General features: G+C 42.7%; 3 protein-coding genes and 1 long non-coding RNA gene across 4 annotated transcripts; 1 reads left to right on the plus strand and 3 right to left on the minus strand.

Moving 5' to 3' along the window:
- Positions 1 to 17,389: 17,389 nt before the first annotated feature.
- Positions 17,390 to 19,293, minus strand: LOC114795623 (speckle-type POZ protein-like). The gene is made up of 8 exons (XM_028989133.1): positions 19,160 to 19,293; positions 18,892 to 19,040; positions 18,665 to 18,789; positions 18,342 to 18,507; positions 18,188 to 18,243; positions 17,881 to 18,003; positions 17,641 to 17,783; positions 17,390 to 17,528 (listed from the first exon to the last, which is right to left on the minus strand). The coding sequence occupies exons 1-8, from the start codon at positions 19,291 to 19,293 to the stop codon at positions 17,396 to 17,398; spliced, it is 1,029 nt and encodes a 342-aa protein (XP_028844966.1). The 3' UTR covers positions 17,390 to 17,395.
- A 4,051-nt stretch (positions 19,294 to 23,344) lies between these two features.
- LOC114795846 (uncharacterized) lies at positions 23,345 to 25,469 on the minus strand. Its single transcript, XR_003750557.1, has 3 exons — positions 25,413 to 25,469; positions 23,966 to 24,242; positions 23,345 to 23,805 (listed from the first exon to the last, which is right to left on the minus strand). It is a non-coding gene; the product is annotated as an uncharacterized LOC114795846 (long non-coding RNA).
- A 30,849-nt stretch (positions 25,470 to 56,318) lies between these two features.
- On the minus strand, positions 56,319 to 59,296 carry LOC114795441 (speckle-type POZ protein-like). The gene is made up of 10 exons (XM_028988705.1): positions 59,200 to 59,296; positions 58,390 to 58,646; positions 58,122 to 58,270; positions 57,894 to 58,018; positions 57,586 to 57,751; positions 57,432 to 57,487; positions 57,136 to 57,258; positions 56,872 to 57,014; positions 56,494 to 56,757; positions 56,319 to 56,351 (listed from the first exon to the last, which is right to left on the minus strand). Exons 2-9 carry the CDS (start codon positions 58,521 to 58,523, stop codon positions 56,625 to 56,627), a joined length of 1,029 nt encoding a protein of 342 aa, XP_028844538.1. The 5' UTR covers positions 58,524 to 58,646; positions 59,200 to 59,296; the 3' UTR covers positions 56,319 to 56,351; positions 56,494 to 56,624.
- A 6,817-nt stretch (positions 59,297 to 66,113) lies between these two features.
- Positions 66,114 to 66,606, plus strand: LOC114795443 (60S ribosomal protein L32-like). Its single transcript, XM_028988709.1, has one exon. The coding sequence runs from the start codon at positions 66,151 to 66,153 to the stop codon at positions 66,556 to 66,558; it is 408 nt and encodes a 135-aa protein (XP_028844542.1). The 5' UTR covers positions 66,114 to 66,150; the 3' UTR covers positions 66,559 to 66,606.
- Positions 66,607 to 72,089: the final 5,483 nt, after the last annotated feature.

The raw sequence follows: 72,089 nt of genomic DNA on the forward strand, positions 1-72,089 counted from the left end.
TCACAAACCCTGCACTGACACTTGCAGGCTCACTCTACCCTGGAAGGGGGTCCTCTCTGTATCACTCCTTCCCAAGGTTTCTTCATTTCTTTTTTTTTGTCTTTCCTAGAGATTTTTTTTGTGTGTGGAGTTTTTTAAACATAAATTTGATTGGTAGGCAAACTCAAATAAATATTTGTAGGTGTCCTGACCTAAAGATCTAAGTTTACTGCATTCTTTGAATTATTATACTATATACTATAATACTATAATTTCAAAAATAAAAAAGGATATTTCTAGATGAAAAGTAATTCCTTTCCTCAATGTACAATCTAGAATAACCTCAATAAAAATTAACATGTTACCTACTCCAATCTGTTTCAGACTGTAAAAAGCCACACATGAAGGCCATGTGGTGTGGAGAAGAGAATAGAGTGTGTAGAAAAAACTCTTTCTCCCTCCACACAAAGCACTGTATTCAACCACTCCAATTTGATGTTACCTGGCAGAAAGAGGCATGGCACAACAGAGGTTAGAAATGAACAGTTTCTAATTTATTAACACCGGTAAATAATTATTGTAGTTACATGTGAATATTGAATGTAAAAAGGTACCAAGGTTACAGAGAAAGTAAACATGAGAAGAAAGAGTAAAGAGGGAGAAGAGAAAGAGAAGGGAAAGAGAGGGAAACCCCCCTGAGCAAGATAGCTCAGAGGTCCCTTTTCCACATGTGTGCAGACATTTATACCCCTGGCCTACAGGAAGTTGTCACTGGCCTACAGGAAGTTGTCACTGGCCTACAGGAAGTTGTCACTGGCCTACAGGAAGTTGTCACTGACCAATCAGAACCTGTTGTTTCTGATGTCACGCCCCCAGTGCCTCCCATTTGGTGAAGACAAAGAGGGTGGGCGGTCCTGACGGCTGATACTTCGCACGTTGACGTCGGACAAAAGACATGTAAAAACCGGGGTGTCGAATCTTCACCCACAACCGTCGACACAGGAATGTTACACTTCCCCCTGCAGACATCTGTTATGCAAGACAAAGCAGGCTCCCGCGATGTCCATTCTTACAAGACCATACCAATAGAGATTCCTAAAAAAATATTTAATGAGTGGGATAAGCTTGTGGCAAGGGAAAAAACTAGAATAAGATATAAAACACTACAATTAAGGCAAAACAAAGGCGGAATGGCTTTACCCTGTCTGAAGGAGTAATACATATATGCCCAATGGAGGGTGCATGTCTGCTGGTGGAGTCCCAACTACTCAGCACATTGGAAAGATTGGAGACGTCATTTTCAAATAATGTCCCAATTTAGTCAATGATAATGGATAGGAGGTTGAGAAACTTGAAACTTGGATAGGAGGTTGAGAAATCAGATCAAGTAAACCCACTGTCACGATAGCTGTACATGGCAAGTAAGGAGGACATTGTGCGCGTGCGTCCTCCTTCCTCGCCATGTCCAGCCATCGTGACACCCACGGATTAGTTTACCTTTAAAACTATGGGACAATGATGTTAGATCTCATAGTCTGCAGAAACCTGTCAGGATCCTATGATGGTGTGCCTTTGAAAGAGAATTCACTCCTAATACTTTGGACAATGGATTCAAAGTGTGGTCTGTGAAAGGAATCTCTACATATTGGGTTATAACAGATAGGTGAAATAATGGACTTTCAAACAATAAAGGAAAGATTCTGGTTGGAACAGAGAGACTTCTATATATACCTACAAATTAGACATTATGTTAATCAGGCAATACAAGAACCTATTGAAATCTATAAAAAAAAACATATTGCCTAACAATGTCCTTGCTTTATATTAAAAACAAATTGGAATGGGAAAGCAAACTACAGATATCTGTACCTTTTCCCTTTTCTGTTTCTCTCTCTTCTTCTCTCCACCTCTACCCCCTTTTTCTTCTATTTTTTCTTCTGTAGAGTTTACACTTTTTGGTTACTAAAATATGAAACAGATTGTGATTGATGGTAAGAATTGTAAATACATTATGTATTGGATAAGTTAGGACCTGTCAATGTGGGCATCATGGGAATTACAGCTGAACGGAGAGGTGTGATTATGGAGCTTGAGTGTCATTGAGAGTTAGTGCAAAGTGCAAATGAGGAATATACTCAGCAATTTTGCTCCACTGCTCCATCAGTTAATCATCTAAGGCAGGAGTATGTAAAATACATAAGATCTAGCACATGTTTGGGTGTATTCGGCCATATATTTCCACATGTTTATGAACTCTAGGTTTTTTTTCACCAGTCACCCCAAAAAGCATTTGTGGGCACATGTCACTTTGCACAAAAACAGGGCTGATTGTATTGCTATAAGCACCAAAACTGCTTTTTATTGTGAAAAAGACAATATATCACAGTCATTTCATGAAATAGAAATAGTTGTTTGGGAGGCATTATTATGCGATTGACATGTCAGCAAAGTATGTTGAAAACCCAAATGAATCATGCCAACCTGCTCTGGATAAGGGCGTCTGCTAAATGTAAATGTAAATATAAAATGAAGTGATACAGCACATGGTGCACACAGTGAAATGTGTCCTCTGCATTTAACCCATCACCCTGAGTGAGCAGTGGGCAGCCATGACAGGCACCTGGGGAGCAGTGTGTGGGGACGGTGCTTTGCTCAGTGGATCGGGATTCAAACCAGCAACCTTCTGATTACGAGGCCGCTTCCTTAACCACTAGGCCACCTCTTCCCCCCTGGGATTATCTGTCAGAAGTGGGTTTATCTGTCAGAAGTGTCTGCATTATAGGTATTTGTATGTTCATTTTCTTACTGTTTGCACACAGTTCAGACCCATTTATGATTGGCTACACAAACTCATTGGACAGGACTCTCCAATCTCTCCAGTCCAGCGCCACTGCACCCATGGGACAGTGAGGATAAAGGGTCCGAACTCTCTGCTGTTCCCATGACACACCACACAGGGCTCACTACACCATCCCAGAGTTTCTCCAGTTCTGGCACCTCAGTACCAGGCCCCTCCTCCTACCCTCCTTCAGACATATAACAGCTTCAATTTATATAGGTATGCATGCCTATGCTTTATGTACCTGTAGATTTCCTCAAATCCTGTTTTTTTTTCATCTAAACCCAGATAATGACATGATCAGGGCTCTAGGGCTACACACCAGCTTCCACATTGAAGTCAGAGGTATACAACTCTTCCATGAAGACCACTTCTGGCGAGACTTCTCTGGACAGAAGATGGGTGTACATGGATCCCACTGGTTTCTGCCAGTTTTGAGCTGATGGCACTAGTGGACTTCAGATTAATGGGGAATGTGTTTAATGTCTACCAGTAGTTCAATTTCTTGAAACTGTGCTTATGATCCTCAAGAATGTTTTTTGTATATCTTCAAAAGTTTTAACAACTCTTTAAATCGTTTTATTGGAATGACATTGCAGATGCAGTATAACCACCTTGTGTACAGATTTGTTTCTTGCACAGAATTAATTTATATGTTCATTCCCCCATCGCAAGCAAATCTTTTTCTGAAGCTCCCTTATCCCTCCCATATCCCAACTTTTTTTAATGTTTCATGAATAGACAAGGAATTAGTGCAATTAGGTGCACTGTGATTCAAATAGGGTTGCACAAAGTGCACCTAGTGATGGGGCAAATATTTCCTTGGCATCCAGAAAAATTGAAAAGTGCAATGCTGCATTTCTTTGTTTCCTTCATTTAAAACAGCAGTGTAGTAAGCTCTCCAAGCCCTTGACCTTTTTAAATCCTACTTTTCCTGAATTTGGGTCATGAGCTCCTTCATAGGGGTCAACTGCACCCTGTCACCAAAAGCTGTCACAGCAGAATCTAAGATAATCAATACATGCAGGAAGCTGACCTGGAAAAAAGAAAATCTGACTTGAAAAGGGTATTTATTGAGCGGGCGTTGAGGGTTCAATTTAAATGCTAATCCTTTCTCCCGCCCCACCCCCTTTCACATCTATGTGCTTTGTTGCACTCAGATACACACCATCTGACATCTGACACATGAATAGTACAGTGAAATCATTTCTGCATGTGTGTGACAGCACAAAAGACAGTCAGAAAAAATATATATTTTTATTTGGCACTGGAGTTGCATTAAATGAACTGTTTAAGGACTTTGACGCCATTTGACCTATAAGCAAGTTCACTGTTCCGTGGGTTTTGTAATGTAGGAAAATTATTATAAAGAAAAGAAATGGCATCAATCCAGAGTATTAGTGGGTGATTTGGATGTTGTAGCTGATTACTGTATCCCATTGAATCAACTATATTAACATTAAGCTTCTTAATGCCTCTTAGTGGATGATTGGATATCACTGGTGATTTAAGCACAAGAAAAATCTGCACAACTCTTCCACTAAATTCATCATAGTGTTTGCAATAGTGTTACAAGAGTGGTATATCACAAACCTGTACAACCTTATATAGCCTGAGGAAATAGTCTGTGTGCTGCAGTATAACTGAGTTTCTTTCTGCAGTCAGGCGTTTCTTCCTCTGAAGGTTGCTAGAGGACCTTGTACTGGGTTCTGCATCTCCAGTGATGTAGACAAATAGCTGATGACTTACCTTGATCCTAGCATTGGGCTGGATTCTGTTCACTTTTAAATGTTTTTTTATACATTGTAGTTCAGTGAGAGATCATTTTGCTTATTTTGTTGGCCGAATGGCAATGGGATGGCATAGGTCTTTTTTCAGACTTTAACTTTTGTACAGAAATTTAGATTAAGTCAGCAGAATATCTTGATCTTGTTAAGTGTGTCACAGTTACAATGGGCGGACTGGGGACATCCTGTGGTGTTCTCTATGTATATGAAGTAGAGCAGACATGTGAGGTGTTTGGAGATGTTGTGTGGTGATTTACTCCTGACGTCTAAGCTCCATTTATTACTATTATAGAGACTTACAGAGAGCATGAAAAGGGAATCACTGTTATGTTCCTTAACACTGCTGGTCAACAGATAAAAGGGGAAGAGGAAAAATGGTATCTGAAAGCCAGATTATTTTACAAAACGTGATTTAACAAACAAGACCAGGACCAACACACAGCACAGAAAACACTAACAAAACCACACATTATCTCTCTGCTCCAAACTGCCACACTCAAACTTCTAGACACCTCCCCAAACCGCCCAAACTCCTGTTGCGATGTGGAAACCTTAACAAGACAATCACTGCACTGGGGCGGAGCCAGTAATTTAGTGGGCGTGCCCTCACAGAAAAATGTGAGCGTGAGTCACACACAGAACAGAGCACAGACAAAACAACACCACATACAAAGGAATGTAGCACCTGTAAAAAGTGCTGGTTTATTATGACTTTTGCTAAGTTTTTATATGCATATATTTTTCTAGAATAAAATACTAGAACATTTTGATCTCTTAACTCTGTGGAAATATATATTTATCATTTGATAATGAGAAACAAAGAGACATATTTGAATTCATGACATATTGCCTGTTGGTCTGTGTGAAAGTTTGCTACTTTGCATCTGGCTCCTTTTATTTGATGTAATGGGTTTTTGATGGGTGGTCTGGGCTTTTCTGATGAGATACAGCCAAATGTCTCGCATTACCTTTTTACTATGTTTCAGTCCATTTTGACCATTAGAAATGACATCAACAGAAACTATTCAATCATGGCATCTATGGTTCCATTAACCAGAAAACAGCCAATCACTGCACGAGGGTGGAGCCAGTAATTTCATAATTTTTTTTTTGATCCAGTCAAAAATCTATTTATATTCGTAATGGCATAAGCACAGATTTACAGCTTCTGTACTAAACTGGGGAAAACAACCTGTACATTTGTGATGACTACTGATTGCAAGAAGCTATTACATTAACAGAATCCTATTTGCATCAAGTTTCAGTAAAATTACTTTATATGTCTATAATTTCCACAATGGGATCATTTCCCAAAACAATTTAAACATTTAGCTAATCAGAAAAATATTTTTGTTTTGTTTTTTTAATGGTAGCTTCATATTTTACACTCACTGTCACATTTACTGGTTTGTTTGTTTGACAGGCCACATCACTAGATGATTTAAAGAAAATTCACCACAGCCATTCATAACGGGTGTCAGAAAAGAATATTGGTGTAAAATTAATTCTCAATATTTTGCAGCTTAAAGATTCAAAAAGCAGCTTTACATGGCTAACAGGATCCTTTCGGTTGTAATAATTGAAAGCAAATTTATTTAATGCTTATAGTTTTATATGAATGAATTTAAAGGAAGGGAAGTAAGCAGTTTAGAGATTTACTCTTCTACACAATTGAAATGTTTGATGCTGGGAGCATCTACTGGCTGTAAGAAGCATTGCAGTGAATCAGCACAGACCTATAAAATACAACATGAAGAGTCTAGTTGGCCCCTCAGGGCCTGACCCAGTTCTCCTCAGGTTCCAGGAGGTCTTCTCCAACACCTACTCACACAGCTGTCCCAATCCTCTATTCTTTCTACCAAGTGTGTATGTAAATATTTGACCTTTTAGCTGGCATTTTTCTATTATTTGTCATGAGAAGAATTCTAACATGGTAGTTTAAGGAATTAGGACTTCACCACATCACATTCAATGTTTGTTGAAACTTCACTCCCTGCAAGCACAGACTCTTGTCTATTTTGTAATTTAATTCCATTCTTCTTGCCAGAGAAGTGTTATGAACAATGAATAATGAAGAGCTGTCAGTGAAGCTTATTCCTGGAAAACACCTGCTCTGTCAAGTCTTGTCTTCAGTAGTTTGGTTTGTGATGCACTTGGGGCCTTCATCAATCATTCTTCACACCTTAGAATCAGGAGCTGTTTAACATCAGCCACACTGATAAACAAGGATTTTGCTTTATGTGATTTTGTTCCATTTCTGGATGGATCAATGTTTTAGAGAGTGTTTATACACATTTTGATAAATACTTTCTTTTCTATGCTTTATTTATGTCTCTCTCTGCATTCTGTTCCCTGTGCTGGATTAGTGCTCTGCCCTGCATCCAATGTCTCTAACGGCCGACACGCTAATTAGGAATAAGTGGTTCTAAACCAGATGTGTCGAACTCTTGTAATTATTTTTGGCCCACAAGTGTTTTTCTACAATTTACTAGACCTGGCCTGTGCTCCACATTAAAGAATAAGAATATAAGAAGACACCATGAAACAAAACACCTTGACAAGTACAAGACTTTAGACATAAAGCAGAAGGCTTGGTTTCACGACAGACGTGAGGCTACTGTAAAGGCTAACACTAAATTCAGAAGCTGTAAAAAGAAAAATAAGATTTTCTTTCATTTAAATATATCTAAGAATGTATTTTATTTTCAATATATAGAAGAGGTAGCCCGGGAGCTGAAGGTACTGAGCTAAGCGTTCATTACATAAAACCTTGGCATAGAAGCATAATAAGTAGCACATGGTTTGTGTTGGTGGAAAAGGTGGAAAACATTTTCTCTTTCAATCTGATTTTCAGGACCAAGCGAAGACTTCCCTGGTCCCATTTAAAACTAAACTGGAATATTTGTGAATACGAGAGACAAGTGCATGCAAGCTACTCAGCATATAAAGGTAACATAAATTACAGAAAGACATATGGATGTGAAATTGAGAGTAATTTTACCATGAAAACCAGAAACCTGCAAATAAAGTCTATCATAATGCTCTGTCACTGTGGCAGGATCTTTAATTTAACTGCACATTTAACCACATTCAGAAGCAGACCAGTAAGGCTCTGATCAGGAAGGACTTATACCAGAGTTACACCATTTTACATTTACATTTACATTTACAGCATTTATCAGACGCCCTTATCCAGAGCGACTTACAATCAGTTGTTACAGGGACAGTCTCCCTGGAGCAATTTTAGGGTTAAGTGTCTTGCTCAGGGACACAATGGTAGTTAGTGGGATTCGAACCCGGGTCTTCTGGTTCATAGGCGAGTGTGTTACCCACTAGGCTACTACCACCCCTTCACTTAGAGGAGGAGTGCAGGATTGGGGCCCTGCTAAAGGAAGCAGAGTTAAAATGAGTTATCATGAGAAGGAGAACACTATATGCTAATGCTATATGTAGATGTAGATCAGCAGGCATGAAGTCAGTACATCCAGATGAAATCTTGGATTCCAGAATATTTGAACAAGTAAGAATTTCAAATGTTTGAAATGTTTTCTTGTACTTTCTTTTACCTCATTTCAAATTACCCACAAAATTAGATTTACATTTTTTTTTTATATTTACATTTTTTATATTTTGAAAAAATATAAAAGCACCACCTCTGGTTCAGCGTCACTGTTTGACCTGATGACTTCACAGCACTTCATTTCCAGAAACAAATTTCCATGTGTGGACCAAAGGAACATAGTTGCATAATCCACAACAAAGTTATTTTGCTCAATGCTGAATCATGTTGTTATGTTCATCATTTTTGGGCAATTTTCATGTTCAGTTATGCAAGGAATGTATTTAATCAATATTTGCTAAAAGAGGTGATTCCAAGCTCTGTACTTTACACCAATTCTTAGTTACCATTTCCCTCCCTTACAAACAGTACCAATGTTGTTTCAGTGCCTAGTGCACACTTTTTTCAGTCTATCCAAACATTTTTCAATCTATCCAAATTCGGAGAGTCGACCACTGAGGATCTGCCCAGCAAAAGTCAGTGTCAAATGCACACTGCAGGATCCAGTGGCAGTGAGCGACGCTCTCATTAACGTGGACTTGCACATCGGTAACCTCAAATTCAAAGTGTGGGAAACAATGAAGGCGCAAGTTCAGTTCAGTAAGTGTCAAACATGATTGATCTGTATCCTGAAGAGGACACTCCAAGGGCCCATCTACCCTGTTTCAACTATATCTAAAGCAGAGAAAATAAAATATATATAAAAAAGGATTAAAAGGGAGGAGTCTATGGACATGATTGACAGATCTCATGCATTCTGTTTCCATGTTCTGGATGATTTAGAAACAAAAAACTTACCCGGAGATAATTTGTGCTCATTTTAATCCCACTGTTTTCCAGATTGCTCTAGCTAGACCTGCTTTATCATCCCAGAACATGAAATTAGCTTTAAAAACTGATTTTGTACTGAACCATTGCTGGCCATCTATGTGTCGGATGCCATCATTCTATTCTAATTGCAGTACTCATATATATTTGGTCATGTATGCAGAACTAGTCTTAAATTGTCATTGTGACCTTTTTCTCTCTAGGCCCTGTGATCTTTGACCCCAACAGTGCATCTCTTTGGCTCTCGTTGTCGTAGGACCTGACCAGCATGAATTATACTGAACAGCAGCGAAACATTCCTGAAAATCTGCCACTTTTTTCAGGTGTTCACTTTTGGGAAGTGGAGGTGGGAGGCAGCAATAAGTGGTACTCCTGGGTTCTAGCCCTGAGAGACGGAGATAAATACAGTGCCTGCATTGCAATGCAGGGGAGGTGTCCTTCCTTGACCCAGCAGACATGTCCAACATTTTTTTTCAATCTATCAAAATTCGGAGAGTCAACCACTGAGGATCTGCCCAGCAAAAGTCTCTGCGTCAGTAGATCCCTGATGGTTGAGGTGTGTCGTGTCTCCCAGACAGCACCTTGTGGCTGTGCCAGAACACTTGCTTTTGTTTATAGTCCCACCCAAACCATGCCTGTTCTTGTCTTTAAAACTTGCATTCCTCATTTGTTTGCCTGTGTCCCTGTCTCTTTTTATTCCAGTGACTTTAGGAAAAGCTCAATAATATGATATCAAATATATTAACTTTATGAACTGAACTGTATAATGTGATGTATAATTAACTATAATCTTGTAATTGTGATTTTATTAAAATGTTTAATAGATGTTTTGTCTTATTGTTTCATAATATACTGTGGCACAGTTTCGGAATCTCTGATGGAACATCTGTTCTCATTTGACTGGGAAAACAGAACACTCAATAAACCTTGGAGAGATTATGATGTTTACTCTGAACCTGTGTGTGGGTGTGTGTGCGTGGTCACAAGGCTGTATAAAAGGCAATGGGCTTTAGTTCCTGGATCAGATCTACTCAAGATCATACACTATTGAAGACATCATGAAAGCCTGCATAATCCTGCTTCTGCTCGTGCCCGTGTGCCTGGGTATGTTGCTGAAAAATATAAATTAGTAACATAAAATGTATATGTGTGCTTTTATTCACTTGTTTTCTAGATTATAGGGTAGCGGTTTCATATTTGTTGTGTTGTGATTAGACCAGTAAACCTTCCTAAAATGAAAGTACAGATGGGTTTATATAAAGGGTAATTAATTACTGCAGTGAATTAAAGACTACAATGTATTTAACATACCATGTATGCGTTATCACATATGAATTTTTTTTTTCAGCTTGATTTTTATTTAAAATTTTAAAGCTTTGTGTGGCCATTGTGGTTTTGGTATGTGCATGGACATTTGCACAAGAATTGCTAAACTTGTATGTAAGCACAGACAGAAAAAGGGAGTGACCGCTAACACTTTTTCCCCAGCTGACTACAACATTATGTGCTATGGCGAGGACTTCCTCATGGTGAGAAATGAGATCCTGCAGTGCAACAGCAAAGTACAGCAGGCCTGCTACACCAGGAGTAAGTACAACCAGACATAACATGACCATCCATTTCAATAGAGAAAAATGTATTAATAAAATCTGATTGTACACAGAAACTGGTGAGAAAGGATGCGTCATATTAGACTTCTGCAAAAGACCTGGTTGGACCTGCTGCTATGAGGACGGCTGCAATGCCTGATACCATCACCAGCATTCACTGGGGAAAGTCCAGCTAAATTCCAGGCCTCTTCACACTTCACAATATGGTGGTTATTACTATTCTTATTATTCTATGCTAGCATCTGAAATAAAAATACAGATTTTCCAGTTTTCCAGTGTGACTAATTTCTGTGTTTAGTTTGTAAAATGCTGTTAATTTGGATTTTGTGGGTTTGTGTACCTTGTCTGAGAGCGACATCTCTCTTGTGAATAAATAGATGGATCCAGTGGAAAGATCAGTCAGAGACAGTACACTCGGTGCCAGTGACCTACGCTGGGGTCATTGACTGGCCTGGAAATTGTGGATTGTCATGCTCACCATTTGCTCTTTATTTTTGAGCCATACATGTTAAGTGTGAGTTTGTGAGCCACGTAAATCAGCTGTAATTTGTTGACCTTGTTGGTCAACATTTTGTAGCCTGTGCTATTCCATGCCCCACAATATTCCTGCGAGCAGAAACATTCATTAATGGTTCCATTTTCAAGATTCTTCCTTTGTCACAAGCATAAATGAAATTGAAATGTGCCATTGCTCAACAATAGTGTGCAAATATACAGTACAGGCCAAAAATTTGGACACACCTTCTAATTCAATGTGTTTTCTTTATTGTCATGACCATTTACATTGGTAGATTCTCACAGAAGGCATCAAAACTATGAATGAACACATGTGGAGTTATGAACTTGATGAAAAAAGGTGAAATAACTAAAAACATGTTTCTTCAAAATAGCCACCCTTTGCTCTGGCAAACAGGCAACCATAGAATCCGCACTAAAGTGATCACGGTGTCCGGAGTCCAGACACTCCAGTCAGGAGTTTGGTGTTGACTGTGTGTGTTCCTGAAGGTACATTTACCAGCTGCTGGATTCCCTTTAATATCTCAGACTTTTTGGCACCGTCTTGCTGTGTTTCAGATTCATGACTGGCTCATCAGTACAGTATATTCCTGGCAGAATCTGTGCTGGTACTTGTCCTACAAGGATAGTGTGGCAACACAGAGAAAAAATGCGTTTCCAGTATTACGCCCAGGTATTTACTTACAAGAGCGAGCTTGTGTTTCACTGAACTAACTTGTGGTGTAGGACCATGAAGAGGAGCAGACCCAATAATTAAGTGTATTCATCCATAACACATCCCCTGATCTGTTTATCTTCCAAAAAAATATCTCAACATAGCTTAATATTATAATAGATGATTTCAAAACTTTCATGACTTATTGTTCATGGACTTGCTGCCTTGATCAACTGATATGTGTTCAGTGTGGTTATGCAGACAGAACATACTTCACAGGTCACTGTCAGGGTGTCGTCATGAAGAATTCCCGCTTCCTCGTCCATGATGTCTTCCCATCTAATCCAAGGATTCATCCATTCCCAATCCATTCCCATCCCTCATGCTGTGGGCTTTAATCTCTGCAGAACAAAAGCACACAAATAGGCCGTGTGAGTCCAGAAAGTGAGAGAACACACACACGCACACACACAGTTACACTGTTTTGTATCTCCAGACGGACTCACCTCTGGATATGGCCTCTTCTCCATCGCTGTTGAGAATGACCATCCTGCCCTTAGCACGGATACCTGTCTGTGGACCACTGTCCAGCTGGAAGTAGAGAGACAGGTACCCTTCGTAGGGTCTTACGCCATTCGTGTACAAGAGCAGGGACCTGAGAATACAGAGATCAAAGAAATGCAATGTGAGAAAGACGCCGCCAACAGCAGCCAGAGTCTCGAGCAGCACTCTAGCACTGAGATCTTCCTGGATTTCTTAGTTTTTGTCACACTTAAAGGTTCCAGATAATCAAACAAATTTATATAAATGGTTTTAGTTTTTTTTTCTGAGATTATTTGAACCAATGCACCACTTTGTACTGTGAAGTCTTTTTGACCCCAGAGGACAACTATTAAATTAGATAATACACAATTCAAATGACTACAGCGCTTCCCCCAAGGCCCTCCATCTCAGCCAGCCTGGTCTCATCTCTTCTGTCTTTCATGTTCTCGTTCAGCACCAAAAAAAGGATCCCGGTCCCTCTCTTACGCTCACACTACTGTTCACCATCTCTATTTCCACACCTCACACGCATAAAGAGGCATTTGTTTCACTTGTTTCAGGCTCACTTTTCCCTACCGTTCTGAGAGCCCTCCTCTTTATAGACATTAGCTCTGGCTTTAATAAATTATTAATCCTTTGGTATTAATAAAGTTTTCTGATTCTGATTGATTTGGACACCATCCAGATCTGGGACTTCCATAATCCACCTGTCTCTGGATTTAAGGACTTCCTGACAGACAGCACTTGAAGGGTCAGGATGGGTTCTCACAGCTCCTCGGCCATCAGCGTCAGCACTGGCTCTCCTCAGGGCTGTGTGTTGAGCCCTCTACTCTTCACGCTGTACACCCAGGGCTGTACCCCCACTCAGAACAGCAACAACATCGTCAAATTTGCAGATGTCAAGTAGGAGATGAGTCTGCCAACAGTCACAAGGTGGAGCGGCTGACAGTGTGGTGCACAGACAATAACCTGCTCCTGAACACAGCAAAGACCAAGGATATTGTTGTGGAGAGGGTGCCGGACTTCTGCTTCCTGGGCGTTTACATCACGGAGGACCGGTCCTGGGGCGAGATCTCCACAGAGTTGCTGAAGAAGACTCAGCAGATACTTTATTTCCTGATAGTTCTCAGGAAAAATAACATCTCTCAAAAACTGCTGGTGTCCTTCTTCCACTGTTGCATTGAGAGCATCCTGTGCTACTGCTACTGAGTGCCTTTCTAGCTGCACAACAGCGCTGAGGCAATCACTGCAGCGGATTCTGAAGACTGGCCAGGAAATCATTGGCCGTTCGCTACCCTCTCTGAACAAACTGCACAGTTCTTGCTGCCTCAAGAGAACACAAAGTATCACAAAGGACTCCTCACATCCCAATCATGACAATCATCAGGCAAGAGATACAGGAGCATTAAAACCAGGATAAACAGACTAAACAGCTTCTACCCTGTTGTCATCAGGGCACTTAAAGACATTTAATCCATCTTTCCACCTCCAACTCAATTCCTTTTTCATGTGCAATAAAGTTTCTACCTCAACCTTTAATTTAAATTTTAGATCATATTCGGTATTGTGCTTTGTATTATATTAGTACACAGCGGGGAAAATAAGTATTTGACACATCAGCATTTTTATCAGTAAGGGGATTTCTAAGTGGGCTATTGACACAACATTTCCACCAGATGTTGCCATCAAGACAAATATTGAATTCATACAAAGATATCAGAACATTTAAGTATACATTTACATTACATTTACAGCATTTATCAGACGCCCCTCCAGAGCGACTTACAATCAGTAGTTACAGGGACAGTCACCCCCTGGAGCAATTTAGGGTTAAGTGTCTTGCTCAGGGACACAATGGTAGTAAGTGGAACTTCAAGAACAGTACCATCAGCAGGTACTGTTGTTTCAAAGAAAACTATAAGCAATGTGTAACAGGGTATGTAATTTGCAATTCACCTAAACATGCAACCTCTGGTGTTTTGTGATTTTTATATATATCTCCTGCCTTTTGGTTCTGGGTGTGTGTGCGAGCATTAATGGTCTGATTACACGGTACCTGCGTGTGCATGCGTGCTCCGGTCAGACCCTTTCTTACCTTTACGAGGTAGGTTTTTAAGGGAATAAATCCGGTTTGGGACCAAAATTCATTTTCACCATGGTGTATATTGCCCATATAGAAGTAGATTATAGCGGTAGTAATGGAGCCTGAGTGTTTAATAGAGTTAGACAGAGTTTTATTTCGGCCCTAGCATACGCGCTAATCGTTAGCACTAGGAAAATATGCAGCACCTCGTTCACCGACCGCGTTTCATATTTCTTCAGGGGAGCCCGTGTGAGACGCTCTGCACCCACAACCATGTTTTGTTTGTTACAGGTATTGAGAAGTTTAGTTTGTACGATGTTAATGAGTTATACTACAGTTAATGTTCATATTGTTCTTATGTAATTATTTCTAGAATTTTATGTGTAGTGATTTGTTAATCCTTTTATATATTTAATTGGATGTTTGATAGTCAATTTGTATATTTTCTTGTATGGGGAATCAATTGTGTGATTCCGGTCAGACCCTTTCTTACCTTTACGAGGGGAGCCAGTGTGAGACAATCATGTTTTGTTTGTTACAGTAAAAACGTCAGCCGTTCTGTGGCCTGTCTCTACTATAAGATCACAACGCAGAGTACCTGGAAGAGACAGGTCCAGGGACAACTGGTTACAAATTCATTGAACCGCCATGGCATCAATGCACGCTCACCACGCAAGACTCCATTGCTGAACAAAAAGCATATTGAGGCTCGGTTAACATTTGCGAAACAGCATTTGGAGAAGCCTGTGGATTGCTGGGAGATTATAGTGTGGTGAGATGAAAGCAAAATTGAACTTTTTGGCTGTCATTCTGCACACCATGTTTGGAGAAGAAATGCCACTGCCCACCACCCCAAGAACACCATACCAACAGTTAAGTTTGGGGGTGGAAGCATAATGGATTGGGGCTGCTTTTCAGCAAGGGGTACTGGCAGACTTCATATTATTGAAGGCGGGATGAATGGAGAGATGTACCGGGACATTCTGGATAAAAATCTGCTGCCATGTACCAGAAAGCTGAAAATGAAAAGAGGGTGGACATTTCAGCAAGACAATGATCCCAAACACAAGGTCAAGGAAACAATGAAGTGGTTTCAAACAAAGAAAATCAAGTTGCTTGGATGGCCTGAAGATCAAAGTTCATAAAAGAGGCCCAAGGAACCTTCAAGATTTAAAGACCGTTTGTGTGGAAGAATGGGCCAGAATCACTCCTGAGCAACACAGACGACTGGTCTCTCCATACAAGAGGCGTCTAAAAGCTGTAATCACCAACAAAGGCTTTTCAACAAAGTATTAAATAAAGTGTGTTTAATACTTTGTCACGGCCAATACACCTCCAGCCCACCAGAGAGCACCAGAGATGGGGAGACGGCAACCCGGAAACGGAAGTGAGAGCAGGCAGCGCCAAGTGTAAAAGCCAGGTGACACCAAGGAGAGACTGCCCGCTCTTTGACAAATGTATTCCCAGAGACGCCAGGCTTATTTCCCCACACCCGACTGATTGTAATCCAGGACCATGACCTTTGCCTTTCCCCAAACTAGAACTTTGCCTGCCCTTCATTTGAGTATGATATCCGAATGCATTCTCCATTGTGACCACGACCTTCGCCTGCCATTGACCTTGAGTTTGCCTTCCCCCTTTTGCTAAGACGATCTCCCATGTTACCCCACCTTCCTGCCATCCCAGACGCCCTCCCGTCCAGCCTCCTGCCTTCGCCTCCTTCCCCGCCGTGCTGTGGCGCTTCCACGGCCACACTCCCATCCCAACTCTCCTCCGGCCCTTCTCTCCCTAATTCTTTTGTACCTAATTTCTTTGTACTTGTTACAATGACTGTATAATGTATAAATTCTGATACATTATAGTTTCTAAAATGATTATGAATTTTTGTACAGGAGTATGCAGCTGTATGTAGTGACTTCTGGATGAAAATGAAATAAGCATCACAAAAAAAGACATTTTTAAAGCCTTTTTTATTTTTAAGTATAAATATTGTACAAACATTACTTAATTGATTTAGTATATATTTTTATTTTAAACTATGTACATTGGAATTATTTTAAATTGCAGAACACAAAGCCACAGTAAAGACAAACTTTGAGGAGAACAGAAACAAGGCTCAACCAGGCACAACTTACTAATTAAACTACTTAAACGGCATGCTACTTTTTAAAACAGTTTAGATATTATTGTATGAATTCTTAAACTGTTGACTACATTTTTCAAAATTTATTAAGCTAATTTAGCAGATAAATATAAAACACAATATGATTAATCTTGTAAAACTAAACAATGCAAACACAATACTCTAATAATTACAAGCAGTAATAATACTTCTAATAAACTTTGTGTAATTGAAGCTATGCTTAACACAATTGTAACAACATTAATATATACAATAATATATACATGCAATAATAAAATCACTAATAATAATAAACATGTATGAACAATAAAATAAAATCTGCTGCACTGCTCCAAAACCAGGCTAGAAATCCTGAAAAAAAAAGATGAACAGATGTTCAATCAGACCAAAACTGTGTGTGTGTGTGTGTGTATGAAAAGGTTTGTGTATTTTATAACATGTGTTATGTGCATTGTGTGGAGTTAAATCTACAAATTTTTTCTTCAAAAACTACCTAACAAAAGTTGGTCAAAAAATACTGAAAAGTCCTGGTGATGTCATCAAGGTGGGGAACAACGGTCTTCCATCCAGGTGTCCTCAAGAAAGAGAAAAGGAGATAAAGCATCTTGTTTATTAAAGATTCACACAGTACCATCTATCTTCTGAAAGTAAGAAACAGCCCACTTGTTGATGAAGGTGATTGCCTCTTCCTTCAGCTCCGGGGTCAAGTGGAGGTCAGCGATGACGAGGATCTCGGCAGCATTCCCCATTAGTTTGTGTGTGTGGATCAACTCCAGGTCCTGCCAAATAATCAAAATAAAACACATATTAGAAAACTTTTAATTTTTGAAAGGGACAATAAAAGTGAAGAAAATTAATGTAGCCGAGGTCGCTTGGATGGCGAAGCCCCAGCAGAGACCAGGGAGCGATACAGCTCCCCCATGAGGCAAGGATGGTCCATCTGGACGGTCTTCCATCCAGGTGTCCTCAAGACGTCTGAAAAATGGCTAAAAGAGAAAAGGAGAAAGCATATTGCTTATTAAAGATTCACACAATACCATCCATCTTCTGAAAGTAAGAAACAGTCCAGATTAAATGAGCTGTGGGAGCGTCACCCACCTGTTGATGAAGGTGATGGCCTCTTCCTTCAGCTCCGGGGTCAAGTGGAGGTCAGCGATGATGAGGATCTCGGCAGCGTTCTCCACCGTGAGACTCCTGCGCAGAACTTCCTCACACATCCTCTTCAGTCGGTCCAGGAGATACTGGGAGAGCGAAAAATAACGTCTCAGATCCTGCTGAGTAAATGTGTGCTGAGTTTGCATTACTGTGTGTGTGTGTGTGTGTGTGAGCATTAGCTACCATGTCTGCTGCTACTAGCAGATCGGCAGCCATGTCCTGTATGTTGGGTGCTTTGCCGCAGTAGATGAAGGTCACCAGCTCTCTCAGGACCTCCGGTTCCACCCCCTGGATCTCCACGCGGTTCTAGAGGAGAAAGCAGAGCTGAGATGAATTTGGTTCTGAACACTGACAGTAAGAGAGAAGCCATAGTTTGGACTGTGTCTGTTAAACCACAAAGAATGAAGATTACAAATCTTTCTTTTCTGCTGTAACATGAAACATATTGGGGATTACAGGTCAAGGGCTATGATTTAGGACAGAGACTTACGGTCTGGCGCTCCTTCATGTCATGTGTGAACATGGCCCTGAAGACTGGACAGCGAGCTGCAGAAGGAGAAAAAAAAAGGAACAATGTTAGATCGCCAGAAGATCACCACTTCCACCAATCACTGTTGGCGTTTGTGCACATGTGAGTGTGGTACCTGCTAGAATGGCTTTGTGGGCCTGGAACTCCTGTCCCCCCACAACCAGAGAGCAGTCTGGGAGCAGGGACTGGTCCCACAGGTTCCCGAGCTCATCAGCCATCCTGCAGACGGGTACCTTCACCTGCTGACGCTGGGTGTTCTCCGGTGGGAGCAACACGTGAATCTACAACAAGCCAACACAGCGGTTACTACACTTTACTCAGCTACAACATCCACACACACAATGTAGGTGGTGCACAGTAACGCTGTCAGTGTCCAATAGGAGACACTGTTACTGACATGTCTAATGTGTTCAGTGTAGTTATGCAGACAGAACTTACTTCACAGGTCACTGTCAGGGTGTCGTCCCGAAGAATTCCCGCTTCCTCGTCCATGATGTCTTCCCGTCTGGCGAAGGTGTCGAATCCAAGGACATTCCGGTCCCTCATGGTGTGGACTTTAATGTCTGCAGAACAAAAGCACACAAATAGGCCGTGTGAGTTCAGAAATGAGAGAACACACACACACACACACAGTTACACTGTTTTGTATCTCCAGACGGACTCACCTCCGGATATGGCCTCTTCTCCATCGCTGTTGAGAATGACCATCCTGCCCTTAGCACGGATACCTGTCTGTGGACCACTGTCCAGCTGGAAGTAGAGAGACAGGTACCCTTCGTAGTGGCTTACGCCATTCGTGTACAAGAGCAGGGACCTGAGAAGACAGAGATGAAAGAAATGCATTCTGAGAAAGACGCCGCCATTCAGAGCAACAGCAGCCAGAGTCTCGAGCAGCAGTCCAGCACTGAGATCTTTCATGGACGCCACACCTACCATTTCAACTCTTCACTGGCATTGGTGAAGGAGCTGCTCCTCACAACAGCTTCGGCAAAGCTGAACTTTGTGATGGTCCAGGTCAGTGAAAACTTTTCAGTTTTGCACTGTGTGTAGCAACGGACGCTGGACATCTCTGCTGCTGAATCAGGAATCTTCTCCTCGCTGATGAATTTCTCTTCTCTTCTCTCTCTTCACTCTGGAACCTCTTCTTCTCCAACAACTGCAGTCTTTTGAATTCTCAGAAATCTCTAATTATATGAAATGATTGAGAGAATAAAATGACATAATTGAATATTAGCACAGGACATTATTAGCGATGATGAGAACATATTTGAGGACATAAGTGCTAACAAGTGTCCAACATCTCAACATGCAGCCAGACAGGGAGAGAACCACGTGACTAAATAACAGAAAGATGAATTTGTGGTGAAATTACATCTACAAATGCTGAATTTACCTTCCTGAGCAGTAAAAGTACACGGGCAAACACAGCAAACTACAGTCACACAACCAGACTACGAAGTGTGAATATTTTGGTTCCATGTGCTACTCGCTGTGTTACTTAGTCACTACACCGAGTCCCTTCACCTCGTTTTTCAATAACTGAAGCTGCCAAACATGGAAATTACCCGCGAATGTGCAGAAATACAATAATAATAAATAATAATAATCAATAATTACGGCGTTTGCGTGAATATTCGTATCAATCTTTTGTCGTCAGTATTTTATCTAGAAATCATGTTGCCAGATCAGAAAGCAGCTGCTCCACCGACCACAACTTGACTTTTTCGTTACTCACCAACTCGCTGCTACTCAGATTCTCTGTCCTCGCAGCTCTGACTGTTCATTTTAAATCCTGCATGTTGTGATAAACCCCGTTACCATGACAATGACGTACTTTTCCCGACGCGACGTGCAGCATAAAACCTTCTTTTTAAAAATGCAAATGTAAATAGTAAAAAGAGTAATAAATAAACTTGTTGTAAAGTGCAGTTTTGCTGCTCTTTTAACTATTACAGGGTAGAAGCTGATCAGATGTGTGTGACAAAACTATTTGAATGTGAATTGTGTAAATTTGAATTATCAAAACTGAATTTGAAATTATTTTACTTGAATATTAGAGCTAATATTATGACAAAACTATTTGAATGTGAATTGTGTAAATCTGAATTATCAAAATTCAATTCTCTAAATTCATTTTTCTAAAATTCAATTTTCTAAATTCAGTTTTCTAAAATTCAAACCCAGAAATTCAGATCGTACAGAAAGTAGGTCAGAGGTCATTCACAGGGAGGCGTAGATGATCTCCGAAAAGTCGAGCGAAGCATTTTGGTCAATTACAGAGCTGCTCAGGAGGTGACCATTCTTCTGCGTGATCATGAATCGCCCAGAGGTAAGTGATTTTTAAGCATTTATGGTTTATATTTATATATTGTGTTAGCGTTCCCAGCATGTGAAACATTATCTGAGCGGTCTCTGGTGTTTGTATATTTGATAAAAGGGATTAGCATACCACCGTGTCTATATAGAACGCGAACACGCCGCAACAACTTTAAGTGACAAAGCGGCCGTTGTAAAGAGCTTAGAAATAGAACAGGGAATTCGTTTGCTGTTGGGAATTTCGCATTCAGTGTAGACATTATCCCTGATTTTAATCATCGGGTTCTACTGTCTTCTGTCATGACGCGTCACACCGCTCGTGTCCTGTGTTAATACAATAACTCCGTTAGAGCTTCATTTATTTCCTTGATTGGAATCCACATCAGATCCAACTTGGATATAAGGTCACTCGATGATGATTGTAAGCTGTGTTTTGAGTTGAAGACTTTAACATTGTGAATAATCATTTAGATATATGTGTAGCTTGCAGGCACGATTAAAGTAGCTATATCGTTCATTTTCGCTTATATCATACAAATAAAATAAATATATAAATGTTATTAGTAGAGATGCACCGATCGAGCCAAGGAATTGGCCAATATTCCTCATGATCAGACTATATTATTTAGGTAAACAACATTTTAGACGTTTCCCGAATATCAACACTACTGCAACGAGGCAAGTGACTGTCTTTATGAACTGGTTACTGAATCATTGGCTTATTTAATGATTCAGTAACCAATTCAATTTATGTCCTACTAACGATATTGTTTTTAGATACACATCATTAGTTTGTAGCTATATATAAAAATAAATATAAAATATATATATTTTGCTTAAACTGTTTTTACAGGACAGCGAAGCTGTCAGATCAGCCAGGCACTTGTTGTCTTTGCTGACCTCAAGCAGTGCAGCTGGTCCCAGTGCATACATAGTTTTATTAAAATACTTTCATTAAATTAATTTCATAATTCAGCCTCCATAGGCAGCACACTGTTCAGCAGAGGGCCACCATTCAAACTGAGATGACCAGGTTTTGCAACCACATTTTTTTTAATATTGACATAAGCCATCATGATATTATTTGATGGTTATTATTTTGGTTTGTAATTGAAATTTGTTTTGCCAACAGATCATTTCCCGGGTTTTTCAGCAAAGGACGGGGTAAAAGGCGAATGCTGTCAATGCCCCCTAGCAAACCCGCAAAAATATTGCCTGTTAACTTTTATCTGTTTCCTCACCAATATGAGCGAACACCTGAGGAGAGTGAGCAACTGGTACATATGCAAGCTGGGTTGGGGTGAAAGACAATGCAAATGGTTGAAAATGCAACTTATGATGAAGTAAGTATGTGTGACGTCTCTCCTGTATCTTTTAAAATGATCTTTTTCTAATGTAACAGAGCTTAATTCATTAGTAACTCTGTATGTGGAACATGGGTGCTAAGGTGCTCTTAAGCACATTGCTATAATGTAACACTATAAGCTTTTTGTACCAGTGTTGCACTGGTAACTGTTGGGCATTTAATTTTTACATGGTTTGCTATACTGACAGTGTTATTTACATTGTAAGGTATGTGCCCAACTGAAGGAGCTGTTCCCAAAATTTCAGGATGTAAAGGGGGGTTGGCTTGTCTATAAGTCTTCAGGTAATCATCAGGAACATAGTGATACATTGCAATGAAAATAAATAAATAAGTAAAATCAAATACATTTCTGAATTTTTACATTATCACTAATAACATATTTCATATTTTATGTAATTAAATACCTTTGTGTCAAGCTTAAAACATGAATCCTGGCATAACAAAATAAAAGGAATGAAATCCAATAATACATTGTGTTTTTCTGTATTTTGTGTAATTTTTCTTAAGGTGGATGGGGCTCCCGGAAGCTTACACTTATCCCACCCGATGAGAGTGGGTACAGTGCCAAACATTTGAAAGCAGCAACCCAGGGTTTCAAAGGAGTTCTTTACGTAACTCCACTCATTCTTTGCATATGAATAATTTTAAAACCACATTAAAAAACTAATAAATGCTTGAAACAACATGAAAGAAAATAATTTACATTATATTGTTTTTATATTGTTCCCTCTAGGAAACTTGCCCCATTTGTCAAAAGAAAATGCCTTTTGATGTGATAGAGATTCATGCAAGTTTTTGCACAGGTGACGGGTAAGGAAAATCGCACAACATATTTTCAGTAAATCTTATTACATTTTTTTATTGTTGTTTTTTGTACTTTCTTTGTGCTGTTCAGATTGCCACAGGTCTTCTTCACTTCTTCACTATACAATTGTGAATATTGTGTTTTATGTTCAAATTATGAATGTTCAATTCATTTAGAACTCTTGAAATTATCTATTCAAAAAGGAATTTTGTTCCGTTATTGCACGTTAATTAAGTTTGTATATTACAGTGTAAGCATGCAACCTCTGGAGTTTAATGTGTCTATGGAAGAACCATCCACATCTGGAGTTTCTGTGTCTGTGACACATACGGGTGATCATTTAAATGCAGATGATGCCACAAGCATTTTTACATTTTTTTTTGGAACTGATAAGCATAATACATTTCTGAGATGTAAAACTGAAATAGAATACACAATTAGCTTCAGCTGAACTGTTAACATGTTGCTTCTTTGTTTTTGTTTTTTTTCTTTGCAGATTGGAAAACTGAACCAGATAAAAATAAAGCAGCATCCTTATACACAAAGGAAATAATTCTCCAACATGAGATGAGAAAGCCCCTCTTGATGACCATGGATTTGAGGATGGACAAGGAAAATCAAGACAGAGAACTTGCTGTAAATTGCGGTTATATTCAGGAGTTATGTGAAATCTAATACAGACACCATGTCTACAAATGAAGTTACAGTCCCACAGTTTGTCCTGCATTGTTTGGACTTGTTGTTCAATAATTTTGATGCAGTTCATCTATGCACACGTTCATGTAGTATTGCAGTTTTATTTTTGAGACTTTGGAAACTTCCATGCAATAATGTTACAGTTTTTCTATCAAATACATTTAAATTCAGTTCCAGAACTCCATGTGTCTACTCAATGTGTCATTACTCAAGTGACTGGCAAAACTGCACTGCAGCCATGTAAATGTCTATCCCATGGGATTGTGATGGTGATCTTGGATCCACTGTGTCCTTTAGTGCTGCAAGCTGCTCTGCTATAAGTGGACATTCCACAATAGGAACATTAACACCAACACTTTCACCAGGAGGCAATCAATGAACAGCAATGTTCAGTTCCTGTGTAAACAAAGAACAACATATTTCTGTATAAATCGTGTATAATCTCAGCTGTAATAGTTCCAAATACTAAGTGTTTAAACACCAGTTAAGGAACATTTAATTTTCACAACCCCTGTAATAATGTAAACATGGCTTTAAATTAGCATTAACAAAATACCTCTTCATCTTGGGGATCATCAACTGGATAATGAATTTGACCCAATTCCCAGAGCTGGTTTGGAGACATGTTGTGTTCTGTTCTCGAAGGGTGATTATCCCAACCATCTCGGAAAATGCTCAGATCATCTTGTAGCCGTGGTAGAAATGTGTAGTGGCAACAGAAGAGATGTGTTTGGTCTGCAGTATGAAGGTAGCTGGCTTCCTCAAGATAGTGTAGTACATCATAGTAGACGCTGGTCACTGCAGTCCACACATCTCTCCAAAGTCGCTCTATTCTACAACATAAGGCATTACGAGAAAAGTCCTAAGCAATCAGTTCGTTCAAACAAGCATTTGGAGAATAAAGCACAAGGTGACATGTCCTCTACATAATACTTTCTTTGTGCTGATTGCTTAGATTTAATTTACAAATGTTTTTGTAAGTTACTAATTATAACCATTTAATTGTACAGAAAGAGAGCAAATAATTATCAAAGAACATTATCATTGAGTTCAACCACTCTCAAAAACTCATATTATAATCACTGAAGTGGTTTACACTGTGCAATTTACTGTGCACTTGCACTGTATGCACACATCTGTAATTTGTTGTTTATGATGAGACAACTCGCTTGAGAGTAGCGAGCATGCAACAGCAAAAGTTTCAGTCATGACTCATCTAAATGCCTGATTGATCATTGCATTCATAAAAAAAGAATTGTGTGTGATTGTTTATAATGTGTAACACTGTAAAACGCGTCTGTTGTGCAGCACCAGCCAGTGAAGGCAGATTAAAATCTATAGGTCTATACCTGACAGAACAAATAGACTCAGGGACAGTTTTTTCCCCAAAGCTGTTTCCATACTGAAAACTGTCATATTTGTATAATATTGCATTTATATTATACCCTTGTGCTATCTATACTACCTCTACCATACTGTATGCTGCTCGCCACTTTGGACCAAAGTATGTTTAATCTGATTTATTTGTCTGTATGTGTAATGTAGTTATAGTTTTTAGTACATCACTTATACATTGCGCTCATTGTACTGTGTATAATGGCAATAAAGGCTTTCTATTCTATTCTATTGTATTCTATTCTGTCCTAGTTAATCCGTACCTGGAGTTATTACGTTTACACCTTGTCTAGACTGGACACGAGCGGTGTGACGCGTCATGACAAAAGACAGTAGAACCTGATGATTAAAATCAGGGATAATGTCTACACTGAATGCGAAATTCCCAACTGCAAACGAATTCCCTGTTCTATTTCTAAGCTCTTTACAACGGCCGCTTTGTCACTTAAAGTTGTTGCGGCGTGTTCGCGTTCTATATAGACACGGTGGTATGCTAATCCCTTTTATCAAATATACAAACACCAGAGACCGCTCAGATAATGTTTCACATGCTGGGAACGCTAACACAATATATAAATATAAACCATAAATGCTTAAAAATCACTTACCTCTGGGCGATTCATGATCACGCAGAAGAATGGTCACCTCCTGAGCAGCTCTGTAATTGGCCAAAATGCTTCGCTCGACTTTTCGGAGATCATCTACGCCTCCCTGTGGATGACCTCTGACCTACTTTCTGTACGATCTGAATTTCTGGGTTTGAATTTTAGAAAACTGAATTTAGAAAATTGAATTTTAGAAAATTGAATTTAGAGAATTGAATTTTGATAATTCAGATTTACACAATTCACATTCAAATAGTTTTGTCATAATATTAGCTCTAATATTCAAGTAAAATAATTTCAAATTCAATTTTAATAATTCAAATTTACACAATTCACATTCAAATAGTTTTGTCATAATATTAGCTCTAATATTCAAGTAAAATAATTTCAAATTCAGTTTTGATAATTCAAATTTACACAATTCACATTCAAATAGTTTTGTCATAATATTAGCTCCATACTGTCATGTCCCTCGGCTGTTATACACCTTTTGTCCTCTAGGGGTTGTCAATAACAACTTCATTCAAGCACATTGATGCAATTTTTTTATTTCATTTGAAATGCAAAGCCAATAAGACCTCATTTACATGCATCTTGTTTATTAGAAAAAAAATAATTAAATCAATTATTCTAAATTGAAGAGTAAAGTGTGTTCATATGAAGGATAAGAAAATACTACTTTATTTTCCTTGCACAGTCATGCTTAGTACAATTGTACAATGAGTTTGAATTTCCAGAATTTGCTATATAAATATCTGAAAAGATGTACAATATAATGTACAAGAAGTGGACGAGTTGTGGAGCGTTCTGCACAACTGCTGAGCTCTATTGCATGTTATAACCACCTCAGTGTGTAAGAAAAAACCTGTCAAGTCCAAATTTATTCAAATAAATCCCAGAGCAAATAGTTCAAATTCTGAGCTCAATACAGAAGGAACAGGAATGTAACTTAATGCTGCCCACACATGGCCTGATGTGAGGTGTCACCAGTTGTCATCCAAGCTCCTTTATGAACGGCCTCCTCCTGTTGTACTGCCAGGCCGGTTTGATCTCAGACCACCGAATAAAGGAGATAAGCTGAGAATGTTGTCTCAAATCCAAGTTTTTTAATACATACAAATTCAATGTAGTATCCTTTCCATATAAAATATTTAAAATGTGAACATTAATATTTTTCCACACCCCCTTTGTTGTTATTGCAATTTTCTATGGCTTTTATTCGTTTGTCATCCCAAAGCTGTCAGGACCTTCAGCTCAATGCCATCACTAAAGGACTACTGAACTGAACTGAAGTATTCACACTTTTTACACATTGAGTCTTGTGTATTTGTTTGATTTTAAATGATAGTGTTTACATTTATACACTTTTTTTTGTTTTTGCACATCAATTTGTATTGTTTTTCTGTCTTTTTTTCTTTTCTTTTTTGTTGCTTGTTTTTTATTGTACATTTGTAAAATGTAGCTAGTTGAAGATTTGTATGTCTAATTTCTTCTTTAAAAATATGTTCATTTACCAGGGAGGAAAGAACCTGAGTGAAACAGCATTTCGTTACACTGTACAGGGAGTGCAGAATTATTAGGCAAGTTTATTTTTGAGGAATAATTTTATTATTGAACAACCATGTTCTCAATGAACCCAAAAAAACTCATTAATATCAAAGCTGAATGTTTTTGGAAGAAGTTTTTAGCTATTTTAGGGGGATATCTGTGTGTGCAGGTGACTGTTACTGTGCAAAATTATTAGGCAACTTAACAAAAAACAAATATATACCCATTTCAATATTTATTTTTACCAGTGAAACCAATATAACATCTCCACATTCACAAATATACATTTCTAACATTCAAAAACAAAACAAAAACAAATCAGCGACCAATATAGCCACCTTTCTTTGCAAGGATACTCAAAAGCCTGCAATCCATGGATTCTGTCAGTGTTTTGATCTGTTCACCATCAACATTGCGTGCAGCAGCAACCACAGCCTCCCAGACACTGTTCAGAGAGGTGTACTGTTTTCCCTCCTCACATTTGATGGACCACAGGTTCTCAATGGGGTTCAGATCAGGTGAACAAGGAGGCCATGTCATTAGTTTTTTCTTTTATACCCTTTCTTGCCAGCCACGCTGTGGAGTACTTGGACGCGTGTGATGGAGCATTGTCCTGCATGAAAATCATGTTTTTCTTGAAGGATGCAGACTTCTTCCTGTACCACTGCTTGAAGAAGGTGTCTTCCTGAAACTGGCAGTAGGACTGGGAGTTGAGCTTGACTCCATCCTCAACCCGAAAAGGCCCCACAAGCTCATCTTTGATGATACCAGCCCAAACCAGTACTCCACCTCCACCTTGCTGCCGTCTGAGTCGGGCTGGAGCTCTCTGCCCTTTTCCAATCCAGCCACGGGCCCATCAAGACTCACTCTCATTTAATCAGTCCATAAAACCTTAGAAAAATCAGTCTTGAGATATTTCTTGGCCCAGTCTTGACGTTTCAGCTTGTGTGTCTTGTTCAGTGGTGGTCGTCTTTCAGCCTTTCTTACCTTTGCCATGTCTCTGAGTATTGCACACCTTGTGCTTTTGGGCACTCCAGTGATGTTGCAGCTCTGAAATATGGCTAAACTGGTGGCAAGTGGCATCTTGGCAGCTGCACGCTTGACTTTTCTCAGTTCATGGGCAGTTATTTTGCGCCTTGGTTTTTCCACACGCTTCCTGCGACTCTGTTGACTATTTTGAATGAAACGCTTGATTGTTCGATGATCACGCTTCAGAAGCTTTGCCATTTTAAGAGTGCTGCATCCCTCTGCAAGATATCTCACTATTTTTGACTGTCTGAGCCTGTCAAGTCCTTCGTTTGATCCATTTTGCCAAAGGAAAGGAAGTTGCCTAATAATTATGCACACCTGATATAGGGTGTTGATGTCATTAGACCACACCCCTTCTCATTACAGAGATGCACATCACCTAATATGCTTAATTGGTAGTAGGCTTTCGAGCCTACCAGCTTGGAGTAAGAAGATGCATGAAGAGGATGACGTGGACAAAATACTCATTTGCCTAATAATTCTGCACTCCCTGTATACTGAGTTTATTGTTCTGCTGACTATAGAACTCTTGAATCACAAAACAATACAAAAATGTATAAATACATTATCATTTTTCTTCGTCTAGCACTTAACAATCTCTGAGCATGCTCTTTGCTGACAAGTTGAGCCTTATCGTTTGTAAACTCAATATTCCATAGAAATCGAACAAGAATTGCTGGTGTCGCTTTGGATAAAAGCGTCTGCTAAATAAAGTAAAGTAAAGTCAATTATACCAGTGTTTGGCACTTGTATTGATATTTTCTGGTAATGTGCCTTGTGATTAGCTTGATCATTTTCATCTGTTATTTTTAGTATAAATATATCCTCCCCATGTCTTGTTCTCGTTGTGACTATACAGATTCCCCACTAGGTGGCGACATCCACCCACACTTCATTACATACACCTTACTAACTAGTATTTTTAACTAGAATACACCAAAAAAACAAATGTAACAATGGAGAGGCAAACACAAATACACTATATATACACACAGGGCACCATAAATCCAAACAAATGTCCAAGGCGCCACATCAGCATGCATCATATGTCACTGGGAAGGTTTGAAAACAGGATCAGTGTTTTATTTTTTGGTCAGTCCTCCACTTAAGGGACACTGGTGGCCTAGCAGTTAAAGAAGTGGCCCCATAATCAGAAGGTTGCTGTTCAAATCCCGAGCTACCAAGGTGCCACTGAGCAAAGCACCGTCCCCACTTACTGCTCCCCGGGCACCTGTCATGGCTGCCCACTGCTCACCAAGGGTCATGGTTAAAAGCAGAGGATACATTTGGTGTTGTGCACCATGTGCTGTGCTGCAATGTTTCACCATGATTTTCACTTTTATGTACATTCAATTAATTCATTCAGTGGGTACCAAAAGTGTTCAGACCCCCTATAATTTTTCACTCTTTATTATATTGCAGCCATTTACTAAAATAATTTAAGTTCATTTTCTTCTCATTAATGTAATACATTAAATGTAATAATTTAAGTTTAACTTTATATGCTCTCTCATCTGCACTGTATGTGGCAAGCTTTCAATAATGACATCTAAAGCATAAAAGATGTTTAAGATATATTTGCCTTTTTTTTTTTTCTTGTGACTTTATGTCAGAATACAAAGTAATTAGTCCAGCAGTCATTAGGGTCAATACATTACTAAGTAACCTCAAAATAAAGATTCAATTACATATAGTACCAGCCAGGTTTCATGAAGCCAGCAGTAATCCTATGTGATCTGTTTTGAATTTATTAGTGCTGTCAAATGGTATTTTTATATGGTATTTCATGATAGTGTACATCTGCATGAGATAAAATTTTAATATATTATGCACATAATGAAATAATTAGTTAATAGTGCTAACTAACTTGACTAACATTCGCATGCTGCTACATTTCATACATCACATTCAGTTATAAATCACCGACACTTTACATATTAATTTCCCATAATATAACAAATGCCACATTATCTGGTTATGCATTTAGCAGGATGTTAAAGACTCAAACACTGTACATTTGGCATCAAATGTCAAGACATCCTGCAAGAGAGAACAAGAACAAGAGAGCATTGAGCAGTTGCTATAAAACAATTAATCAATCTAGAAATACATTAATATAGAAAAACATTCCACAGATTGCCAGGCTTATGGGCAACTGATATGATGCCTGAATAGCCACAGGACAAAATATCAGTAGTCAGCTCTCTCATGTCATCTAAAGTGGCATCTGTGATCCGAACAAGTTTCAGATATATGAATATTGTTAAGATTTGAGATTTTGGTGCTGGTCCTCCCTGCACCAAACTCACTGCAAATATTTTGTCAATAGTTCTGACATCCTACAATACAGGAACAGTGTTACATTGCAAACTGAGCACCGCCGTTGTTCCAACGTGTCTCAAGGTCACCACCATCATGCCCGTGCTGAAGAAGTCTTCAGTTTCGTGTCTCAATGACCACTATCCCATTGCATTTACACCCATCATGATGAAGTGCTTCGAGAGGCTCTTCACCCTCCTGCCATCTGGAAAAAGGGACCGAAGCATTCGGGCCCTCACTGCCAGACTCTGCAACAACTTCATCCTACAGCCCATCAGACACATGAACTCAGGAACTTTCCACTCTGGTCCGACACACACACTCCACCTCTGTTAAATTTAGTAATATTATCCGTCTGTAATAATATCTATTAATGCACCGTTTGACTTTTTCACAGCAATATTTGAAGTGTTTTACTTTGCACATGTATTATTCATATCACTAGTTAAGTCTTTCTCATTGTTGTCTACATGTTTTAGTTAAATGCTACTATGACACAAAAGTTTGGTCATAAATAGGTGCATGTGTTTGAGTATCTTGTATTTTATCCCACATCTTGGAACACACTCAGGGAAGAGCTCGGTTTTACTACCAGGGGAAGCTATCACTTGAGGGGGCATTGGTGTTTTCTCTGTTAAATACAGGTTAGTATAATGCACCACTATTTCTAAATACACCCATTCGGTATAATAGAGAAATTACTCATAGGAGCGGTCGGAAAAAGCGACAGGTATTACGTGGTTAGGAGTTAGTAAAAACACACCGCAGGAGTTCAGTGAAATGGTGGTCGCGCCATTCGCGTTTCTTTGATCATGTTACTACTGCCAGGTAGATTGAGTGTATTATTTATGTGATGTGTACATATGTTTAAGACCACTGGTGTGCTGTGGGATGGAAAGTAATTATTGCATTCATATGGAGTTAAAACTGTTGTGTATTATTATGAAAATTGTTGTTTGATGGGTTGAAAAGATAAATGTGTGTTGATTCTGTAAAGGGGTATAGCAGCTATTGAATGAATGAATGAATGAATGAATGAATGAATGAGCAGCTCACTGGCGTATTCACAGACATTTTTAACATGTCTCTCGCCCAAGCAGCTGTTCCAACATGCCTCAAATCTACCTCCATTGTACCAGTGCCGAAACATTCTAGCCCAACATGCCTGAATGACTACCGCCCTGTAGCACTTACACCCATAATCATGAAGTGCTTCGAGCGGTTAGTCCTGGCACATCTGAGGGACTTTCTCCCACCAATTCTGGACCCACACCAGTTTGCGTACTGTAGCAATACAAGTCTCCGTAGCGCTGCACTCTGTACTCACACACCTGGACAAGCAAAACACATATGCATGGATGCTGTTTGTTGATTTCAGCTCAGCATTTAACACTGTCATCCCCTCTAAATTAATCTCTAAACTTAGAGCCCTGGACATTAATACCTCACTTTGCAACTGGATTATGGACTTTCTGACCAGCAGACCACAACATGTAAGGTCAGGCCACATCCGCTCCACTACTGTCACGTTCAACACTGGTGTACCACAGGGCTGTGTCCTGAGCCCCTTCCTCTACTCCGACCTATGTATGGATCAAACTCCGTTATTAAGTTTGCAGATGACACCATGGTGATAGGTCTCATCGACAACAACGATGAGACTGCCTAGAGGGAGGAGGTCCAGCATCTGGCCACTTGGTCCACTTGGTGCACAGAAAATAATCTTCTCCTAAACACCACCAAGACCAAGGAGCTCATTGTGGACTTCAGGAGGGAGAGAAGAGGCTCGCATGATCCCATCCACATCAATGGGATGTGTGGAGCCTGTTACACCCTTCAAGTTCCTGGGGACCCACATCTCAGAGGACCTGTCCTGGAGCATTAACACCTCCAGCCTGGTCAAGAAGGCTCACCAGCGCCTCTTCTTCTTGAGAACATTAAAAAAGAACCAGCTACCCACTACCATCCTTTTGAACTTCTACCGTTCTATAATAGAGAGCATCCTAACAGCTGCACTGTTGCTGAGCTTAAGGCGATGCAGCGGGTGGTGAAAACTGCCCAGCGCATCACAGGGACTCCACTTCCATCCATTGAGGAAATCCAGAGGAAGCACTGTCTGCGTCGAGCTCACGGTATTCTTAAGGACTCCTCCCACCCGGCCCATGGACTGTTCTCTCTCCTGCCTTCAGGCAGACGGTTCAGGCTACCACGGACAAGAACCAGCAGACTTAGGAAAAGATTTTTTCCCCAGAGCTGTTTCCTTGCTGAACTCCTCTGCCCCCCCCCCCCCTCCCCCCATATACTCCTAATAATCACTGCACTGTACTACTCCTGCACATATCACTTTGTCATGCACATATCACTTTATGTAAATATAAAACTTATTTGAACTGTATCCTGCACTTGCTGCTTATTGCACTTCTGGTTAAGTCTAAACTAAATTTCGTTGCCCTGTACTTGTACATGTGTAATGACAATAAAGTTGAATCTAATCTAATGTAATATTCCAGTAATATGTATTTCTGTTGAAATATTTCAGAGATGAACCTGTGAGTGGACTGAAAACATCATTTAGGAAGTGAGTATATTACAGGGGATTGAAGAAGAGTTTGTAATATGTGGAATTGAAATGTTTGTAAAGTTGAGTGAAAAATTAATTTTCTTCAGATAAAGAAATGCCTGTTAAATACAGAAACCACAGACACAACCCACAAAACAATACACTTTGGGAATTTGTAAGTTTTTGTGCAAGAATGCCAGCTGATCTACATGCTCTGGTTTGAGAGTGGCTCTTTCAGCAGTGACCACATCTCCTGCAGTGGAGAAAATGCGCTCTGCAGAGACGCTTGTGTTTCGACGGCGTGGCACGTTTGAGAACTCGTGTACAGTTTATTGAAATTACATTCAAGTAGATATTTTATTAGCAATGCGGCAAAACGCACCGCGATCAATTTATTAAGACAATTATTTGTAGTGAAACGAGGGTATAATAGATATAATGGATTATAGGCAGATGAGCCTGCATGAACTGGATTGTTTATAAACTAATGTTATACTAATGATGCACTTCCATGTTATGGTGACCTGTCAGTCACTTATATAGGACTAAAACTCATTAACTGTATCCATATTGTGTGCTGGTATTTTATTCAATTTAGGTATTACCTAAAGTGTGTTACCCACTAGGCTAATACCACCCTATTATACCAGAGTATACCAGAGGTTTCCAGGATATTAAGAACCTCATACACTACCTGGCAGTAAGAGCAACACCACAACCAAAACTGAGGATGAGAATTTCGTTGAGTTTGGAGTAGGGCTGCAACAACGAATCGATTGAATTGATAAAAATCGATTACTAAAAGAGTTGGCAACAAATTTCCTAATCGATTTGTTATGTCGCGCGACGCGAAGACGTTTGATTATTAAAAAATATATATATTTGAGCGCGGAGCGGAGTGAACACACTCGGTCTCTCTCGCGCACAGATGCTAGCAGAGTTTGGCGCCTCATAGACAGCGCGGAGCAAAAAAAAGCGGAGGTAGAGGAAAGATCCACGGCAACGATCCAGCACCTGAAACGCAAATATGTTGGAGTGTTTGAAGAGGAAGAAGGGAGTTCAGCAGCAGAGAAAAGTTGCTACAGAATCCTACTTTTGTTCCGTTTTGAAGTGAGGAACGTAATGTCCCTGGTGCTGGTGTTTAACTCGCCGCGGAGGAGAACTAGACTTACAGCGCCACCTACAGGTGTGGAGGGGGCATGACACAGCGTTCGGACTGTTCTCTGCGTCTCCGCGTGGACGACGGAGGGTGGTAGTAGCCTAGTGGGTAACACACTCGCCTATTGTGTCCCTGAGCAAGACACTTAACCCTAAGTTGCTCCAGAGGGACTGTCCCTGTAACTACTGATTGTAAGTCGCTCTGGATAAGGGCGTCTGATAAATGCTGTAAATGTAAATGTTTACCCGTCATCCAGCTTGACAAGCATGACAAGTTAGCGTTAACGCGTTAATAACAGTAGTAAAGCAGGGGTGCTATAGTTACTTTGCATTAAAAGACTAAAGACATGTTTTTATTCACTAGCCTTTTTTGGACCATTCATTTTTCAATCTGTTGTCATGTATAGCTACACTGCAAAAAAAGCTTTTCTAACCTAGTAATTTTGTCTCGTTTCCAGTCCAAATATCTAAAAAAAATCTTAAATCAAGATTACTAGACAAGAAAAATGGCATGAGAAAATTTAGTGATGCTTAAAACTTCTGTTGAGATTATATCTCATTAAGATTAGTTTTCTTACCCCATTGGCAGACAATTTTGCTTGTTTTAAACAAACAATCACTTAATTTTGAGATGTTTTTTTTCAGAAAACAAGGCAATTTCTTATGCTATTTCATGTGTCTAGTAAATGTATCTTGATTTAAGATTTTTTAGAGATTTAGACTGAAATCAGGACAAAACTACTAAGTTAGAAAAGCATTTTTTGCAGTGTGTGTGTGTGTGTGTGTGTGTCAGTGTGAGAGTTTGTGAGTGTGTGCATCTGCAGTGTAGTGTAGAGAACAAGTTCTGACATTCAAACAAATCCTGTTAAATTTTCTGATTTGTATTGTTCTTTATTTTTTATTAATTATTTGTCGTTCTGGCAGCTCAGGTGGCACTTTATTTAAAAAAAAAAAAGTCTATATTTGGCAGAGGGGTTGGAAATGAATGCTTTTCTTGTTTTTTGCTTTTTTTATCCGATTCTACAATTAATAAAAATAATCGTTAGTTGCAGCCCTAGTTTGGAGTCTGTGCTGTCAAGACCTGGAAGGACTTTTAGGACAGCAGGGATAATGGATATGCAGCATTTATCCTCAGAAAGCAACGTGTCCCAGGCACCAAAATGTACTGGCCACAGCAGGACCTGAAGCTGAAACACAGCAGTCTTAAGATGATACCAAAGACATCTGCTCCCTCAACACCTGCACCTCCCAGCTCTACTAATCTTCCAGGTTAGATGACTGTTTCATATTCCTGCTTTTGTGCATTCATTATACCTTTTTATTCATATCTGTTTTGTTTAATACAAATAGGATGATACTTGCTTGGTCTCCTTCCAAAATCAAAGACCCGGAGAGTGAGAAACTCACACACACTTTTTTTAATACGAAATTATGCAATTATTTATGGTTCATTATTGTCCAGGTACCATAGCTGATGCTAAAAGAGTTACAATTTCTTCATTGTGCTTTTAGGTACAGAAATGGCTGAAGTCCATGAAAATAAAGGTTTGTTCCTTTCATTTATGGAGGATAATCCTGAATGCCATGATCACAATTTTCTATTCAAGTTTCTATTATAAATCTTGTATTGGCCACGTTCAGGCCTGTTTTGATGCACATGTTCTGTTTGTTCCATTGTTCAATACTAACTCTGAAGGTTATCTCATGTTATCATTTAGGGCAAATACAGAATTCTTTTTGAAGATTTTGCAGAACTGTAGTTCAAATGTCTGACATATATTTCCAAAGATTTCTTTTCATATTTAATGTAAACCTCTTTGAATATCAAAACATTCTCCATCATATATCAGATTTTCTCTTGGCACACCCCTGATACTAGACTCTGTCACAATGCTTTACCTGATAAAGGGAAATGTATAGGTTAATTCCACATTAATAATTTGTTTTATTTACCATTTCATAGAATGGAGTCATCCAGCAGCCACAATACCAAAAGTTATTGAATCTAGTAACATAGGTCTGTAAGACTTTCCCCTGGTTAGCCTTTACTGTTGTCATGTGTCATATCTGTGACATTACGGTCAAAAAACATTATGTTAACTAAAGTTTATGTTTGCATGTGTGTTTGCTTGATGTCTAGCTCCAGCCATAAAGACGATTCCTCTCCCAACACTCCAGCAGCTTCTTGCCCTGGCACTTCCAGCAAAAGATTTTCCTGCCACTGCCCCTCGAAAAGATGGAGCACAATTGATTCAAGGTAAAAAAAAAAAAAAGTCCAGAGCGACTTACGATTGTAAGTTACAGGGACAGTCCCCCCCTGGAGCAACTTAGGGTTAAATGTCTGGCTCAGGGACACAATGGTAGTAAGTGGGATTTGAACCTGGGTCTTCTGGTTCATAGGCGAGTGTGTTACCCACTAGGCTACTACCACCCATATTTTATTCTTGCTGCCTGTATTAATATTGTTTGTGTATGTCTGATACACAGTTCAGCAGCACCATGGTCCTCCTATAAGCTCTGCTGCTGCACAGCCACCAGGCAGATCAGCAGATCCACATTCTCATCAGCCTGCTGTCACAGTCGCCAAATATGATGATGAAATCAGCCGATGGAAATGTTCCCATCAGCAGCGACTTTGGATGAAATCGGAGGTAGAGTTCATGGGTTTATGGCCAGGACCAGGATCTAGTCCAGCTCGCTACTTTTCTGTTAGCTTGTGGCATCACCCACCTCAGCCTGAGCTTACAGACTCCAGCACTGACCTGCCTTCACCAAAGCATTTCCAGCTGCATTCATTTTTCATCTGGAAGCTAGAGCATGCTATCATGCACAGACTGAGGAACAACAACATTTTGCCTGGTCTCTACAGCTGCCTTAATCCCCAGATAACCTCTGCTGGTATCGGACGACCAAGGGTTATCATAGGCGTCAGTGGTCAGAACTAAACTTTTGCTTCAAGCCTTTGCTCCAAAGTATGCAAGAAGTACTGGCATTCTGACAATCCAGAGTTGCTGGCGAAGTTGCCAGCACAATTCACCAACATATTTCCATCTTTCATCACCTACAAAAAAGCCATTGGCAAAACCAATGCAAAACCAAAAACTACAGCAAACGGTGCTGCACCAGGGCCAGGAAGATAGTGAAGGACCTCACCCACCCCAACAATGGACTCTTCTATCTGCTGCGATCAGGGAAGCGCTTTCGCTCCCTGAAGTCCAACACAGAGAGAATGAGGAGGAGCTTCTTCCCGCAGGCTGTCCAAGCTCTCAACAACAGTACATAGAACTCATGCACTTTCACCCCCAATCACTCCGGACTCTTTTGCACAAAATCACTTTGCACAAAACCACTTTGCACAAAATGACTCTGTGCTTGTTTATGGCCCTTTTTCTCCTTTCTTTAAACATTGTAAAAAAAAAAATAAATGTAACTCATTTGCACACCTTCACCCTACCAGTTACACATATTTTATGTTAAAGACGTAAAAGTGTAATATTTGGTTATGTTTGCAATATTTGCATATTGGTTCATTGTTTACTTGCAACATTTGCAATACTGTGGTCTGTAGCAGTTGCAAAAAGCATTTCACTGCACATCATGTATGACTGTGTATGTGACAAATAAAATTTGAATTTGAAACCGTAATGGATGAACTGAGAAGAACTGCCAAGTCACCTAATGATAGCTGGCCCATTTGGCATATCTCCTCAGTGTTCAGAATGTCAAGGATGGAGAGGCAGGGTTGTATGGCCAGAGAACAATGACTGGGGCAGTGGTGGCCTAGCGGTTAAGGAAGCGATCCCGTAATCAGAAGGTTGCCGGTTCAAATCCCGATCCGCCAAGGTGCCACTGAGGTGCCACTGAGCAAAGCACCGTCCCCACACACTGCTCCTGTCATGACTGCTGTAAGATTGGACATCACAGGAGCATGCTTTTGTTTTGCCTAGCAGCCGTCACAGGACCATACCTTTGTTTTGCATAGCGTCCGTCTACAAGAAGATATGTGACATTCCTGTGCCAATAGTTGTGCATGAAGATTCAACACCTCTGTTTTACATGCCTTTTGTCTGACGGCAACGTGTGAAGTGTCGGCCGTCAGGACAACAACAACAACAACATTTATTTCTTATATAGCCCAAAATCACATACAGTATGTCTCAATGGGCTTTGACAGGCCCTACAGTTGACACCCCCCACACTTGACCCTTCTGCACACAAGGAAAAACTCCACACAAAAAAAAACTAGGAGAGAAAAAAAAGAGAGGAAGAAACCTTGGGAAGGAGTGATATAGAGAGGGACCCCCTTCCAGGGTAGAGTGAGCCTGCAAATGGTGTCAGTGCAGGGTTGGATTGGACCGCCCACTCTCTTTGTCTTCCCCAGATGGGAGGCACCGGGGGCGTGACATCAGAAACAACAGGTTCTGATTGGTCAGTGACAACTTCCTGTAGGCCAGTGACAACTTCCTGTAGGCCAGGGGTATAAAGGTCTGCTCACATGTGGAAAAGGGACTGAGCTTTCTTGCTCAGGGTTTTTTCCATCGGAAGCCGGAAGGCTTCTGAGTCTTTTTCTCTTCTCCAATTTTTTTCTCATGGCTTTTTCTCTCCCTCTCTCTCTCTCTCTCTCTCTCTCTCTCTCTCTCCCCCTTTACTCTTTATTCTCATTTTTATTTTCTCTGTAACCTTGGTACCTTTTTACATTCAATATTCACATGTAACTACAATAATTATTTACCAGTGTTAATAAATTAGAAACTGTTCATTTTAAACCTCTATTGTGCCATGCCTCTTTCTGCTAGGTAACAACAAGTTGGAGTGGTTGAATACAATGTTTTTACACTGCCCACTGCTCAATCAGGGTGATGGGTTAAATGCAGAGGACAAATTTCACTGTGTGCTGTGCTACTGTGTATCACATGTGACAATCACTTCACTTTCACTTAACAAGCTTAAGTCATCTAACCACTTGAACATCTGCATTGGGGTTCATGGAAGACAACAGAGGGCACTGTTAAATTTGACTTGTTTCACTGCATGAGGCAATTTCTTTGTGTTTTTCAGAGCATATTTCACTCTACAGTGCATTCAGACAGTTTGTATCTGCAGTGTTCTCTGTTTTGCTCATTGGTTTGATTTGCTCATTGGTAAATTCTTGACTATTTTATATTAACTTTCTTTCTCTTACACACACACAAAATGTGGTGTTATGTGGTGTTTTGTTGGAGTTCTCAAACTCATATTTTCTCTGTTTCAGATCAGACACCACCACCCCTACCTTTACCAGCATCCCCACAAGCTGCCCGCACTGGCCCAATTAAGACAGGTAGTTGCGTCTTTTTCCTGGACCACGGCAAGTGGACATATTTTAAGATACATTAAGCACCTGGCTAAGAAGAAGAACACCAGCTCTTCACTGAACACAAGTGAGGAGAGATTCCAGGAGACTCAGAACCTGTAACAGCATCTTACTACAGGAAGTGAGACAGTCAAGGTTACAGTCACTACCCTGCCACCAGCAGAATTTAATCCTCCCACCAGGAGTCTCCCAGTGCCAGAATCATCTCTGACAAGACATGATGTAGACAGGATGGTGAAGGAAATTGTGGAGAAGCAGTAGGCACTACAGCAGCAACAACAAAAAAGACCACAAGGAATTGTCTTGCATGTGGCCAGCCAAAATCCCGCTTCCTTGGTGATGGAACCACCATTCTTTTTTTTTTTATCAGTCAGCGGAAGTTAAATACTTCTACTGCTCTCAAAAGGTGTTCAAGACCTATGCAGCCGAGGGTCTCACTGATCCCAGGATGAGCTTCCAGGACTTTGCTGCTACTCCTTTCTTCCAAAAGTCTACTGTTTATACCATGTAGAGGGTTTGCAGGCAGAGATGACCTGTGAGCAGTTTCAAAAGTCTCCCTTTTATGAGACAGAAAAACAGCGTTGGTCAGAAGAGAGAAAGAAGTAGCACATTACCTGCTACTTCAGCAAGAGTTTTATTCATGTAATTCCATGTAAATTCAGCATACTTTCACAGCTCATTATGACAGATTAAAAAAAAAACTTTTATCAAATTTTGTCATTTGATTAACCCATTGAAATACACACACATACACACTTGAATGGATGATTATTGTTTTAAATGTTTATATGTTCCCTAGATTTATCATTGTGAAATCATTAGTAATGTCTACTTAAAGCAATAAAGAGCAATTTACAGTTTGTTTAAAGTGTCCTCTGTTCTTTCTCTATAGTTGATACAATGTTTATGAATAAAATTTATACTTTCATTATGCAGTTTAAATTGAGTTTAAACAGCTGTGTCATAAGACTGTAATATGTTGGTGCAGAATATTTGAAATGTAACAATTGTTCTGGGAAGTATTAATTAAATAATAATAAAAAAGCTCAAATCCTCTTGGCTGTGGAATGAGAGGAAATGTGTGCTTGTGTACTGCCACCAATTCAAGGCGTCCTGAGTCAGATGTAGGGACGAGGCTTTGCAGTGTCTTGGGTTCTACTTTTGCTCCAGTATTCCTGAGTGACTGTCCCAGCAAACTCACAAGCAGTGATGATGCGGCCATTCGCTTGGTCTGTGTTGGACCAAAAGAATATAAAATATGGTGGGGTGGGGGTAATATGATAATATATGTTCAGATCAGTTTATAATTTATGCTGTCTCCTCAGTCACTTCTCTGTTTACATCCAATCTCTCCTCCTCTGTTAGAAAAGTCAGTCCTTTAAAGCGAGGATCCAGGGCAGAGGTTTTGTGAAGGAGCTTCTTTCCTGCCTCACTGGTGTAACTGTTCATGAGATCTGTTCTGACAGCATTCTTGATCTTGTGAATCATGTTGAGTCTCCTATGGTGTCTGTCATGTTTTGTACATGTTTCCTGTCCAGTTTTTCCTAGTTGTTATTTCTGGTAATGTGTAGAGCATATTTCCAGTGAAAGTGGGTTTGCTCTGTCCTGTATGGTTGGTACAGTTTTTGTAAATGAATATTTTGTTTTGAAAGACTTTATTTTAGTACAATTTTTGAGTGTTGTGGCACACATGTCGTAAAAGTTTACAAGTCATTGGCATAAATAACTTTTTTTTTTTTTTTTTTATGGACGAGGACACGTCACTCCACCGACAGCAGTCAAATAAACATTCACTTCAGCCCTGTATCTCGTTGCTACAATGGTGTCACAAGTTAAAGTGGGAATGGACGATGTCACACATGGGAGTTCGCAGCGAATATGGACAAGATGGAGGAGGTGGCGTCACGTGGGGGACAACGTTTATATGGACAATTTTGTACGCGTCATGCAGGAGTACAGCGTTCCCAGGAGCGGACCCGGATTTCTGACCGAATTTATTAAAAATAAAAGCAATTGTGTTGAAAATATATGCTCAACCTATTTATAGTTTATGGCAAGTTTTTTATTCATAGATGTAAATATAGTAACAAAAAAGCCTTCTTTTAAAAAATTGGGTAAAATTTCAAATGTTTCCTTGGTACATAACTGGGTCTTCCAACCTGAAGGCTATAAAAACCATACACTTTTTGAATTAGTTTGGTCTCTCTGTTTAACTTATATTTATTCTTTTCGAGTCTTTTCTCCAAATAATTGTATATAGTTGTCGCGTCTACGGACTTACGGGGGAAGGAAGCGCAGAGGTTTGACATGCTGGGAAGGGGGTTTTATTAATACAAACAATAAAGAAATACAAATAAACAGCGGCGCGGTGGCCGAAAACGATTTAACTTAAATAACGAACTGAAACAAACCCGTAGGCGTGTGGCGATTGCCAGAACTCAAAACACATAAAACTAAACAAGGTCAAGTTTGTGCATAGAGTTCACGAAAATGCCAGCGACCCCGAACGGGCAGAAACTTCCGGCATTTATGGGGCGTCAGGATTGGCTTCCGGTGTGGAGCCCAGCTGCAGGCAATCCTGACAGAGCCCCCCCTCCAAGGGCTACGTCCTCGGAGCCCCAACAGTACCATCAGTGGAGGCGGCGGGGCGGACGGCGGCAACCACAGGGCTCCTGCCCTGCTGTATCCTCCCCTTGGTGGACCCGGTCCCTCGGGCTGGCTCCCCGGCGTGGTCAGGCGTGGCGGCCCCGGTCCCTCGGGCTGGCTCCCCGGCGTGGTCAGGCGTGGCGGCCCCGGTCCCTCGGGCTGGCTCCCCGGCGTGGTCAGGCGTGGCGGCCCCGGTCCCTCGGGCTGGCTCCCCGGCGTGGTCAGGCGTGGCGGCCCCGGTCCCTCGGGCTGGCCCCCCCGGCGTGGTCAGGCGTGGCGGCCCCGGTCCCTCGGGCTGGCCCCCCGGCGTGGTCAGGCGTGGCGGCCCCGGTCCCTCGGGCTGGCCCCCCGGCGTGGTCAGGCGTGGCGGCCCCGGACCCTCGGCCTGGCTCCCCGGCGTGGTCCCGGTGGCGTCGCTCTTGGCGGCCCCGGACCCTCGGCCTGGCTCCCCGGCGTGGGTCCCGCTTGGCGGCCCCGGACCCTCGGCCTGGCTCCCCGGCGTGGTCCCGCTTGGCGGCCCCGGACCCTCGGCCTGGCTCCCCGGCGTGGTCCCGCATGGCGGCCCCGGACCCTCGGCCTGGCTCCCCGGCGTGGTCCCGCATGGCGGCCCCGGACCCTCGGCCTGGCTCCCCGGCGTGGTCCCGCATGGCGGCCCCGGACCCTCGTACCTGCACACAATAATCAGGGCCGATCCATCTGGGTATGTGTGGGCCCTGTCTCCACACATCCCCTCTGACACTTCTTGTGTCACCCCCTGCACCGCGCAGGGAGATTGTCCCAGAGCCTCTGGCGACTGTTCCAGGCACCCCAGGCTGGTGCCTTCTGGGACTATGCAGCCCCTCTCGCTGCACGGCCCTGGTGCCAAGGGGGGGGGCATTGCATGACCATCCGGCTAGCCCCTTCTGCGTCCGTTGGGACAAGCAGGCCCTCTTCCTGCCTGTCCCAGCTGGGTCCTCATGCCTACCCGGGGGCTCTATGGCGCTCCACCCCTCTGGAGGCAGACGCAGGCCCATGCCTGGCCCGCCCTCCTCACTGGCTACCGGAGGACCCAGCTCCATCGCTTCCCCACCTCCCCTCCCCTCAGGAGGAGTCCCCAACCCGAACTGCACCCCCCCAAAAATTTCTTTGGGGGAGCACCCCCCCCGGCTGGACTTAGGGGTACCTTGGGGCTTGTCCACCTCGCCTTGGACCAGCACATTCGGGTCAGGAACCTCCTCCCTGGGGTTCGGCTCCGCGGCTGGGTCGCCATCTGGTGGACACAAAGAGGGGAAGTGGGGGCGACATACGGACACATATGCCACACAGACACACACAGACAGAGACAGACAGAAGAGAGGGTCGTCTAGTTCCCTCTCTGAGCACTCCGGGACCTCCTCAGGGGGCACAGCCAGGATCTCGGGAGGCGCGACCTTCTCGTCGCCCGCCCGTGCTTGGTCTTCTTGCCCCGGATCCTGACTGGCGCTGGATGTGGTGGAGGGGCAGAGTTCGATCCCTGGCTCAGGCTCTGGCTGATCAAACTCCGCCCTCAGTCTCTGCTGGAAGTCCCGAAAACTGCTGTCTGTCTCTCCCTGCTGCCAGAGGGCTGCGCTCCAGCCCCATGCTGACCCAAGCAGACACAAGAGGATGGTGGTGGTCTTATCAGTGTCTGCTGCCCCACTGAAGGGTCCCGGGACAATTGGGCTGTCCCACATGGGGCTGGGCACGTCGCTGGAGATGGTGGTAGGTGTGTGGTGTGGAGGGGGGTGGACGTCTTCTCCAGCAGGTGTGGACGCTGGTGCTGCGCTGCCATTTCGCTGGGGAACGTCCGGGCAGAGGGAAGGCGGGTCGGCGACTGGAGCAGGAATGGAGGATTCCCTGCGAGGCAGTCCCGGCAGCGCAGTTGCTGGCTGGCGACCTCCCGTCGCCCTCTTCCACCAGCTTTCCTCACACTGCTGGGAGGGACGTGGGTTTCCACGGACCTCGTGACGATCCTGGATGGGCGCGATGGGCGGAGCCATCCCGGCACCGACTGCCCAAACGGCGTCATCCTGGTCGTCGTACCCCCGGAAGTCACATGGGTCATCACGGACGCCGCGATGATCTCGGACGCGCACGCTGGGCGGAGCCATCCCGGCAACGACCGCCCACCGAAAATCCACGTCATCATCGCTTTCGTCATCCGTGTCTTCCCACCGGTGACTCCAAGGGTCGTCCACCCTGCGGACTTCCTGGACCCATGGCGCGATAAGCTCCCATGGGCAGTACTCTGGCCATTCGGGCTGGAGGCTGCCCACCTCCTCGCTGGAGGAACGCCGCCGTTGTTGCCGCTTCTCACCTCCCTGGAAGTGACGTGGGTCCCCACGGACCTTGCGACGATCGCAGACTGGTGCGATGGGCGGAGCCCAACTCTCGTCTCCCGTGCTCTCGTCATCGTCCGTGTCGTCCCAGTCCACGGGGAGCCTTGCCAGCAGAGCGCAGAGTTCTTGGCTCGACATGCCGAAGATCGTGGGGGTCGCATCTTCTGCGCTCGCTGCCCACGTCACTTCCTCGCTGCTGCCGACGCCAACGTCCTCGCTCCGCCCACTCACCCGCCGACGTTGTCGCTTCCGGGTTTCGCGGAGTTTCCCGGGGGTGACGTCATCACGCGGCGCCGCGTACCACGGCTTCTCGGGGAGAAAACGCTCCACCAGAACGGGCGGCGCGTCTCTCCCCTGCCGTCCGCGTTCGCCGCGCCGGGCTGTGTCCTTCGCGGCGTTTCTTCTCCTCTGCTTTTTACCTATGCGCTTTTGGGGAGGTCGCTGGCATTCTGTCGCGTCTACGGACTTACGGGGGAAGGAAGCGCAGAGGTTTGACATGCTGGGAAGGGGGTTTTATTAATACAAACAATAAAGAAATACAAATAAACAGCGGCGCGGTGGCCGAAAACGATTTAACTTAAATAACGAACTGAAACAAACCCGTAGGCGTGTGGCGATTGCCAGAACTCAAAACACATAAAACTAAACAAGGTCAAGTTTGTGCATAGAGTTCACGAAAATGCCAGCGACCCCGAACGGGCAGAAACTTCCGGCATTTATGGGGCGTCAGGATTGGCTTCCGGTGTGGAGCCCAGCTGCAGGCAATCCTGACAATAGTCTCTGTATTGTTTTCATTTTTATGCTGCTGTCTCCCTGGTTGATCGTGCTTCCTCTGGGAAGCTGGAGGTGATATGGTGGCCGTGACAATTACCTGATATTTGTACTATTGCTACCATGTACTGCACTAACATTCTGTGTTTGTGTCTGTCTGTGTTTGTCCATGTAGCATCCATTTGCTGACCGGTCTGATCTGACTGGATCTGTGTTTTCTATACAACTGGATGCAAAGATCTTTCTCCTTCACTACCTTACTCCATAAAATCCATTTTACATCCTACATCAACCATGAAGTTGTACTTCAAAATCCTTCTAATGTTAAGAAATATGATCAATATTTCTACTGTGATGAATAGAACTTCCTCCTTCATCTGGAAGAAAATTAATCTTGACATACAGATTGTGAAGCTGGATTTGGGGTTCCGTGGTCTGGTACCAGCTGTGTACCGTTTGTTGACCTTTTCTGTCTCCTTCAAATGGGATTCGTTGTTCAGGCCATGAGCTTGAAGCAGCGGGAAACACACTGCTTCTGCCTGACCTGCAGCTACCAGATCCATCTTGGCTGGAATCGGACCTGGAGCCATCAGATTCCTATAGGCTGGAAGCAGACCTGGCGCCAGCAGGTTCCGATTGGCTGGAACCGAACCTGTAGCCAGCGGTTCCTTCTTGGCTGAAACCGGACTTGCATCTACCAGATCAATCTTGGCTTGAGCAGTTGCCAGACCTGAATCTTGAAACAGATGAGATGGACACCAATCAGATGACTGCATCTGAGGGGATGCCAGAACTTGAACCTGCGCCAAAGCCTGAGCAGGAGCTGCGGCGTGTACGAGTACAGGAGCCAGAGCCTGTTGTGCCGCCTGTACCTTTCCAATACGAAGGATCTCGGCATTCTTCCAGAACTTGGCTAAGCGCATCAGAAGGTTGTCATGCTGCAGATCCACTGCAGCCGATGATTAACGCACTTGTCACGGGTGGGCTGGACATGGCGGTGAAGGAGGACGCATTCGCACGATCACAGGACAGGGGCTTAATACAAACTACACACGAGACAAGGGAACATTAACACGCACAATGACCCGACGGTGAACAAACACGAACAGGATAGCTTTATACAATTATATAAATAGACAGCAGGTGAACACGATCAGGGAACATTACACGAGACGAACATGAAACTCCGGTCCGGACCCCGGATCCGGAGTCAACCCCTGCCGGTCCGGATCATGACAGTACTCCCCCCTTAAAAGCACTACCACCTTGGAGTACCCACAAAACGGTCCATGAAAGGGGGGAGAAGTCCATAAGGACGAGTGGCGGTTGTCCTGCACCGGCGGCGTAAGGCCCGGGCCAAAGCACGGCTCGTCCGTGGGGGACCGGCGTCCTGTCCGCCGTCCGCAGGCACCGTCACTCCGGTCAGTCTCCGGTACGCCCCGCTGGAAAGTTCGCCGCCTCCCTCGTCTCGGTTAACGCTGGGAGCACCTGAACTGCGCGACCGGTCTCCTCGACCCCACGGTAGCTTTCGTAGGCCGCCGAGAGTCTGCCACGCATGGGGAACTGATTAAAAACCTGACGTGGATCATGGCGGGGAACTGGCGATTACCGGAGGTGCGTCGCTGGAATCCGGACGAGACGGCGGCATCGGGGGACGTCCATACATTGAACCTTGAACATGGATCTGTGGGGCAGACGTCCTCCCGACCATCCACGGTTTCCTGGATCTCAGCGGGGCGTAGATCAGCTGCGTCCGCGTGGTCGGGTCATTCTGTCACGAGTGGGCTGGACATGGCGGTGAAGGAGGACGCATTCGCACGATCACAGGACAGGGGCTTAATACAAACTACACACGAGACAAGGGAACATTAACACGCACAATGACCCGACGGTGAACAGACACGAACAGGATAGCTTTATACAATTATATAAATAGACAGCAGGTGAACACGATCAGGGAACATTACACGAGACGAACATGAAACTCCGGTCCGGACCCCGGATCCGGAGTCAACCCCTGCCGGTCCGGATCATGACAGCGCTGCATTTCCTCAAACAGTCTTGTCTGGACCATATCCAAACTGGGAGTCGACATTTACCATAACTGGAGATTGAGCCTGAACTGGAAGTGGAGGTGGAGCCCGAGTTCAAGCCTGAACTGGAGCGGACAGAGGGCAGTGTTAGTGACAGGCACATCACATGTGTGATGTGTGCGGGAGGAGGAAGAGAGTGACTCAGCAGAGACAGTTGACACAGCTATGACAGCTGTTGATTGAGAAGTTGTGTGATGAGGGGAGCAATAAGGATTGGACTACACTCTTCAGACATCAGACATTCAGACTGTAGTGCGCTGAATGACGATATACGTCGAATGACACGCAAATCCGTAAAGCGCTTTGCCGAGGAGCCACTGAGCAAAGCACCATCCCCACACACTGCTCCCCGGGCGCCGGTCATGGCTGCCCACTGCTCACTCAGGGTGATGGGTTAAATGCAGAGGACAAATTTTACTGTGTGCACCGTGTGCTGTGCTGCTGTGTATCACATGTGACAATCGCTTCACTTTAATATTAGTCCTATTGGAGAGTGGGACAGCTTTGTCCTCTCACTTAACAGAGTGCTGAACTTGGCAGAGAGTGGTGAAGATGGTAAGAATCATGAATCATGGAAAAAAAAGAACGCATGGGCAATACTTAGTTGTTTTTGTATTTATTACTGTCACATGTACTAATATTAAAATCATGATCCATCTTGATTTTTTTAATCCTAGTTCTCTCAACACAGCCACCAGTTCCTAGTCTCCTGCGTAGGGCTGACATTAAAAACTGGAGCTGTTCTCATCACCCCCGCCTGTGTGCAATCCGCTATGTGCTGGTGACATGCTGTCAGAAGTAGACCAGGAACCTCCAAGAGCACATGGTGGTCCTCTCAAGACATTTGCTGTGTATAGTTTATTGGTGTCAATACAGTGATGCATTTGACTAATGTTTTGTAATTATCTTTTCATAGATATTGGATACACACGCACACTGTACACACTAACTAACTAACCAAATAAATAAATAAGTGGATGCTGCCGTGGTCTTGCCAGCTAGTCCTTAAACTCAATAGGAATTACTGTGTCATTGTGGCATAAGTAATTAAGTGCACAGCTCCACTATATTAAGTAAATCACTGTAAAAGTATCAGAAAGTATTTCTAATGCAGGAACACCAAAATAGCCTGACTTTTACAAAAGTCAATTATTAAAGACATACATAAATAAGCCATGGTCACCATGGTTACAAATGCGGAGAGTCCACAAGCTAAAATGCTGGTGGTCCTCTGGCATTTAGAAGAAATTTAGTTGTTACTTCTCGTAATGTGTAGAGCATATTTCCTGTTGAAGTGTGTTTGACACAACGCCCCTCCCACCCTTCCCGTCCTTATCGCTCTGTCCTGTATGGTTGGTACAGTGTTTGTAAAGGAATATTTTGTTTTGAAAGACTTTAGTTAATTTTTTAGTGTTGTGGCACACATGTTGTAAAAGTTTAAAGTTTTGTTGAGAATGCGTCTCAGGCAGGATTCGAACCCGGGTCGTCTGCCCCAAGGAGAAGTTCCATAAGATGTGGGCACGCGCAATTTTTTTTTTTTTTGTTGTTGTTGTTCTTTAAGGTGAAGACAGCAGATTTTCCTATTTGGTGCCTAATAAAGTGTTCCACAGGCGAGCACTTGTGCAGTCCGTCAGGCGCTTCCATGAAATGATTGTTGTTCCTCTTTTGTTTTTCCCTGATTCGCGTGGCTGTTGTTGTTTGCAGGCAGCGGGGACTTTGCGCCCCCTTGCGGCTGCATAAAGAGTGTCACGTGACCTTGCGAGTTGAGCCAAAAGCCGCTCCGCTTGCGGTGCGCGCCGGTGTGTGAGCGTTAAACACCAGCAGGTGGCAGCAGCAGCCCAAAAGTTTGTAATGGCTGCCGAAGGACATGGGCAAAATATGGCTTTTCTACATTTGCCCATGTCAAATGTACTATTTTACCATTAAGAATTGTTCTGCCAATGTAGCGCAGCGGTAGCGCGCTGTGACAAGAGTCCAGAGGTCGCCGGTTCGAATCCGGTCATTGGCATAAATGACATTCAACTTTTTTTATGAACGAGGAAACGTCACTGTGGACGACAGCGCTCAAATAAACATTCACTTCAGCCCTGTGTCTCGTTTTAAGATTTCATTGTAAGCTTTCATTTGCTATATGACACAAAGTCACCATAATTATGCTTCAAAGATGCATCAGGGTTGAAAATGTTTGTTTATTGTCACACGAACCGGGATCAGAACGAGAGAGACGTCTAGGAGGAGACGAGAGACCTCGGTGCGGCGGGACGCAGAGAGGCAGGTAAGTTCCTCCGCGTTAATCTGCGAACGCGGACGGCGCGAGCCGCAACACCACGTTGATGTTGTCGTTCGCGTTTTAAGACACAAGGCAGGGCAGAACGGGGCGACAGGAAGGAGTTCAGCGACGATAGAAATTCGCAAACCCAAGAAACCGTTGCAGTTGTTTCAGCGTTTCTCCAGCTTACAATACAGTCGATGGGTGAGCAATCCTCTGACGTGTTGGATATGAGATTCCAGGGTGGGCGAGTAGATGAGCACATCGTCCAGGTAGGCATACACCCACCATCCCAGCATGTCCTGGAGAGCATCGTTGATGAACTGCTGGAAGACGGCGGGTGCATTGCACAGACCAAAGGGGATGACCAGAGATTCAAAGTGACCAGTGGGGGTGATGAAGGCTGTCTTACACTCGTCGCCCTCTCGGATGCGAATCAGGTTATAGGCCGAACGGAGATCCAGCTTTGTGAAGTACTTTGCTCCCGAGAGGGCGGTGTTGGTGAGGGCTAAGGGCGTTCGACTTTTGATAGTGATTTTGTTGAGTCCACGATAATCCACACATGGTCGCAGACCACCATCCTTCTTGGTCACAAAGAAGAACCCTGCCGCGCCCAGGGAAGTCGATGGGCGGATGGTGGCGTTCTGGAGTGCCTCCGCCACAAACCACTCCATGGCCAGTTGCTCTTTTGGGGAGTTGTTCCTGGTAGCAGGTCAATGGCCATGTCGCCTGGTCGATGGGGAGGCAGCTGGGCAGCTTTGGCTGGGCTGAAGACGGTGACTAGGTCGTGATAGCAGGAGGGGACATGGTCTAACACAGGACGGGTCAGTTCTAGGTTCGAGGAGGCAGACGAGGAGGGCTGTGGCAGAAGGCAATGGCGATGGCAGTGCACTCCACACTGGAGGGACAGCCAGGGGAACCCGAGGAGGAGTGGTGAGGTGATAATATTGGTCACTAAAAACTGAATTTTCTCCACATGAGAGTCGAGCCGGAGTTGAAGAGGGACCGTGCGGTGAATGATGGGTCCTGAGGAGACCGGATGACCATCCACGGAGGTGATCGGAGAGGACTTGTGAGGAGTTCCAGGGGAATGTGATGTTGTCGGACGAACGAGTGGTCTATGAAATTTCCAGCCACCCCGGAATCCACAAAGGTGGTGGTGGAGATGGCTCGCTGATTCCATTCCAGTACGGCCGGAAGAGTGAGTCTGGATGTCGGCGTCATCGTCCAGCGTGGGCCTCCAAGAAACCGTTGCAGTTGTTTCAGCGTCGTGGGTAGGGGCCACGATGCGGAGTCTTTGCAGCCAGGGTCCGGAATCTTGCTGTGAGAGGCAACTTGCTGTGAGAGGCAACTTCCTGGAAACCTGATCAACACATGAGCTTCACGCAGCCTGTACAACAAGCACATGTGCCAAAACTGCATGAGGCGATGTGTTTCTTCGTGTGTTTCAGAACATCACTCACCATACAGTGCATTCAGCCAGTTTGTATCTGCAGTGTTCTCTGTGGTTGATCAAGGTGACCTAGAGAGGTAGAAAGATACATATACATTCTGTGGAATTTCTCCACCTAATCCCACAAAACAACACATCAGGGAGCATTGTAGGATAAAAAGGGTATTTTATACTGCTACGGTGGACTCTGCAACCATGTTCCGGGTGAAGGAGAAGCTGTGCCTGTGTGGATTCCTATGAAGGGTACCTCCCAAAAAGAAGGTTTCCATTTCCATCAGGCCCAGTGGGTGACAGGTACACGTGTCTCTCATGAATTCTTTCAGGCACAAGGGATGACCGGATTAGCACGCTGGAACTTCCAGAGCCTGGTTGCCTTGAAGTTACCAGATGTGGCCGTACCTTCAGTGTTGGACCATGTGTTAATTCTAGAGTTGAACAAGGCTTCTGTGAAGGTGACTGTAAGGGCCCAATATTCAGTACTGCAGACATCCAGCAGAGAGACTGGAGAGAGGTTTGGGCTTCAGTATGTAGAGCCAGGATGTCGTCCAACCCCTCTCGACAGGCCGAGACATAATACTCAGGAAAACAATCCAGACCACACAGGCTGTAGATGCTGTGGGACACTCCCCTTCAGTCCTGCAGCCCTCAGCCCTGAAGGTGTTCCTCTATCATGTCTCCTCAGAAAAGCCTGTGATGGAGGTCACTGCACAGGTAATATTTTCCATAATTCCCTCTCTTTAAATTCCAACTGCTGACACCTTGTATGTTTTTTTTTTTTCTGGAGAGGAAAGGCAGACAATTAGAAATGACTGCAGAGGTCCATTCAACACGGACCGCGGTCCAGGTCTTCCTCAACGGCCACCGCATCCTGTTCAAAGACGTCAACCCGTACAAGCGCTACGTCGCCGTCAACTACGAGGCGGTGTGCTACCTCGGGGGGTTCGAGCCGCACAGGAACGTCTCGGCCGTGACGTCCGGACTCTTCTCCGCGGGGTTCGTGGGCCGCGTTAAAGGAGCGGTTCTGTTCGGATGCGCCGAAAAGCTGCGGTTTCTGCACAACCGTGAAGGTTCCGACGTGTTCGGGGGCGAGGAGTAGCGCCGCGGCCTTCGTGTGAGCCGGTTATCCGTGACAGGCACCGTAATGCGGATTTTTAATACGTTTATACAGTATAAAAGGGGCGGAGTTCCTCAGGTTTTATTACTGTTCTACAAATAGTTAATTCTCAATAAAAATCACACATTTAAAACAATGCAGTCTGTCAGCAATCAATTAACAGGGAATCAGACTCGTATTTATCAATAATAAAAGATTATCTTTATTACGAACTGTACACTTGCTCTCTAATGTGCATAACAAGTCAAATTGTACAAAACTTTATTTTTTTAAGAATGTCGACGTACAGAACCGGGCGCGGCATACAGAACTGTTCGTTCGGCCTGGTTGGATGGAAATGAATCCGTTTTAGAGGTTTTTGAATCTTTTTTCCTGAATCTGTCCATTCGGGGCGCAGCGGGTGACGTTTTGGTGGCACCTGCCTGGGTCGCGCACTCGTCCTGTGACGTCGGTGGCAGGAGGTGCATTTTTCACTTTTCTGAAGATCCCAGCGGGATCAGATACAGGTCCTTCACTTGCTTGAGGTTGTTGGCAACCAGGCCGTATCTCCTGTGGTAGTAGCCTAGTGTGTAACACACTTGCCTGTGAACCAGAAGACCCAGGTTCAAACCCCACTTACTACCATTGTGTCCCTGAGCAAGACACTTAACCCTAAGTTGCTCCAGGGGGACTGTCCCTGTAACTACTGATTGTAAGTCGCTCTGATAAGGGCGTCTGATAAATGCTGCAAATGTTTACCTCGGTCAAGTGGTCCAAAATCCCGGAAACTGGGTAGGCGCTTGTGAGGAGCTTGGCCACGGCTGGCATGTCAACAAAACCTCTCCACAGATGGTCCAAACTGGCAAGAAAACTGGCTGTATCCTCTTTACTGCCTAGATTCTCTGGTCTGTAAAAAACAGACAGCCCATGTTCATCCAGTCAAACATTCTAAAATCACAATAAAATATTTAAATATAATGAGAAAAATTAATGAAACATGGAAAGTGATCATACCTGCCCTCAGCGCTTTGGAAGGCAGCCCACTGAAACCCGTTCAGTAGGCTGCCTTCCAAAGCGCTGAGTTCATCCTCTGTCCCCATGGGGACAGAGGATGCATCTCTGTCTGCAGTAGACTGTCTCCTGACCACTGTAGTGGCCACTTTCACCACCTTGGTGCTTGGTTCTTCCACAGGGGGCACCATACGTCCTGTTAAAATGTCACATCAAGCATTCATTAAAAACTATATAAACAATCACAATCTAGCAAACAAATCCCCAAACAAAACCAGCAGGTGGCAGCAGCAGCCAAAAAGGGCAAAATATGGGATTTATACTGCCGATGTCAAATTAACAATTTTACTATTAAGGATTGTTCTGCCAATGTAGCGCAGAGGCAGCGTGCTGAGAGAAGAGTCCAGAGATCGCCGGTTCAAGTCCTGCGAATGTTACATCTCTTTGTGTAATGGGTCAGTTTAGTTATATTTAAGTGGTTTCTTAGTGTTTGTGAATTTGATCTCGGACATGTTTAGTTGACCTCTTATATGGGCCTTTATTCTTTTGAGCCCTTTGTAACGTTAATTGTTTGGGTATTAAAACCCTGCTTTGCACAAAAAATATGGTGATCTTTGCCTGACTTGTCCCCTATAAGGAAATTTTTAAAATACATTTAAAGTAAATGTGGGTGTGTCCATGTTATCATTTTAAAGTAAAAAAAAGGCAATAAATAAATTACTAATATAACACATACCAAATTATAAATAGAATGAAGTTGATTGATTGATTGATTGATGAAATCCTTTATTGCTGTTGCAACCATGTCAAAAGTACAACTTGAAAGCACGTTGTAAGTCGCTCTGGATAAGGGCGTCTGCCAAATGCAATAAATGTAAATGTAAATGTAAATGTAAATGTAAATGTACAAGTACTAGTGAAACTTGGCCATCAACCCGACCATACATACACACCATAAACACAGCACAGCACATTGGGGGGTGGTGGTGGTGGTGGACAGGTCAGGAAGATAGGGGAAAAGGTCACAAACAAGAGCAGGATACACATTAGTATAGAGGAGGAGGATAAAAAAAAAAAGACAACCCCCAGATTTTACTCCAATGGGGAGTACATTGTGGGAACCGTTAAAAAAAACACCTCAACAACATAAGCACATAGACTCTACACAACATATAAAGTAAAATTGCCACAGGAAAGGGAGGTGGATAAAATCCCTTATAAACGAGCGTCAGTCCTGGTGCTGCTGCCAAAGTGGCACACACAGACCCACCAATTGATGCCGGGGGGTACGAAGCGGGCAGAGGCATGGGGTGGGGGGCGTGTGTATATGTGTGTGTGTGTGATTAAGTGTATTTGTCTTAGGCAAGAGAGGTAATCTCTTCTTAGGTAATCATTTTTAGTTTTTTTATAATTATTAAAGAGGGTAAGGGTGGTAGTAGCCTAGTGGGTAACACACTCGCCTATGAACCAGAAGACCCGGGTTTGAATCCCACTTACTACCATTGTGTCCCTGAGCAAGACACTTAACCCTAAGTTGCCCCTGTAACTACTGATTGTAAGTCGCTCTGGATAAGGGCGTCTGATAAATGCTATAAATGTAAAAATGTAAATGTAAAGAAATAAAAACAAACAATTTTGTTATCTGGCAACATGTTATGACACCTGTTACTAATTTAACCTTCAATCTATTATCTGAAGTGAAAGTGAAGTGATTGTGAAACATTGCAGCACAGCACACAACGAAATGGACAGGATGGGTTCTGCTGTCACCAGGGGTCGACGCGCTCTGCATGGAAGTCATGCAGACTTGGGAGAACCCTCAGCTCCTCACCTGCTGCGTACTCACACAAGCAGATGTGCAGTCGCTCTGGCGAGAGTTTCCTGAAAGATCCAAACTTCTTGTTGGAAGCCGGTGAATCTCGCTTTCATGTTGATGCTGAGGTGACAGGAATCACACGACCAGGGTCTTCATGTTCTTGTTCAGCTTGGCCTCCAGAGGGAATCACCAGATAGATCTGCTGGATCTCACTGATGTAATGATACACATGAAGAAGAACTTCTAAAGTCCTGGAGATCTTCTTCCTGGCCGGGGTATTCATGGGTCACTGCATCTTCTTGTTGAGGTCCAGTTGAACTGATTAACATGACATCATCATCTTCAACTTCATCCTCAACAATGTCTGGCATGCCTTCAGAGTCTTGGACAGACATGGCCTGACCAGAAGATGCTCTGTTTCTCCTGCTGCTATCATGAGAGCTGAGCTCTCTGCAGGATTCAGTGGTCTCACTGGAACTGGGCAGGATGTCACTTCCAAGTCCATGTGGCACAGTGGGACATATAAAAGGTGGAAGAAACTCTTGAGCAGATTCGAGCCAGATTGAATCTCCATCAAGATGAAGTCTCTTCTTTGGTCGCTCACAGAGCTAAGACCCTCCACCCCCAGATCTGTCACATGGTGGGTAGAAGACAGGAGACAGAACACGTGTTTGTGAAGACGAGAAAACCCAAATCCAGAAACCAAGCTCAAGAGTTCTGATAATTGCAAATTGAAGCAGGAGGATATGATGAATTTCAATTCAAAACTGATTTGTTCTCAGTAGTGACCAAACAACTGCAGACATTCCCTAACCAGCATTATCCCAACTATTTAAAAGCTATTTAAAGAACTGCTGGTTCCATCTCACTACTAACAAAACTCCGGGGAAATACTCCTGTATGGCATGTGTGTGCCTTTTTATTTAAGATTCATTTCTGGCTCAGGGACTGCACCTAATTTCATTGTACTTGGTACAATGATAAAGATATTCTGATACATTATACAGTTTCTAAAATGATTATGAATTGTGTGTGGCTGTATGTAGAGACTTCTGGATAAAAATGAAATAAGCATCACAAAAAAAGACATTCATTTTTTAAAGCCTTTTTTATTTTTATGTACAAATATTGTGCAAACAATCATAAATATTATGCAAACATTACTTTATTTATTTAGTATATATTTTTTATTTTAATCTATGTACATTGGAATTATTTTAAATTGCAGAACCCAAAGCCACAGTAAAGACAAAAAGAAACCTTGTGAGGAACAGAAACAAGGCTCAACAAGGCACAACTTATTAATTAAATTACTTAAAATCCAAATTACTTTTATAATATTACTAATAATAAACACATATTATGTACACAATTGTAACAAAAAAGGATCATATTTACAAGCAATAATATAATCACTACTAATAATAAACATATATGAACATTAAAAATGAAATCTGCTGCACTGCTCCAAAACCAGTCTGGAAATCCTGAAAAAAATCAGAGGTTCAATCAGACCAAAACTCCATGTGTGTGTGTGGTTGGGTGTGTGTGTGTACAAGAAGGTTTGTGTTTTATAACAGTGCATTTATATGAAATGAAAACTATAGAAAATATTTATTCAAAAACTACCTCACATAAATTGGGCAAAAATACTGAAAAGTACTGGTGATGTCATCAAGGTGGGGAACAACTCCAGGTCCTGCAAATTCAACAAAATGAAACACATATTAGAAAAAAAGGGACAATAAAAGAGAAGAAAATTAATAGAGCCGAGGTCGCTTGGATGGCGAAGCCCCAGCAGAGACCAGGGAGCGATACAGCTCCGCCATGAGACAAGGATGATCCATCTGGACGGTCTTCCATCCAGGTGTCCTCAAGACGTCTGAAAAATGGCTAAAAGAGAAAAGGAGATAAAGCATCTTGTTTATTAAAGATTCACACAGTATCATCTATCTTCTGAAAGTAAGAAACAGCCCAGATTAAATGAGCTGTGGGAGCGCCACCCACCTGTTGATGAAGGTGATGGCCTCTTCCTTCAACTCCGGGGTCAAGTGGAGGTCAGCGATGATGAGGATCTCGGCAGCGTTCTCCACCGTGAGACTCCTGCACAGAACTTCCTCACACATCCTCTTCAGTCGGTCCAGGAGATACTGGGAGAGCGAAAAAGAGCGTCTCAGATCCTGCTGAGTAAGTGTGTGCTGAGTTTGCATTACTGTGTGTGTGTGTGTGTGTGTGGGTGTGTGTGTGTGTGTGTGTGTGAGCATTAGCTACCATGTCTGCTGCTACTAGCAGATCGGCAGCCATGTCCTGAAGGTTGGGTGCTTTGCCGCTGTAGATGAAGGTCACCAGCTCTCTCAGGACCTCCGGTTCCACCCCCTGGATCTCCACGCGGTTCTAGAGGAGAAAGCAGAGCTTAGATGAATTTGGTTCTGAACACTGACAGTAAGAGTTTGGACTGTGTCTGTTAAACCACAAAGAATGAAGATTACAAATCTTTCTTTTCTGCTGTAACGTGAAACATATTGGGGATTACAGGTCAAGGGCTATGTTTTAGGACAGAGACTTACGGTCTGGCGCTCCTTCATGTCATGTGTGAACATGGCCCTGAAGACTGGACAGCGAGCTGCAGAAGGAGAAAAAAAAAGGAACAATGTTAGATCGCCAGAAGATCACCATTTCCACCAATCACTGTTGCCGTTTGTGCACATGTGAGTGTGGTACCTGCTAGGATGGCTTTGTGGGCCTGGAACTCCTGTCCCCCCACAACCAGAGAGCAGTCTGGGAGCAGGGACTGGTCCCACAGGTTCCCGAGCTCATCAGCCATCCTGCACACGGGCACCTTCACCTGCTGACGCTGGGTGTTCTCCGGTGGGAGCAACACGTGAATCTACAACAAGCCAACACAGCGGTTACTACACTTTACTCAGCTACAACATCCACACACACAAGTAACGCTGTCAGCGTCCAATAGGAGACACTGTTACTGACACGTCTAATGTGTTCAGTGTAGTTATGCAGACAGAACTTACTTCACAGGTCACTGTCAGGGTGTCGTCCCGAAGAATTCCCGCTTTCTCGTCCATGACGTCTTCCCGTCTGGCGAAGGTGTCGAATCCAATGACATCCCTGTCCCTCATGGTGTGGACTTTAATGTCTGCAGAACAAAAGCACACAAATAGGCCGTGTGAGTTCAGAAAGTGAGAGAACACGCACACACACACACAGTTACACTGTTTTGAATCTCCAGACGGACTCACCTCCGGATATGGCCTCTTCTCCATCGCTGTTGAGAATGACCATCCTGCCCTTAGCACGGATACCTGTCTGTGGACCACTGTCCAGCTGGAAGTAGAGCGACAGGTACCCTTCGTAGTGGCTTACGCCATTCGTGTACAAGAGCAGGGACCTGTGAAGACAGAGATCAAAGAAATGCAGTCTGAGAAAGACGCCGCCATTCAGAGCAACAGCAGCCAGAGTCTCGAGCAGCAGTCCAGCACTGAGATCTTTCATGGATGCCACACCTACCATTTCAACTCTTCACTGGCGTTGGTGAAGGAGCTGCTCCTCACAACAGCTTCGGCAAAGCTGAACTTTGTGATGGTCCAGGTCAGTGAAAACTTTTCAGTTTTGCACTGTGTGTAGCAGCGGACGCTGGACATCTCTGCTGCTGGATCAGGAATCTTCTCCTCGCTGATGAATTTCTCTTCTCTGATGACTCTCTCTCTTCACTCTGGAACCTCTTCTTCTCCAACAACTGCAGTCTTTTGGATTCTCAGAAATCTCTAATTATATGAAATGATTGAGAGAATAAAATGACATAATTGAATATTAGCACAGGACATTATTAGCGATGATGAGAACATTTTTGAGGACATAAGTGCTAACAAGTGTCCAACATCTCAACATGCAGCCAGACAGGGAGAGAACCACGTGACTAAATAACAGAAAGATGAATTTGTGGTGAAATAATATATGTAGATTATACAAAGTGAAATTTGTATAATCTACAAATGCTGAATTTACCTTCCTGAGCAGTAAAAGTATACGGGCAAACACAGCAAACTACAGTCACACAACCAGACTACGAAGTGTGAATATTTTGGTTCCATGTGCTACTCGCTGTGTTACTTAGTCCCTTCACCTCGTTTTTCAATAACTGAAGCTGCCAAACATGGAAATTACCCGCGAATGTGCAGAAATACGATCAATAATTACGGCGTTTGCGTGAATATTCGTATCAGAGTCTTTTGTCGTCAGTATTTTATCTAGAAATCATGTTGCCAGATCAGAAAGCAGCTGCTCCACCTCCGACAACTTGATTTTTTAGTTACTCACCAACTCGCTGCTACTCAGATTCTCTGTTCTCGCAGCTCTGACTGTTCATTTTAAATCCTGCATGTTGTGATAAACTCCGTTACCATGACAATGACGTACTTTTCCCGACGCGACGTGCAGCATAAAACCTCCTTTTAAAAAATGCAAATGTAAATGAAGCGCTGAAATAGTAAAAAGAGAAATAAATAAACTTGTTGTAAAGCGCAGTTTGATGCTCTTTTAACTATTACAGGGTAGAAGCTGATCAGATGTGTGTGATAATTAACCCTCGTCATGTCCCTCGGCTGCTATACACCTTTTGTCCTCTAGGGGTTGTTAATAACAACTTCATTCAAGCACATTGATGCAATTTTTTTATTCCATTTGAAATGCAAAGCCAATAAGACCTCATTTACATGCACCTTGTTTATTAGAAAAAAATAATTAAATCAATTATTCTAAATTGAATAGTAAAGTGTGTTAATAGGAAGGATAAGAAAATACTACTTTATTTTCCTTGCACAGTCATGCTTAGTACAATTGTACAATGAGTTTGAATTTCCAGAATTTGCTATATAAATATCTGAAAAGATGTACAATATAATGTACAAGAAGTGGACGAGTTGTGGAGCGTTCTGCACAACTGCTGAGCTCTATTGCATGTTATAACCACGTCAGTGTGTAAGAAAAAACCTGACAAGTCCAAATTTATTCAAATAAATCCCAGAGCAAATAGTTCAAATTCTGAGCTCAATATAGAAGGAACAGGAATGTAACTTAATGCTGCCCACACATGGCATGATGTGAGGTGTCACCAGTTGTCATCCAAGCTCCTTCATGAACGGCGTCCTCCTGTTGTACTTCCAGGCCGGTTTGATCTCAGACCACCGAATAAAGGAGATACGCTGAGAATGTTGTCTCAAATCCAAGTTTTTTTACTACATACAAATTCAATGTAGTATCATTTCCATATAAAATATTTAAACTGTGAACATTAATATTTTTCCCTTTGTTGTTATTGCAATTTTCTATGGCTTTTATTCGTTTGTCATCCCAAAGCTGTCAGGACCTTCAGCTCAATGCCATCACTAAAGGACTACTGAACTGAACTGAAGTATTCACACTTTTTACACATTGAGTCTTGTGTATTTGTTTGATTTTAAATGATAGTGTTTACATTTATACGCTCTTTTTTTTGTTTTTGCACATCAATTTGTATTGTTTTTCTGTCTTTTTTTCTTTTCTTTGTTGTTGCTTGTTTTTTATTGTACATTTGTAAAATGTAGCTAGTTGAAGATTTGTATGTCTAATTTCTTCTTTAAAAATATGTTCATTTACCAGGGAGGAAAGAACCTGAGTGAAACAGCATTTCGTTACACTGTACAGGGAGTGCAGAATTATTACGCAAGTTGTATTTTTGAGGAATAATTTTATTATTGAACAACCATGTTCTCAATGAACCCAAAAAAACTCATTAATATCAAAGCTGAATGTTTTTGGAAGTAGTTTTTAGCTATTTTAGGGGGATATCTGTGTGTGTAGGTGACTGTTACTGTGCAAAATTATTAGGCAACTTAACAAAAAACAAATATATACCCATTTCAATATTTATTTTTACCAGTGAAACCAATATAACATCTCCACATTCACAAATATACATTTCTAACATTCCAAAACAAAAACAAATCAGCGACCAATATAGCAACCTTTCTTTGCAAGGACACTCAAAAGCCTGCAATCCATGGATTCTGTCAGTGTTTTGATCTGTTCACCATCAACATTGCGTGCAGCAGCAACCACAGCCTCCCAGACACTGTTCAGAGAGGTGTACTGTTTTCCCTCCTTGTAAATCTCACATTTGATGGACCACAGGTTCTCAATGGGGTTCAGATCAGGTGAACAAGGAGGCCATGTCATTAGTTTTTCTTTTATACCCTTTCTTGCCAGTCATGCTGTGGAGTACTTGGACGCTTGTGATGGAGCATTGTCCTGCATGAAAATCATGTTTTTCTTGAAGGATGCAGACTTCTTCCTGTACCACTGCTTGAAGAAGGTGTCTTCCAGAAACTGGCAGTAGGACTGGGAGTTGAGCTTGACTCCATCCTCAACCCGAAAAGGCCCCACAAGCTCATCTTTGATGATACCAGCCCAAACCAGTACTCCACCTCCACCTTGCTGGCGTCTGAGTCGGACTGGAACTCTATGCCCTTTACCAGTCCAGCCACGGGCCCATCCATCTGGCCCATCAAGACTCACTCTCATTTCATCAGTCCATAAAACCTTAGAAAAATCAGTCTTGAGATATTTCTTGGCCCAGTCTTGACGTTTCAGCTTGTGTGTCTTGTTCAGTGGTGTTTGTCTTTCAGCCTTTCTTACCTTGGCCATATCTCTGAGTATTGCACACCTTGTGCTTTTGGGCACTCCAGTGATGTTGCAGCTCTGAAATATGGCCAAACTGGTGGCAAGTGGCATCTTGGCAGCTGCACGCTTGACTTTTCTCAGTTCATGGACAGTTATTTTGCGCCTTGGTATTTCCACACGCTTCTTGCGACCCTGTTGACTATTTTGAATGAAACGCTTGATTGTTCGATGATCACGCTTCAGAAGCTTTGCAATTTTAAGAGTGCTGTATCTCTCTGCAAGATATCTCACTATTTTTGACTGTCTGAGCCTGTCAAGTCCTTCTTTTGATCCATTTTGCCAAAGGAAAGGAAGTTGCCTAATAATTATGCACACCTGATATAGGGTGTTGATGTCATTAGACCACACCCCTTCTCATTACAGAGATGCACATCACCTAATATGCTTAATTGGTAGTAGGCTTTCGAGCCTACCAGCTTGGAGTAAGAAGATGCATGAAGAGGATGATGTGGACAAAATACTCATTTGCCTAATAATTCTGCACTCCCTGTATACTGAGTTTATTGTTCTGCTGACTATAGAACTCTTGAATCACAAAACAATACAAAAATGTATAAATACATTATCATTTTTCTTCGTCTAGCACTTAACAATCTCTGAGCATGCTCTTCGCTGACAAGTTGAGCCTTATCGTTTGTAAACTCAATATTCCATAGAAATCGAACAAGAATTGCTGGTGTTGCTTTGGATAAAAGCGTCTGCTAAATAAAGTAAAGTAAAGTAAATTATACCAGTGTTTGGCACTTGTATTGATATTTTCTGGTAATGTGCCTTGTGATTAGCTTGATCATTTTCATCTGTTATTTTTAGTATAAATATATCATCCCCATGTCTTGTTCTCGTTGTGACTATACAGATTCCCCACTAGGTGGCGACATCCACCCACACTTCATTACATACACCTTACTAACTAGTATTTTTAACTAGAATACACCAAAAAAACAAATGTAACAATGGAGAGGCAAACACAAATACACTATATATACATACAGGGCACCATAAATCCAAACAAATGTCCAAGGCGCCACATCAGCATGCATCATATGTCACTGGGAAGGTTTGAAAACAGGATCAGTGTTTAATTTTTTGGTCAGTCCTCCACTTAAGGGACACTGGTGGCCTAGCAGTTAAAGAAGTGGCCCCATAATCAGAAGGTTGCTGGTTCAAATCCCGAGCTACCAAGGTGCCACTCAGGTGCCACTGAGCAAAGCACCGTCCCCACACACTGCTCCCCGGGCTTGGCTGCCCACTGCTCACCAAGGGTCATGGTTAAAAGCAGAGGACACATTTGGTGTTGTGCACCATGTGCTGTGCTGCAATGTTTCACCATGATTTTCACTTTTATGTACATTCAATTAATTCATTCAGTGGGTACCAAAAGTGTTCAGACCCCCTATAATTTTTCACTCTTTATTATATTGCAGTAATTAGTCCAGCAGTCATTAGGGTCAATACATTACTAAGTAACCTCAAAATAAAGATTCAATTACATAGAGTACCAGCCAGGTTTCATGAAGCCAGCAGTAATCCCATGTGATCGGTTTTGAATTTATTAGTGCTGTCAAATGGTATTTTTAGATGGTATTTCATGATAGTGTACATCTGCATGAGATCAAATTTTAATATATTATGCACATAATGAAATAATTAGTTAATAGTGCTAACTAACTTGACTAACATTCGCATGCTGCTACATTTCATACATCACATTCAGTTATAAATCACCGACACTTTACATATTAATTTCCCATAATATAACAAATGCCACATTATCTGGTTATGCATTTAGCAGGATGTTAAAGACTCAAACACTGTACATTTGGCATCAAATGTCAAGACATCTGTCAGAGTTATACCTCGTTCTAACACTTATTAAATAACTGGAGAAGAAAGGCACGAAGCAATTGAGTCCGTTTTACTTGCAAGGAGAGCAATCAGAGACGCACATTACAGCATGCCTCCAACAGCTCTGTGGTTTCTGACGTGCCTCCTCCTTTTATTCAATACTGGGTGGTACATTCAGACGTCAGATGGGTTTGTCCCGAACATAGAAATTCGTAGAACTTCACTGTTGTTTATCTCATGATTGGTGGTCTCCTTCTTTTTCCATCTGCAAGTTCTCCGTTCGCTGTTTTCCCAGATCCCGCCAGGTCTCGGTCATCTCGCCCCGGCGACTTTGTGTTGCAACACTTCTCTTGTTCCTCGGTTTCTCTTCCAAGCAGCTAATGATTAATGCTGATGTCTTTTTGATGTTAACATTACAAATACAGATGTTGGCTAATGTTTACTATAGCTGGTGTTTTCCAGCGGTTAACATTCCAAATACAGATGTAATACAAAAAGGGTGATTGCATGATAACTTATATACTTTTTCCAACATTTCCCTCCTGTTTATCATGTAATTAACTCTTTTTGTTACTTTCCCCAATCCTGTAGGATTTTCAACTATTAGTTCATAAACAGAACAATACATTTTACACACAAAGGGTTAGTTGCTCTCATTCTCATGGAGAGATTCTTGGAACAGCTGGCTCAGCTGCAAGTCACTTTGGTCTGTTGGATCTTCCAGTAGCGGGTATTCCTGTGCTTCATCAGTTTCCTTAGTTTGTAAGGCCGCGGTAATGAGACGGTTCACAAGGCTGCATAGACAAGGAATACAACAACATCCACACAAGGTCAGGATTGCCACAAAGACAATAAAAACAGATTGGATTAGGGCTTTGTATTTCCCGAAGACACTCATCCAGGAATCCCACATGGAAGTTTCCACTCCCGAATGCTCTTTCATCTTCCTTTTCAGCAAGAAGCATTGTCAGGCGATCCTGTTCTGAAATGCCATGAGGGAAGTGGCTGACAATTGCCCATGCACGGCCTCAAAACCGTCTTGTGTCCAATTACCTAATTTTTAAACATTGTAGTGGATGTAGTTGATTCTGTCTACGTTCTTGTTAATCATACACCACCTGCATAAGACTGATTCCAAACCTGCAGCTATTTGATTTGCTATTTTATATTCGTCAGGCACCCCCTGGGAACTCCAATTGCATCTATGTATGTTAGCTTCTCCCAGGGCAGGGTTGACCGCTTCATCCTGTGCCAGTCTGCAGGTGCCAGGCTGTTTAATTTGAACAACAGATTAGTTACATTTGTTGGATAAATAGATACTGGTAATAAAAGTGTTACTAAGGCTCACAGTCCGGTAGTATCTGAGGGTAATTGATCGAACAACATTTTTCCTCCACACCACCACCATAAGTCCCTTTGAGACAGCAGGTTAAAATAAGTCCCCACATTTTGTACCGTATAACACCAATCTCTCGGTGTCCCTTCTCCTAGTAGGTTCTGTCTTCCCATTATATAGATACATGTGAAATTTCCTTGTGTTATTTTACTGGAGAAGATAGGTTTCACTTGTTCTTTTTAGTGTGGCTCTCACGGTTGTAGGCCTGGTCCCATTCTGCTTTTCTCTACCCCTTTCTTTATCTTCTTGCCACTATACTGCTATTGTTATCATTACACAAATCACTACCACGCACGCTTTTTGATACCGTCTATAATCCTTCATTTCCGCCAACCTTTTTTTTCCCCTTCTGCCTCTTCTAGGATTGGTGGCTGTAAAGTGTTCTTCACTGACTTTCGGGTCTACCCAGATTCTACACGTCTGAGTCCACCCTATTATCAGACTTTTGCTCACCTTTCCCGTCGGCAGGGTTAGCAGAAATGACCTGTTTACAATGTGACTGATGTATCCAAGTTCCTCTTTCCATTATTTTAACAGCCGTTGGTCTCGTCAGGATCATTTGGTATGGCCCTTCCCACTTCGGTGAGTGCCAATGCTTCCGCTTTATGCTTTTTACGAGCACCCAGTCTCCGGGCTCCACCAGTGGAAGATCCTGCTGAGAAATAGGGAATTCATCATCAGGATTACTCTGTTTTTTCGTTTCTAGCATGTAGTCTGCCAGTGACACGTCTTCCTCTGTTTCCCATTGGTTTTTTAAGTAAGGTAATCTATATGGTCTTCCAAACAAAGTCTCATAGGGAGTTAAGCCGGACGTGCTAGTAATATTGATGTATAGTTTCACCAGCTCTAAACATTGAGTCCATGGTCGACGCGTTTTTTCCATGCATTTTTTCAAACTGTTTTTAATTGTGCCATTCATTCGCTCCACGAGCCCCGCGCTTTGTGGATGGTTTTTTAGATTAATGTGAAACATTTTCCCAATTTGATTACCATCTGATTCACAAAATGTGTCCTGTTGTCGCTATATATTTTCTCTGGTATTCCGTAGCGTGGGATAATATCTTTACACAAGGCTTTTGCTACCGTTAGCGCGTCTGGATGTTTGGTTGGAAATAATTTTACCCATTTAGAGAATGCGTCAATAATGACTAAACAGTACTCTTTCCCCTCACTTTTGTTCAGTTGAATAAAATCCATGTGTATGACCTGAAATGGATATTGTGGCTTGGGGAACTGGCCACGCTTTGGTCTTTCCTTGAGCATTTCTCTACCGAGTGCGTCTCTCTGGTACCTGCTGGGAGTGCGGCATCATGGCAGCCCTCCGACCCCTCACCAAGCCCAAAATCGTCAAAAAGAGGACCAAGAAGTTCATCAGACACCAGTCCGACCGCTACGTCAAAATCGCTCAAAACTGGAGGAAACCCAGGGGTATTGACAACAGGGTCCGCAGGCGGTTCAAGGGCCAGATGTTGATGCCCAACATCGGTTATGGTAGCAACAACAAGACCAAGCACATGCTGCCCACCGGCTTCAAGAAGTTCCTCGTCCACAACGTCAAGGAGCTGGAAGTTCTCATGATGAGCAACAAGACCCACTGTGCCGAGATTGCACACAATGTGTCTTCTAAGAACAGGAAGCTGATAGTGGAGAGGGCGGCTCAGTTGGCCATCAAAGTCACCAATCCCAACACCAGGCTGCGCAGCGAGGAGAACGAGTGATCTAGCGCTCTGTGTGCTTTGGGTTTCAATAAATTTGCGTTTTGAAAATGAGCTAAACCCATATGCCATGAAATATTGTTGTATTAGTCCTACCATCCCTCCTGTTGAGACATGAGATTTCCCATGGCTCAATATAGCAGCCCATTTAAACATATTCTTTGTTAGGATAGGTTTCCCCAGGGGTCAAATGTACATCTTGTCGTGGATTGAAGCCCCATGTTTCACCCACGTATCTACCTCATGTGGGGTGCTTTGTTGTTGCATGTCAATGAGAATGTCAGGAGAACTGATTTGGACTTGGTCAATAACAAAAACATGAGTCACTGGCTTGCCAGTTGAAGTAACTATTCCCCGGTTATGCCAATACTGAGCAAATGTGTGTACTGTTGCAAATGCATATTGACTGTCAGTATAAATGGTGACGTCTTTCCCTTTCATTAGTTTACAGGCCTCTGTTACAGCGACAATCTCGGCGGCCTACGCTGAAAATGAGGATGGCAAGTGTTCTGCTTTGAGTACGGTGTCATACCGTACTCAACAGCATAACCCGTCAGTGTTTTGCCCAGGTCATTTTTCTTAGAAGAGCCATCAACGAACACTATCTCACCCTGAGGCAATGGTTGGTCACTTAAATCTAATCTAGATTTGGCTGTATGTTCTGGGAGTGCTTGGCAGTTGTGTTGATAGTAACTTGAAAGCACGTTGTAAGTCGCTCTGGATAAGGGCGTCTGCTAAATGCCATAAATGTAAATGTAAATGTTCTCCGTCACCCGGCAAAGGTACCGATGTGGCTGGGTTCAGTGTGGTACAGCGTTCGCTGGTGAGGTGGGGCTGTGACAGCAACGTCACCATGCAGGAGAGGTGCCTTGCAGGGGATAAAAAGATCATGTTGGTTTGCAGTAGCAAAGCCGCCACTGCATGTGGGACCTTAAGGGTCAATGGATGGAATAAAACTATTCCAGCACTTACCTCTACTGTCATTGACGCTCTCACAAAATGTGGTAATGCGCAAGCAACATTATCCAACTTAGACGAGAAGTAAGCAATTGGTCTCAATTTATCTCCATGTTGCTGGCTTAAAACAGATGTCATGTACTTGTCTTTACAGTCCACCATTTGTATAAACGGCTTGCTATAGTTTGGCAAGGCTAGTGCTAAACTGGAGGTCAGCGCCTGTTTGATATCACAAAAAGCTTTTTCTGCTTCTGATGTCCAGTTCAGCGATGATGTCATTTTTAGGTTTTTGGAGTAAATTAAGGCTGTGAGTGGGGAAGTAATTTCGGCATAATTTGGCACCCAACTTCTACAGTAATTGGTCAAGCCCAAGAATGACATCATTTGTTTTTTAGTGATTGGTTTAGGTGCCTGTAGGACTGCTGTCTTTCGTTCTTCCAGAATAGTTCTGCCACCTGCACTAAGGAGGTGACCTAGGTATTTGACTTGTGGTTTCCATAATTACAATTTGTTTTTACTAACTTTGTGCCCCATCTTAGCTAGGTAATTTAAGAGGGCCACAGTGCCTTCTTTACATAGTCTTGGAGAAGCCACCAATATATCGTCAACGTAAAGTCCCCCCACTCCCTCAGGTGGTTGAAATTTTGACATGCTGGCATGCATGGTTTGTGAATATATAGTAGGGCTTTCACAATAGCCCTGAGGAAGGCTAGTATAGGCATATCGTGAAAGCGAACCAAAATTGACTGTCTGTGTCACTGGGAATGGAGGAAAATGCATTACTAATGTCGACCACAGTAAGTATTTGCGCCTCTGGTCTTAAAGAATTCAACAACGTGTGTGAGTCAGGTACCCACGGAGCTCGTGGTGCTACTGCGGCCTTTACTGCCTGCAGCTCCTGCACCGTTCTCCATCCTATTGTGGGAGCTTGCCTTTTTACCGGAAATATAGGTGTATTTCTGTAGATAAACAAAACTTAGACATAAAACAGAAAAATCAGTTCAGTTAGTCAAAGTCCAGTCAGTAGTGTCACAACATGGTTTTTTTTCCAGTTAAACTTAGTCAGGTAAAATAATGATTGTTATCATTATTCTTTAAATGCTCTTGGTCTCTGTTCAAGTAAACAAAAAGGGCACTGTGCAAGTTATGACCATAACATTGTAGTAATCTCAATGCTACCTTTTAATTCATGCATCAAAATGCTGGTGTCTATTTCATGCTTTTTCAAAATGTAAAAATCCCATATTCCCATATTTCCTTTGAGGCTGAATAAAGTGGAAACCCACTGGAAATCCCTGGGCTGATGCCCAGACGGCAAATTCTATTGCTAGTCCCAAACCAAACGAGAGAGAGAGAGAGAGAGGAGGAGAGAGAGAGAGAGAGACCGAGAAGGAGGGGCCCCACACATACACTCACATACCCGAGAGAGAGAGAGAGAAAGATTAGGTCTGCCAATACATGCAGACTCTCACACACACACACACACACACACACACACACACACACACACACACACACACACACACAGAGGCTGGAGTGTCTCTTCAGAACTCCGGTCCTCCACGAAAACACATCTTACTCGCAATTTACACAGTCTGATATTCTCTATCTCACACACAGAGCCTTGTTGGCTGTTATGTCTATCCCTCCGATCACCCTCTGCTTCCCATATTTTAAACAGTCTCCCATTATACCCATTTCCTGAATTACTTTACTTTAAACTTTCTTTGACTGCTCTTTTTCCTGTACTTCGCCCATATGCGTCCCAGCAATGCCTATGTTCTGGTTTCCAATTCTGACCCATTGCGACTCAGAGGCTGTCCTCCTCGTCTTAAAGGGGACCAGTCACCTTTTACATGGTGCCAGTGCTGCCCCATTGCTTGCATATATATTTGTTGCACTTCAACACCGTTCAAATGGTAAGACCTTCGAATCGCCTCCATGTCTCCCTTAAACTTTTCTATATCCTCTTTACAAGGAGTCACGCCTTCTACCACCTTTTTTTTTTTATCTTTCTGCGTCCAGGTCCGATATACTAGGATGGTACGAGACTGCTCATCGTCACTTGGATTAGGGTTGGCCACTTCTATAAGGGGGTATTGATCCCCCTCTTGTAAATTTTGCATTTTGGGGGGACTGTCCCAAACCTTGCCCAAGGTTTTAGACCAGGGTCTTACTTCCCCTCGAGATCGAGTATGCGGTGTTGGGGAGTAGGCGCCAGGATTATAAGCAGGGGGGTTTTCTTCTTCAAATTTAGGTATCTCAGGATACAGTAAGTTCGTAGGAGCTGGTGGTAATGTGAGAGGCTGTGGCGTTGATTCCATCACCCCTTCTGCTCCTCTCTCCTGAGCTGCGCTCACCCCTCCCCTACGGCTCCCTCTGGTTACAGACTCGTCGTTCTCCTTACGATGAAACAGGACGGCGCCTTCAGTTTTTTTAACAATGGGTACCTCCTCCCCCTCGCTCTTCGCTCTTGCTGCAGCTTCCCTGGCCTGCCTATCCCTTCTCTCTCCTTCTTCTCGTTTCCCCGCTATCTTTATCCATTGTATTAACTCGTCAACACTTTCTTCATCTCTTTTTCTTTATTTTTACATTTTAACTTAATGGCCCCCTGTAACTCTATCACGCTTCTTACCCTTAATTGCCCTTCTTCCTTTTATCTATTTAATGGTTCAACGTAGGCTTTGTTAATTTGTTCAACGTATTTCCAATCTTTACATTTTAAGGACTCTTTTAGTTCTGGTTTGCTGGATCCTTTACCCATTTTGACTTAAATTTGGACCAGTGGTTTTGCGTACCTAGGGTAGCCTAAGACACTGGTGTTCAGATCACAGGACAGTGTTAAAATACCTCTCGTGATGTATTCAACTTCTACCTCAAATGTTTTGGGGTGTGAATACCTTGCGTAAAAGCTTCCACAAAAGTCACACTGTTCCGTTTCCTGTGATTTTTTTACATGGAGTGTCGGTCTAGCGACTTTCACTCCCTTTCATCCACACAAGCACTCCGCATGCGCGCTCTCATACACCTGTATGAGTTTTACACAACTTTTTTTTCTTATTGAACGTTCCTTTTACCAGGGCAGAGGGGTCCGTTTCCCCGCGGATTTTAACCCTTTATGGGAGGAGTCCGCCCTCCCCGCAGAATTTAACTGCTACCTAGCAGAGGAGTCTGCACCTCCCCACGGAACTTAACTGCCACCTGTCACCTGCCAGAGTCTAGAATACCCAGGGCTTGTTTAAGTAACCTCTTGTTAATTCAGTTACCTCTTGTAACTTATTTTTATGTAACCTCTTGTTACCATACCATTCATACCATTCAAATAGAAGTCAACTTACCCCGTGCCTTCTCTCAATCATAGAATTCCTTCAACCTCCAGACTTCCAGTCGACGGTCGGCCTACCAGTCCCCAAAGGGGTCTGTTCCTGACCCCTCCTAAGGAGTCAGCCTTGGCCAAGGTTTTTCCGGAGTCCGTTCCGTCCACTGGAAATCCTTTGGTGTCTTGGAATCCGGCTCGAAGGACCAATTAAATGTCAGAGTTATACCTCGTTCTAACACTTATTAAATAACTGGAGAAGAAAGACACGAAGCAATTGAGTCCGTTTTACTTGCAAGGAGAGCAATCAGAGATGCACATTACAGCATGCCTCCAACAGCTCTGTGGTTTCTGACGTGCCTCCTCCTTTTATTCAATACTGGGTGGTACATTCAGACGTCAGATGGGTTTGTCCCGAACATAGAAATTCGTAGAACTTCACTGTTGTTTATCTCATGATTGGTGGTCTCCTTCTTTTTCCATCTGCAAGTTCTCCGTTCGCTGTTTTCCCAGATCCCGCCAGGTCTCGGTCACCTCGCCCCGGCGACTTTGTGTTCCAACACTTCTCTTGTTCCTCGGTTTCTCTTCCAAGCAGCTAATGATTAATGCTGATGTCTTTTAGATGTTAACATTACAAATACAGATGTTGGCTAATGTTTACTATAGCTGGTGTTTTCCAGCGGTTAACATTCCAAATACAGATGTAATACAAAAAGGGTGATTGCATGATAACTTATATACTTTTTCCAACAACATCCTGCAAGAGAGAACAAGAACAAGAGAGCATTGAGCAGTTGCTATAAAACAATTAATCAATCTAGAAATACATTAATATAGAAAAACATTCCACAGATTGCCGGGCTTATGGGCAACTGATATGATGCCTGAATAGCCACAGGACAAAATATCAGTAGTCAGCTCTCTCATGTCATCTAAAGTGGCATCTGTGATCTGAACAAGTTTCAGATATATGAATATTGTTAAGATTTGAGATTTTGGTGCTGGTCCTCCCTGCACCAAACTCACTGCAAACATTTTGTCAATAGTTCTGACATCCCACAAGACAGGAACAGTGTTACATTGCAAACTTGTTCCAACGTGTCTCAAGGTCACCACCATCATGCCCGTGCTGAAGAAGTCTTCAGTTTCGTGTCTCAATGACCACTATCCCATTGCATGTACACCCATCATGATGAAGTGCTTCGAGAGGCTCTTCACCCTCCTGCCATCTGGAAAAAGGAACCGAAGCATTCGGGCCCTC

Source organism: Denticeps clupeoides, chromosome 8, assembly GCF_900700375.1.
Source record: "Denticeps clupeoides chromosome 8, fDenClu1.1, whole genome shotgun sequence".
NCBI lineage: Eukaryota > Metazoa > Chordata > Actinopteri > Clupeiformes > Denticipitidae > Denticeps > Denticeps clupeoides.

Coding starts and splice junctions, on each gene's coding strand:
- LOC114795623 (XM_028989133.1), bottom strand. CDS start 19,293: ATGTCCAGCGTCCGTTGCTACACACAGTGCAAAACTGAAAAGTTTTCA. Junction 19,041..19,159: donor GCCAGTGAAGAGTTGAAATG/GTAGGTGTGGCG, acceptor CTGTCTTCTCAG/GTCCCTGCTCTTGTACACGA. Junction 18,004..18,187: donor ACATGAAGGAGCGCCAGACC/GTAAGTCTCTGT, acceptor TTTCTCCTCTAG/AACCGCGTGGAGATCCAGGG.
- LOC114795443 (XM_028988709.1), top strand. CDS start 66,151: ATGGCAGCCCTCCGACCCCTCACCAAGCCCAAAATCGTCAAAAAGAGG.
- LOC114795441 (XM_028988705.1), bottom strand. CDS start 58,523: ATGTCCAGCGTCCGCTGCTACACACAGTGCAAAACTGAAAAGTTTTCA. Junction 57,752..57,893: donor CCCTGACAGTGACCTGTGAA/GTAAGTTCTGTC, acceptor GGCTTGTTGTAG/ATTCACGTGTTGCTCCCACC. Junction 57,015..57,135: donor TGCTAGTAGCAGCAGACATG/GTAGCTAATGCT, acceptor TCGCTCTCCCAG/TATCTCCTGGACCGACTGAA.